The sequence below is a fragment of the Falco biarmicus genome, chromosome 3, assembly GCF_023638135.1.
Source record: "Falco biarmicus isolate bFalBia1 chromosome 3, bFalBia1.pri, whole genome shotgun sequence".
Taxonomy (NCBI): Eukaryota; Metazoa; Chordata; class Aves; order Falconiformes; family Falconidae; genus Falco; species Falco biarmicus.
Genome location: NC_079290.1, coordinates 20,346,566 through 20,401,427, shown reverse-complemented (window position 1 = coordinate 20,401,427; position 54,862 = coordinate 20,346,566). Strand labels below are relative to the sequence as shown.

Below are 54,862 nucleotides of genomic sequence, written 5' to 3'. Positions count from 1 at the left end.
CTCAGCTTTGGCAGCCCCTGAGAGCAGCCAGCTTCATTCCAGCAGGTCCTAGCTAGGGCACCTCAGTTTCTTAGGAGGTGCAGACTTGTTCTGTGCTTCTGATGCACTGTTTGCAAAATGTCTCTCACAATCCATGGTGGATAGTAGGTGGTCAAAGAATATGCACCATGCCCCTACAGGCTCAAAAGACTCAGGGGTATGAAAATGAGAGGGTGCAGAGACTGGCACAGGCAGCTGGCTGGACAGGAGGCCAATTTCTGCCAGTGCCAGTGCATATTATGCAACTAATCAGGGGCAAACACGGCACTGCTCTTTTATCTGAACCTGCCTTGGTCCTGTGTATTTGCTTTATTTTCTTTTGTCCTTGTGTGCCACGTAATATGAATTTTACTTAGTCCAATCCTGTTGAATTTTTAGCATGCGTTTATAGTGTTGCCAGGACAGTGTGCATGGATCCTTTAGCAGGCAAATATTTTTCCAAATTGCTTGAACTTTCATCTACTGTTTCTGTGATGATAGTGATAATGATTTAACAACAGAGTAGCACAACCTGTATAAATAAGGACAGTCATCTTCAAATCATCACACATGTCCCACATTATAACATTTTTATGTTTTGCAACATGAATACGAAAGAGCATCTAACTTACCTTAATGCTGCTAATGGAAGACAAAATGAGTTCTTCGTAGCTAACTATCAGGTTCTTGACATTTCTGACCAAATACAGTACAGGACTTCATTTCCACTGTGGTTCTGCAGCCGCTAACATTTGCCTGTGTCTAATCAAGCAAGAAGTTAACCTTGAATACCGAACACAAATTCTATAAACTAAGAGCTAGAACTAACTCGATTCCCTGAAGGTCACAGAATTTAAATAGAATGGAGCAAACCCGTCTGAAAATAAAACATTCTGCATTATTGCCGGCATATAGCCATCTGTCTTTGATACAGGATTTTCAAACTGCCAATTAACCCTTTCCAGAAAACCATTTTAAGTAGTAAAAGCTTTGAGTCAAATCTGGCTGTGCTTATTCAGGGTTTAAGCAAGCCAGGCCAGCACCCTGTGGCAAGGATGTCATTGGACCTGTGCAGCAGGGAAGAAGGGAGATGAGAGCCTTTCCTCCTCCCCTGCATGAGCACAGAGGTTAACATAATCCAATTCCTTGTGCTCCAGTAAATGGCAAAGAGGAGGCAGACCAGAGCCAGCTCTGCAGCACGGGGAGGTGAGAGCAGATTCCCCTTGACCAAAGGGAGCACAGAGGCGCAGCGCGCCGTGCTGACGCGGTGCCATGCTTGCTGGGTTTGCTCCGCGCCCGTGGGAAGAGCTCACCTCTCCTCCTTCCCACTCTGCCCACAGTGGTACTTACAGCCACAGTCCATCACCCCATGCATGGCAGTGGGAATTCTGCCTGAGAAAAGACTGCTGACTCAGTCTTCTGAGATTCACAGGGTAAGATTCAAAGGATATATTTAGCCACACTGTCATTTCTTTTTCCAGAACCTCATTTACAGACCAAATATTTACTGTTCCTCTTCATAAGAATTTGAGGACATTTCAGATCCTGCACTCTGGTTTGCAAGGACTTGCTATGTTACCAGCATATATCCTTTAATTACAGAGCAGTTAACACGCAGCCACTGATAACACATTACAGGGCCCAGGTTCAGCTCAGAATAATAACATCTGCCTCTAAATTTAGGTGTCTGAGCTGCCATTTCAGTCAGTGGAGCCCTAGGGCTCAGTCCAGGTGCCCGAACATCAGGGCCCAGGGTGTTCAGTGGCGCATCTGAGACATCTGCATGGGGCTGGTGGATGTGACCCAAAACCTGCACCCCCTGAAGAGGCAGCCAGCTTTTCTCCGGGCTTCAGAAATGGCTCTGGACACTGCAGCAAGCCTTCTGCTGCCTGCCTCGCAGGCAGTGCCGGAGGCTCCCGGGAAAAGCAGAGTCTGTGTTAGGCAGCCGCTTCAGTCTCCCACCCCTGCCATGCTGAATGGGAGAGGGGAATTTCTCTCTTAACCCACTTAGCAATCAATGTAACACCCTCAAATATAATGTTTTGTGGCCCATTGAATTTTCTCCTTGGAGACATAACTTTTATTCTCACACGGAGTGTCTCATCTTTCAATGAAGCTTCCCGTGCCACTTGTTGCAATTTCATCTCCCAGGCAGCTCCACAGTGAGCCTTGTGCTAGAATTGTAATCCCTGGGATTTATTATGATGCTGTTATCATAGGGGAAATATGAAACTAGCATCCAAGTTAATTAGAAGCGTGGATAGGAGCCTGGGCATTGGCGAGAGTTGTATCCATGTGTGAAGTCAACGGATCAACAGTTACAAATGAGACCAGGTCTCACAGACCGACACGGTGCCTCCTATTCAGCATGATCTTCTGTTCGGAGCCGTCATCACTGGCCCCTCTACTTGGGAGCAGAACTGTACACAGAGCTAATGGAGCTATTTCACTGGAATTTTCCGTTTTACAATTGGTTTCATTTTTTATACCTGAGGATACTCTGTTTTGGTCAATTATTCTGGTTTTTGGAAGATGCTTTCAACAAAAACACGACTTTATTTATTTAGGCTGTTTTCATCTTCTCCCTGTGCCACCCTTTGTTGGAGTCCGCCTCCGCACAGTTCTTTCTGTATGTAAAATTCCAGAGATAATTGCTTTAATTCTTATTCTCATAGAAAGAAATCATATTTTATGACAATCTGGAGCAGAACATTGTGTTTTCTGATGACCTCAGATTTCTTATCAGTGAAAGTAGAAGAAGCTAAAGAACTATTTGTCTCTGTGTGTGCCAGTTAATGACCCAGAGACCTGAATACTCTGTCCCTCTACCTGTGCCAGACCCATACAGGCAAGACCCCCTGCACTGCTTGTCCCACCCCCTACCAGCGGTTGCCCACCTAGTTTGACCCTTTCCAGAATAAAATGGCAACTTTTCGGACAAAGCGGGCCATGCAAGAGTTGGAGGTAATTTCCCAGTCAGGCTTGAGACAGTCTTTTTCATTTAAAGTCACCGTCATTTTGATGGGCATCTCTTTGGGTGATATCCTTCCGAGAAGTACACTGGAATCAGGTGCATGCTGGTGGATCGGCGTGGTTATTGCCTGGGGGAGTTTGTTACTGGCAGAGGGAGGGAGCACCAGGAAGCCCAGCGGTGAACACTTACAGCATAACCTGCCAAGGGGAAAATTCACCTTATTATTAATTAGGAATTGTCTGTGCCTGCAGCAGTGATGTTGCATATTCCTGCAATCTTTTTCCACCCCATTTGATTTAGTATTATCCCTATAATATGTAATCTTTCTTTTAATGCTGCTAAACTCTTGACCTCAATATTTTGTAAAAATGAGTTTCACAGCTTAATTATACATTGTGAAAGACAAGACATTCATTTTTACTCTTTTTCTTTTGGTTAAGAGTGTTCCTTGCTGGCCTGAGTGTGCATGAGCATTAGAAAATAATCTCTTGAGCGACCATTTCTCAAAATTTATGCCAACACTTGTTACTTGCTATGCTCCAAATTTCACCTCTGTGTTCATTAGAAAGTGTTCAGACACTGTAGTATTGCAGCAGAGACAACGTACCTCCTCCCCACGTAGCATCACTTCGCATCTGCTAAGATTTGTGAAAATTATATCTTTAGCCAGCCTTGACTGAAGTGTTAATTGCTCAGACCCAGACTTCTTCAAATTTAGTTAAAATTATTCTTCCTCTAACCTTCCCACAACTGTTGTAACATTTATTCAGATTTTTAAAAAGAGGTTTGAGCAAAGATAAGAAATCAAATCAAACCCAAAGAATAAAACTGACAAATTGGGTTGTCAGTGGCACTTTCTTTCCTTTACCATCTGAGAGCCACGTGGTTTGTGGCATAAACAAATTTTAATTGAGTGACAGATTGTTGTTCAGTACTGAATATTCCTTTCCCAATTTGGGAGAGAAAATGCTCTGGTAATTCTTATTAAAATCAGTCTACAAACCATCAAGGCCAGAGGCCTTTTTTGATTGCATTTTTTAGAATAGCCATCTGGACTTCCTCTGGAGATTTGAGCTTGAGCATCGTCTCCATTTTTTTTAGTCGCTTAGCAGAAGCACACCTTGTCCAGAAAATCCAAGACCTCAGGTGCAGCTGAGCTAATGAATTACATGCAGTGATGTGCTTTGAGGGGTCTCTTAGGAACCCCCTGTTAAAATTCTACTACCAGCCCAGAGGCAGGAGGGATAGTATTCCTCCTCTACTAAGGTCCACTGGTTTCCTGCTAAATCAGCCCTGCTCGTGTTGACTTATCCCTCATGCTACTAAAAACCATCTGAAGAAGAAATTCTTTTCCTCTGTAATTACTTGCTCTACTTAGACTGGACCTGGAGCTTCCCACGTGCAAATATCATTTATTTATTTTGTAATAAGTCTGTTATTGACCGGTGATATACATCACGTTAGCATCTGAAGCAGTCTCTCATCCCAGTGATTTTGTATTTGGAATAGAAAGATAATAAGTATTTTGGCAAGGGGATAATTAACCAGAAAGTGGCCTCTTTTGTCATGACAAGACTGATCCTGAGGACCGTTCACAAGGAAAAAAAAATCCCACGGGGTCTCAAGGCCTGGACCAGGTGCCTGTAGACGCTCTGGAAAACAGCAAGTGCACCCATGGAAATGGCATGCGATGGGGTAATGCACTCTGTGTCATCCTCATCACAGCAGCTGCGTGTGCATTTTAACCCGTCACAAATGCAAAGCAATTGGAATTGGGTTAGCCTCAGTGCGGAGGCTTAAACTAGCTTGAATTTTACACATTTGCTGCAGGCTGAGAATCCATGTGCTGACAGTAGTTTTGGGTATGAGATATTATTTTGGCAACAGTGACTTTGTGTGAGCCCAGAAAGATATTCAGAAACCTCTCCAAAGTCTTCATAAACTGGGGATTCTCAAACTGATTACAGAAGTGCACATCCACAAGACCAAGCCTCACCACAGTAGGATGCGTCTCACCATTTTACAAGTTGGAAGGTTAAACCCGTACTATTTTTTTTTAATTTCGATTTTCATGTCATGGTATCGAAGCCCCTATGAAACCACTGATTCTCTCCTGTTTTTCCATCTTTTTCTCCCTTGTATTTTCAAGAGACATTTTAGTTCTCAGTCTTTCCCTTTCTGCTGCTCTCAGCTCTGTCCTCAAGAGTCTTCTGTCCCCTAAGTTCTAACAGGCTGAACCCCAGCTTCAGTTCCCCAGGCACTAGTGTTGCTAGCTTGGCTGCCTCCATTGCGTACTGATGACCTGGAAGCGTGTGCATACAGAGGACGAAGCTTTCCAATGGTACAAAGCTGGCCCCAGGACCACTGGTACAACTGAGGAGATAATCATGCCCAGAAGGTGGTGAATGGAGTACCAGCCAAGGGGAGCGCAGAAGTACAAGCAGGAAATTGAGCAAGAGGAAAAATGATAGGTTAAAACCTGGGGTAAGTAAACAGGGTGGAAAGATCGGGAGATTTGGGTGCGGGCTGGCAAGGAAAGCCCCATTCGGAGGGAGGAATTCAGAAACCCAAGGGAGTCGCTTGGGCACGGGACACTTGGGCTGGGAAGAGCCCAGCAGCCCAGAATAGGATTGACAGCATCGAAAAGAGGAGGAAGAAGGTGGAGAGACCACAAGCTAGCCAACAGGAACAACAGCGAGAACACCATGTCCGACACCGCGCTTCCTCTGTGGAATTAGACACCTCCCTTCGGCCCTGGGACAGAGCGCTGGCATCTGCGGCAGAACCGCTGCCTGCACATCGGCGGCTGTGGGTCCTGGGCACTGGAACACGCTGTTGGTTAACAAAACAACATTGTCCAAGCCAACCTGAAACCAAATATTTCATTTTCATTTTTGCTCAAGTAGAAAAACAATTCTGTTTTTTAAGGAAGTTGATATTTTCACCATAAAATACTTCTATTTTGCCAAGAATATATTTGTTACTAGATCATTCCAAGTGGAAGTTTCCACCCTGCTACAGCCTATAATAAACTTCTATCTGCCATGTTATAGATTTGTTAGGTCACAGCTACAAATAAAAACAGATTTCAACTCAGTATCTTTCTGGAGAATCAAATCCTCTAACACAGTCCTTTCCTACAGCGTTTGGCAATGTATACAGGTTTCAGGTGGAAGATAAGAGTGAGTCATAACTCAGCTCTAGCTTGCATGACAGATAACTAGTTTTGAATATCTAGGTTAACCTAGATTAGGATGGACAACAAAGTACAACGTATATTAATGTAACCTGGCTGGCTTTGCATCCCTTGAGTGTCCAGGTGTGTTATCTGTTGAGACATACTAGGATTTTCCCAGTGAGCTGAGGACTTCTATATTAATATATTACCAGGTTCATCTTTGTGGTAAATCCATCTTGAATTAAAGCATATCCAAACTGGGGTCAGCAGGTTTTGTATGCTTGGCTGGAGAAAATTAATGGCTGAGGCCAGCACAGTTGAGAACCTGGATTCAGTGCGCAGCGAAGAGTGTGCATGAGCAGACTCATGGGTGTGAGGCATGTTTCAAGAAATCTATATCCTGAATTTCATCATACTAAAGGAACATTAGATCTAGTTGCATGAGTCTTTACAGTGAAATGTTGCAATATTAATTGTTGTAATATAACTGCCGGTCACAGTTATTTTTCAGGTCTGTGGTTGGACATAGTGCTGCACAGCTCAGGGGGGCTCTGTGCACATTGTAGTTCACTGTGTTTCCTTGGGCCTTAGTTGCTGCTGCTGCTTTCAATCAGTGCCCCCCATGCTTGGTTGATGTGTCACACTGTATATACTGATTTAGAGGTATGTCATATCAAATAAAGGACAAATAACTTGTTCAAGATTATATTTAATCAAACAAAAGAGATTAGCTATATGTTAGCTTTTTTGGATAGGTAGTAACATCGCTGATTTTTTTTCCTTCACTATGGACATTAAAAGGAATTCTATTTTAAAATAATTTCCTCCAAACTGCTGCATTCATTATTGATTTTCTTTCTACAGTTGTTTAAACATCAATATTTTTCTAACCAACTACTTCATGAAAATGCAGTTTACCAGAAGTTATTTTTATCTTATTATTCTTAAGTAATTTATTTTATATCTCAATTGCACAGAAAGGAAAAGAGTTCTGGGAGGAAAAAAGGCAAATATCTGTGTTCTTGAATGCCTAACCTTTAAGATTTGAATTAGTTAAGATGTCTTTTGCCTCTCTCTTTCATTTTCTCTAACACAGACTCAGATTTACTGCAGGAATTTTCAAAATGAAGACCAAATAATGAGTCTTTGTTCAAGAGAAGACAATGTCCGAAATTCATTCTACAGCAGCCAAATGTTAACAAAGGTATTTCTAAAATGGTCAGTTCCTGCCCTTCCACTGGCTCCAGACTACCCTTTGGCATAAATGTTTTGCTGTGTGTTCTTCTGTATGGTGAAGACATTATTCCTGAAGAGCTTTTTCCTCTGTGCTCTGCAGTTACATATTGACATTTAGACTCACAAGTCCTAATTAGCGCGACTGATTTTCCTCTGGGAGTTAATATAAATGATAGTAGCAAAAGAAAAAGTGCTGCTGCATCTCAGCTTTGCAGTTGCTCTGTCACACAGCTATCTTAGTAAACCTGTTAATTATGGACAAGCTGTCAGGTTGCTTAATGCTTCCAAGTAGTCAAAAATGCAGAGCGTTCAGCATCAGGATGGCTCCTTCCTCCTGGATCACCCCTTCACCCTGCCAGGAGTTACCACCCGAGGCTGCCCCACCTCTAGCAGCTCCAGGCATGGTCCACAACAGATTGTGGTCAGCTTGATCAAAAGGTATTGAAAGATGTAATACATCCAGTTTAGCTTAAGCTCTTTGGGTCAATGTATGGGCTATGTGCATACAGGAACTCCTGGGAATCAGGATTAAGGCGATTAGAAAGGTTCAAACACTACTGTTTATAGCCATTCACAGTAAACTTGGTAGACTACCTCAATGCACACACAAAAGTGAAGAAGGCGAAGACACAGAAAAGTGATTTCTAAAGGAAAAATGCAACCAGGACGTAACGCAGAGATATCCTTGTCCCCACAGGACAGTATTGAAAGGTCCTCAGTAATGAAGAAATTTTAATTAGCTGATGTCACCAATGCAGAGAAAAAAGAAGACCCGGTTTCCTGGAGGTCAGTGGCTGTTTTGTTACTTTCCTAAGTAGAGCGGCATTTTCTCCTCAACACTGGTCTCACTGCAGAGCTTCCTTGTGCCTGGCAATGATGTCTGGGTGCACTCAACAGAAGCAAGCAATGTATTGCTGCCCCTGCGCTCACCTATGCCCACAGCCTGGGGCTGACGGGAGCAAAGGTGACAAAAGTGACAAGCAGCTGGACGAATGTAACCAGAAATTCTGTCTGTAACAAGAAATAATTGATCTAGTTCTCTCCAAGGAGAAAGTCTAGGTTAATTCACCCTGCTTATCATTTGGATAATGCCTTCTCTATAAGGCTTCAGAATGACACATTTTGAAAGAGAAGAATAACCTTTTGGCTTCCATCTTTTTACACCTATTTGGAAAGTGGGCAAAGAGGAAACAAAGCACTTAGTAACACTGTTCATAGTCTGCCAAGCCTCGCTTATTATTGTGTTAGCTGTACCAATAATGGCTAAATATTTAGTTATTTCTTAAAAACAAAACAAACAGAAAAAAAAAAAAAGAAAGAAAAAAAAACCACACCAAAGACAAGCTTTTACATGCCAGCTTTAATTTCTGTTACTGGGAAGGAATGTCCTACTAAGGTGAGCACCACAGCGTATCTTTTGCTCCAAGATCTGAGTTTCACCTCTGCTGCCTTATTTTATTTACAAGTGATTTGCAACACACTTTTATCTCAAAGTATGGTGGAAGGATGTGTATTGGGACTCTGATGAAGAGCAAGGTCATTACAGATGGTCTGAAACCACCATTCATATATTTTCCGAGAGGTGTTTGGAGGGAACGTTAATAAGAAGAAGGGATTGGAAGTGGAGGTTTGGGTACTTGTCTTCTGTATGGAGAAGGATCTGTAGGGTAAGGTCTCAGCAGTGAGTAGTTAAGCGGTTTTAAGATAGCGGTTAATCATTGTTAAGAGTCTTTAAAATCTCAGTGGGATGTTTTAGCACTCATTTACACATTTTTTTGTGTGCAGCTTTAATTTATCTGAAAGCAACCTAGTTAAAAGATTGCAGTTCCCAGGCGTGTGCACCATTATTCCAACACAGTGAATCACCTCTGCTGGCATAAGACAGTTTCATATACCCCTCTTGGAAATAGTTAAACTTTGTCACAAATATTCACTGTGTAAATAACTAGAGAAAACTGACTCAAAAAGCAGAAGCAGCCCCAGCAGACAGCATAGATTCGAAAAGCAAAATCTCTGGCCACAACAGAGAGATTGCCTCTGCCTAGATAACAGGAGTTATCGGCAGACCTGACACAAAAATGGCCAAAGAGTACCCGATTCGCTTCTCTTGAAATGTGGGTGTGGATATTATTCAAATCTTCTTTTTCACCTCTTTTCAAAAATATTTTCTCTCTATTTTTCAAAACTCTTGTGCTGTTTAGTTATTTCACATCGGTGGTTCCAGAGAAAATACAGTCCTGGAGATGTGCTAAGGGAGGAGCTTCTGCGACCACATGCCAAACTCAGGACTCGGTAAGTAAGTGACTTCTCACGGGTTAAGGAATTATGGAATGATTTCCCTGTGGTTTAAAAGTACACGTGCAGAGCGATGTGCACGTCTTCTACTTGGGTTTAAGTTGAAATGCTTTATCTCATGTTTCCTATGGGCTAAGAGCATGCACACAGCCAGTCCTGAAAACGAACCATGTCGTAGATTGTTAAGACCACTGCTGTGTCTCAGCTCTCAGCCTTTGACAATGAGGACAGAAAATATATTCAGGTCTACCTGGAATGTACACATACTGACTTCCCATATTACCACTGCAAATCTCAGAGAGTAGCTGTCACTGGGAATTATCATCAGACGGGGTCCTTCCTGTGGTAAAAAATAATGTTTATAGGGCAAAAAAGGTCATTTCTTAAGCCGCATCCTTTCCGATCTCTTGACTTTTATTAAAATCGAGTGAAAGCAGCATGTCAATAAGAAAAAATGTAGACAATGGATGCAGAAAAATCAGCAGGAGTGCTGGAAAGCAGGAAAAGAGAGAAGTCTAAACTTTCTGTTCAAATCCTCAAGAAAAGGGTGAATATGGCCATATGTCCAGATATGTTAACACGGGAGTCATGGGCCTTGGGATTTTCCTCTGTTTGTAGCCTTCCTGATCAGACTGAAAACGGAATATACTTGTACAAATCAACTCTTCACATTTCAGAGTGGATGTTGAAAAACTGGAGAAGATATTGGAAAGAATAAAAATTGCCAAAGCCCTAGACAGTGACAGCTGTAATAGGCTCAGCCAGTTTAGCTAATCAAAAAAAAAAAAAAAGGGACTGAGAAAATATGTGAGTTTCTACCAACTAGAAAAGAAGAAAACAAACAAAAAAAGACAGAACTGTGGACAAAGCCAGACAAATGCAAATTAGAAATCAGTAATTAAAATGTAACTGAGAGGAAAGTTAGTCCTTGGAACAAATTGGCAAGGAAAGTTATGGACTCTTCACCTCTCGATCCTTCTTGAAGGGCTTCTTTGTCTTGGTGAGCTCAGCTTGAAAATAATGGTGACATGCATCAGAAAATTATCTGAATCTTTATTAACATGTGGTGCAGAGAAGCTGAGACTGTGAGCCAAAGACAAGCGTTCACAGCAAAGCAGTTCACACCAGGCCACTGGCACTAGAACAGCAGTGTTATTTCTCCAACAGTTTTCCAGTGCAAACAAACAGCCGAGATTATCTCATGCTGCTCCATCCCCTCCAACGATCCACTCTCACCTTGGCCAGCCACCTGGGTCCCAGATGCTGATTGCTTTCCGGCAGTATATTTATGCCCCACAGAAGGAGCTTTGTGGGGCTGGTGGGAGACTGCGTGCTCTCAGCCAAGGCACAGGGATTGTTGGATGACCGAACGCTGAATGAGCCCCCTGATTGCTTCTGGAGCGGAGGCTTCGGCTTTTGGAAAAACTTGTCTGCCTGCCAAAGATGATGAACCCAACAGAGAGCAAGGGATGCTTCCTGCAGGGAGAGGCAAACTGCAGTGTCCACTAGGGATGTCTTGGTCAAGTCTAAACTACTGGTGCTTAAGACACTGCAGGTTTGCAGGCAAAGCCCTGAAATCAGCTTGAAGGCACCTTCAAGAGCTGGCGGTGGTGGGTGTGAAGATGGGACTAGGCTCAACCTGAGGGCACTGGCAGAGAGACCAGGGTGGCTCATGTGGCAGAGGACTCACGACATTGTCTCAGCACCTTGCAGGGACTGGAGCTGGGATACTGGAAAGAGCTGTGCCGATGTCATGCTTGGGGCGAGATCTCTGCTGCTGTTGTCCCTCAGGATGAAGTGCGGTTCCCACCAGGGAGAGGCCTGCCACTCTGCTCCCATAGGCCATGCTGGTGGCGGGCAGCCGGCATTGCGGGTGGGCAGGTGTGGGTCTGCTGCCCACCCACGGCGCGGGAGGTGTGGGGCCATGGTGGGCAGTCGCAGGTGGTAGCAGACACACATTATGGGGCAATGGTGGGCAATGGCAAAGACAGGTTATGGGGCGCTGGTGGGCGATAGCAGATGTTATGGTGTGCTGGTGGGCGATGGGTGATGGCAGACACACATTACGGTGTGATGGTGGGCAATGGCAGATGTTATGGGGTGATGGTGGGTGATGGCAGACATGTTACAGGGCAATGGTGAGCAACGGCAGACATTGTGGGGCGATGATGCATGCTGGCAGACACACATTACAGGGTGATGGCAGGCAATGGCAGACGTTATGGGGCAATGGTGGGTGATGGCAGACACGATGGGGGGTGATGGCAAGCAATGGCAGATCTGTTACGGGGTGCTGGTGGGCTCTGGTAGAGACAGGTTATGAGGTGATGGTGGGCGATGGCAGACACGTTACGGGGTGATGTGGGCAATGACAGACATGTTATGGGGCGATGGCAGGCAATGGTGGGTGATGGCAGGCAAGTTACAGAGTGCTGGTGGGTGATGGGCAGACATGTTATGGGGTGCTGGCAGGCGCTGGTGAGCGATGGCAGGTATTATGGGGGGGTGGTGGGCAATGGCAGACACATACTATGGGGCAATGGTGGGCAATGACAGACACGTTACGGGGTGCTGGCGGGCGCTGGTGGGCACTGGCAGACATGTTACGGAGTGGTGATGGGCACTGGCAGACACACATTACGGGGTGGGCGCGGGTGCTGGCAGACACACGTTACGGAGCGGTGGCGGGTGCCAGCAGCGGCAGGTTGCAGGGTGCAGCCGGGCGCTGACAGACCCACGTTATGGGGCGCTGGCGGGCGCGGGCTGACACACGTCACAGAGCAGTGGTGGGCGCCGGCAGAGGCCGGTGACGGGGCGGCGGCGGGCGCTGGCTGACACCGGTGACGGGGCGGCGGCGGCGGGGGGGGGGCGGCGCGGTGCGGCCCGGCGGCGTCTGCCGGCCCAGCAGGGGGCGCTCACAGCGCGCGCTCCCGCCGGCGCCGCCCTGCCCTGCCTGCGCGCGGCCCGCCCCGCCGGCCGCCCTGCCGGGCCCGTGTCCGCCGCCGCGCTGGGCGCCCGGGGCTGCCTGCAGCCGCAGCGGGACGGCCGCCTTTCCGCAGGGCGCCCCGGCTCCCGCAGCAGCGGCGGCCGCCGCTGGCTGCGCTCGGAGCGGTGCGGCTCTACACAGCTGTGAGCACAGCTGTTACCCCCGGGACACCCGGCTGCACCGGCTCCGGGTCGATGGCTTCAAGGGACGCCCCCTCCGTCCGGGGTGGGACCGTGCGTTTCTCCCGGTGTTGTGCAATCCTCCTGCTGGGAAAGGGGAACAAACCCCGCGGGCTGGGGCACCCGGCCGCTCACAGCCCCCGAGGCTGCAGCCGCCTCCCGCCTTGCAGAGGGGGGAGGCTGCAGAGCGGTGCTGAGGGTCGTGGAGGGCTGCAGGCTTTGAAATCAAGCTGGTGAGGCCACTCCTATCCCAACACCCACAAGACACGCCACCACCCCCACCACCCCACCCCCCTTTAATTAGAGCTATCTGGGAGTTTTATTTTACCTCCAGCTAATCTTCCTGGGGGACAAAGAAATAGGGTCTTCAGAAAATCGTCACCCTTCCCACGCACACAGCAGCGAAGCAGGCGGTCTGTGTTCCCTCCTTTTTGTGGCGACAGGAAGGTGAAGGAAAAGGGGAATAATGGCCATTAATGGTTGTTAAGTCCTACCTCCCCTCTATACCCAGAGATGGGCACACGTGGCAATCCCAGGAATGAGGGTAAACTCCTGGGTGCTGTCCTTGGCTCTGGCTTGCCTTCCAGGCTGCTCTCCCTCTGCTTGGTGGCCCTTTCTCACTGCTGGATGTCATCTGCCCAGGGGTCATGGCAAAGCTGATTAGTTTCACTTAAATTCCTCCATGCTTCTTCCTGTCATGACCCTGTGCCTCTGCAAGTATCTGCAAAACTACCTCATTGTCCTCTGACCAAGCCTCATTTTCCTTAAAAGCTCTTATCTTTCTGCACATCTATGAAAAACTTGACGGTCCATAGGCTGACGGTACCCTGAGATGATTTGTCAGTCACACTAAAACATATTTTCTTACTGTTTCCTTGTGCTGCCTATGTGTCTGGATCTATCTGTTTTCTGTTGTTCTAAAATTTGATTTATAAGCTCTTTGGGACCCAGTGTTGTAGACATATCCCTGTTCCATGTTTGTACACATTTAACACAGTCAAGTTGTGGTCCCTGAGCAGCATTTTGGGGGCTACAGTAATAAAAATGGTTGTTACTGATACTATGCTACCAAATACTATAAATTTGCCTGATGCTTCTAATTATAAATCCCTGTTCTGGGTATTTATAACTTTGTGAATTTTTATGCTGGGTGTCTGCCTCTGCTTAAATTTTTTTTGGAAAGTTTCAGCAAAAATGGTTATGCTATTTCCCAGAAAAAAGATTAGGAAAAAAGACATTGTTTTGCCAATGTTAATGAATTGGTTGTAAGAATTCTTTTTTGGAAATGCTAGCTCCTCCATGCTTTGACTTGAAGGTTGGCAGGCTGGAGGCATCCTGGTGCCAGACACATAAGTATTTGCCCATATTTGGCTGGATTTAAACCCCTATTCATTAGTAATATGGTAGTCTGGCAGATAAATTCCTCAAAATTCCTGTCTGTCCTGAGCATGTGCTACCTTTTGCATGCCAGCTGCTTTATCTCCACTGACTGATTTGAGCCTCTGCATCCCAGGATTTCCTTGCAGATGCTTTTAGAAGTAGCAGCAAGCTGGCGCATGACTTGTGCCTTCTGTGCCCACACACTGCCAGATCAAGAGACAGCAAGTAGCCACCATCTAACTTGAGTCTAGGCAAGAGGAGACCAAGGTCTCAGATATGGGGCCAGAGAGGGCCAAGAAGCTGAGTTGGAAAAGCATGGGAGCTGATGAGGTTTTCCAAAAAGAAAATAAAAGGAGAAACTGGTTGCACAAGGATGTTGTAATGTAAAACCAGGAAGGAAGAGCAGGGACAGTATGAAAAACTGCGAGACTGGCAAGATCAGAACAGAACAAAGGCAGGGATGAAGAAACTCATGCTCGCTAGATGAAAAGCCACAAGGAGGGATGAGTATAAGGACACAGGTCACCTCTAGACACTGTTGGGATGAGGAGGTAGTTACAAAGGAGAGCAGATCAGATGAGAAACCAGGCTGGGTGAAGAGAGATTGAGGAGGGAGAGATGACTGAGCAGCCTAAGGAGGGAGTTAGGAATGGGAATTAGTGAGAGCTGATTGGAAGGAAGGGAAGGTTCAAACAAAGACCTGAAGTGGGAAAGATGATGGGAACCAGGCTCACTAGATACAGAACTCGTTTGGAGAGTCTGAGCGTGGAGCCAGGATTATGTACGTGGAAGAAAAGAAGAACAAGGAAATAGGGGGCAAAAAGCAGAAACAGGAGAGACTGTGGATGGGAACAGAAAGTTCAGTGTTATGTTCAGTAACGTTTGAGGATGGGACTTCCTATGTAGACAGACAGGAAAGAGAAGCTTTGAGATAAGAAAGGGCTAGAGGGAATAAAGCAAAAAAGGTTAGGAATGTGTCAAGGGAGAAAAGAAAAATCAGAAAAGAAAGACTTGTAAATCAGCACACGTAATCTACGACCATCAAGACTTGAAATTATACCCAGTTGCTGAGACTTGCTGTTTGTCTGCATCTAAAAAGTATCTGTGAAGTTCACTTTCAGACTGTGTCTCATGTTCCTTTAGAAAGCTGGTCCACCCAGAAGGTGACAGCCCAGTCTCACTTTCTTTGGGTATAAGTTGCAGCCCTGTCAATGACCCCTCTGTCCTGTCAATACAATTCCATGTAGGGGAATTGCTAAGAGGATTTTGTTGGCTTTTCAAAGAAACTTAAAAATTGCAAACAAAATTCCCTTCATATAAAGAAAGCTAGCTGCAATACAGGCTCTTAGATGTTAAGGAGCATCGATACTACAGATACCAACTGTAATCTTAATTTAATGTCCTTCTGCGTAGCTGCACGAAGAATGGCTCTATTTGGAATTCACTTTCTTACTTTCATTTCCAACACTCTCGACCAGATATAGATGTGTACGTAACAGCTCATCATGAATTTTGAACTATAGATAATTACAAAGTGAATAAGCATGATGGAGTAATTTTACCGAGCACGGGTGTATACTGTCCATCATAGAACATAGTGTGGGGCATTGTACCTGTATTTAAAAGTTCACATAGAAGTACTGCATCTATCTGTAAGAGTGAGGAAATCTTAGGAAAGTACCTGTGATAACCATTTGCAGTTCCGGTGTTTCTTTTGGGAGAGGAAGGTAACAGGGATCTATAGTCTAGAATCAATGTGTATTTCCCTGTTAATATATATCCCCTTGATTCTGGCTTAGCTTTTGTATGAAGGCACCGGAAAGATTAGGGAGGAACACTGACTTTGGTGCATCCAAGTCACTGATGACTTTCAGCCTCTACGTCACTGTCATTTCTGACACGGATGATGAGTTATGGACCACTTTGATGAGCTTAAGCCATGGCTGAGATCTCACCACTCATGCTAGATGGGATGAATTCCATAAGGAAGGCAGAAAGAAGAGCTGGCAGAATTTATACCAGTGCTCCTCCTTGAGAAAGCATGACTGACACTTGTAGGATGGCGTAACACAGCATTCAGCACATTCCAGTTGTGTACCTGGACTCTACAGGAGCAACTCTGGCCAAAAGCAACTTTTATGCTTATGTCAAGGCAAATATGACCTTTTCTGCCAGATGGAAACCTGTCACAATAATCAACATTTTGGCCACCCAAAATGAGGTTTCTGTAATACTCCTCTGATGTGGAATCATGAATAAGCTGAAGGTTACGAAGAATGCTGAGGCCTTTTGAAAGGAGCTATGTATTGAAAGCTTATGAACTAACTGCTGAACCAGAGTTAGGTCCAACCTTAACTGTGTTTCTCTAGACTCTGCATTTTTCTTGCTTTTTCTTCCTACATCCTCCATTTACAGACTTTTCCCATGACTCTTCCAAGCTGAGGGACTCTACAGATGCCTTAGTGAGGGACCAGGACGTGCACACGGATCTGCTTGCTTCTTAGATTCATGGATACAAACCTCTTTTATGTTCTGAGACGTTTCTTTCATCACAGACACCTTTATTCACCTGCTGTTTGTTCTCAAAAAAGGCATTTCAGAACGGGAGAAAGGAGGATCTAACCCAGGCCTTCCTTCTAACAATGATAACACATTCTTCATTACAGTGTAGGAAGAAATATTTCTGGTTTCTCACTGGATGTGAAAGCAAACCACACAGCCTCATCTTGCTCTGTTGGCCTTCCTGAAAGATCTGAGGATTCTTGTCCTAAAAGAGGCAGGAATGATCTGTGTAGTAGGGAGATAAGCTTTGTGAGCAACCATGTGGTAGAAGGGAAATTTAAGAAGCCTGTAACCATGATGTGGAAAAGTGGTGGAGATGTGGGCTAAGGGTTTCAAGCGCTATGTGGAAACACGATCTGCAGACTCAGCTTGCTCAGCAAAAGCTGGCCCTGCTTTTGCTTTGCCGTATGGGGACCAGGTCAGACAGCTATCAGAGCTCCAGGAAACCTCCCCGATTTCTCTTCTTCTGGCGTTTGCAAGAGCTCCACAGCCTGGATGCAGGGGATGCCATCCATATGTGTGCTCGGTGTACGGGAGGGGTTGTGGCAGCATCCTGGAGCCAGAAGCGTGCTGCTCGGTGGGCACAGCGTCACTGGAGGCAGCAGAGCCAGCAGCTGCTGGGCAGCACTGCCACCACCTCACTGCTCCCTGCATGCCCCTGCATGCTGCTCCACGGCTTATAGACCCACAGACCACCAGCAGCTGGTGACACCTGGAAGAAGCTTCATCTTCTTATCTTGCATCTCCGGCTGCTGTGTCTCCAGCAGTGAGACTGGCTGTGCATCTGAGGTTAGAGTTTATTTTCAAATGCATCCCAGTGACAAACTTGATATTTTGGTCCCAGAGCAAAAAACTGTTAAGATAACTGATGTAAAAGAAGTAATTCCACTCAAAGTGGTTTGCAAGAGAACTTATGTAAAAGAAGCCATCCCAGTCAAAGTGCTTTCCAATACAGAATACATGAAACAATAAAATTTGATAATTTTGGTGGTGTAACAAGAAGTTACAAAAAGAATGGTGACAGGAGATGTAGTAGAAGGTACCTGTCCTTTTTGACCTCCTTGGGATGTGATGATTGCTTGGATCCCAGCCACCACAAGTCATGCAACCTCATCCCCACTAGCATTTTTGGTCATTCCACCAGAAGATGGTGATTGATTGTTTTCTTCACATGTGGACTTTGTAATAATGATCTGTCTTTTTCCTTGGAAAGCTGGATTACTCGTTTGAGATTCTTTAGAGCCACCCTGAAAGGCCCATATACTTGTCTGAGGGACCATGGGATGTCCTAGCGAGACAGAACAGAGAAGGGTCCTTAAGGGGACAAATGGGGATCAGACAACAAGCACCAGCAGCATCTGGACAGTTTTAGACATTTAAAAATTAAAATAAAAATTAAAAGGTGGTTCAGCTGATGAAAACTAGCCTGCCAGTAATCACAAACTCTTTTCCCCCTGTATTTCAGTGGCAAACAATGTCATCAGACCACAGGAAATCAGAGCGTTTGAAATGCAAGAGTTAAAAGCGGATACAATTGACAGAAGACTTATGTTTACCTGGTGCAAGACAATATTAATGCATCATGGGTGTTGAGGTAACTCTCTGTCCACGAAAAATACAGGAGGCCAGTAGCCTTTATGTTTTTATGGGAGGGTACAGACCTATTCGTTATGCAACTTAGACCTAGGAAGTGGTATGGGGTTGGTTTTGGCTTCTTTGACATGGTTTTGGATAAGATTTTGGTATGTGGGCTTAAACAAAGCTCAGATTGCAAGCTTCAAGAATTCATCATTTTTAGTGGCTTGCGAAAGTGGTCCAAAAATGAAATCCTGTGGGACAACTGATGTTTGAAGAAACGCCACAATTAAAAATGAAATAGGGAACATGAAGTAGCTATTGGAAAATGTGGTTCATTTTATAATACGATTGAATAATAGAACAAACACTTATGAACCCGCAACTAAGCCTGAAAGTGTGGGACATGGTTTTAGATAGAAATAATATGCAGCCAACTGTTTCAGAAATAAGTGAGGTGCTGTAATTGGTGAGGTCCTGAAATGTGTGTGCTGCCAGTTTTTAAATGCACCAGGCAAACCTGAATTTCTATTTGTTTTGACTCAATCCCCTGAAATAAATTTGGATCAGATATTTAAAATCCAATTATGCTATCTGCCATATTTCAAATGCTAAAATAAGCCCCCCAAAAGGAAATAAGGTCTCCTTACTGCTTTCAAGTGGGTATTAGTGCTGGGAACAACCAAAGAACACTATCATCTTGGTATCCTCTCGGTTAACACGATGGTTTCACTTCACTTTTGACTCCCACTAAAGCAATGGTATATTGGAAAAAAAACACAGGAACTTCTTTCTCCCCAGTAAAAATATACATGATGCTCATTAAAACCCAAACAGGTTGCCAACGCACCCACATGCTTTATGGTTTATGTTGTGTTTTTTGAGTGAAAACTTCTCAAGCATATGAAATTGAGAAAAAAACAAATTCCAATTTTTTATATTTTTTTGGTAGCGGAACTCAAGGAAAAACAAAGGACTGGGGCAAATTTTCCACAGTAAACCTATTGTCCCCTAGCTTGAAGTAGAATAAAATTTATCATGTACATTACTTCTTTGGGACCGGGGGTTCTCACATACTTTGATAATATTGGAAGTAGAAAAACATGGAAAACAAAAAGTAGGTGTTTCCTTTTTTTTTTTTTTTCCCTAGCTTTGCTCTCAGAGGAATTTTGTGATGGTCCTCAGGAGCTTTTGACGGTAGATGTGAAGAGGACAGTAGGGAATGCACGCTAAAAACAGCCGGATACACACTGAAGTTCAGCTCCCAGAGGAGTGTCATATCCTTTGCACACTGCTGGCTTAGCAGGGAGGCCTGGGAGAGCTCTGGGGTATGAGACAATGAGCTATTCTGTGTATCCTTCCCACTGTACTTGGCAGTATTTTCCTGTCACGTGAGCATTTATCTCGTACAAAAATCCCATATGAACAATCATGGTCCTTGTGATGAAAAAAATGCTGATGGCTAATTCCGTGCATGAATTGAAGAACTTTCAACCAGACTAAGAGGTGCTCCTGATATTGTACTGCATTGGATTGATTGTTTCAGCTTTCCCCAATTTCTGTACTGTGAGGAGAAAAAAGCATTTTTTTTAAAAAAATAATTGCTATTTCCCTTTAACTTGGGCTTAGCAAGAGTATCATCTTGTAGCAGCAATTTGCCAGTTAGCACAATCCTCTCTATTGATGGAAGGCTGGAAAAATGTGGAGTATCTCTGGATTTAAGCACTTTTATCAGATTTGGACCCGTCTGGGCTCCTTCTGCTGCTGTTTGCTTTCCCCGCTTGGCTTTCTGGTGACCTTCCCATGGACGAAGCCCCAGGCTGAGAGCACCCTGCTTGGTCGAGGTCCTACCCCACCCTCTACGTAAATAATGATCTCACCCCAAGGTCTCCTATGATTTATTTGGCGGGGATGAAATTCTCCCACCTTCTTTGGACTAACAGTTTGAAATGTTTTTTTTTCACGTATCCACTTGCACTGACAAATTCGTCCCTAGCTCCTGCATCCTGCCTGCTCCAGCCTGGCCTGCGTCCGCAACCATGCTCTATGTCTAGGCTGTAAAATTTCCTTTCTTTCCTGGCATCTCTAATCAGGCTCTTCCTCAGCTCCGAGAAATCCACTTACTGTGTCCCAGGCTTGAAGAGACCACTGGCCCTGCTTCCCTTTGGCTGCCAATCTTGCTGCTGCAGCTTTTTCTGCTTTCCTCTTTTTTTTTTGCCCCTATGACCTGTTGGGCTTTTAAGTCTTGTACTATTCAGGTGGGGGTCTTAGATGCCAAACAAGAGACCATTGTTCATATTGTTTCATTCCTGAAACAACATCATACATTTTATTTGCCCCATTCTGGGTACTGTGAGCTGTAGCGTGGAGGGCAAATACCTTTCCTAGTATTTCTAAAGGTTGAAATAAATAATGAACACAAAATTGGAGAGGTTGTCATCGTCTCCCAGACTTTCCACTCTGGAATGATTAATTGTTTCTTCTGTTTAACTCCATAAGAAATCCGAGCAGAGATTTTCTGCAGCCTTCTTCCAACACCTTGCAATCAAATGCTTGAACCATGTCACCTAGGATCTGTGTCACCCGCACCACCATCCCAGCTGCCCCAACACTGCTTTCATGTCATCAGCATCCCTACCAGCAGTTTCCCTCCTAAAGAAATGCAAACTTGGTGTTAGTGCCACTGAAACCCCGTGACTCCAGAATTACATTTATTTGAACCCTTTGTACGTGCATAAAGATCAGCCTGATGACATTTTTTTGCTACGTTTTTTTAGTTCTGAATAGACGTGCAACAAAAACACTGCACCAGTGCTGGCAGCCTGTAGTCCCAGATAGCCCCTTTACGTTACCACTTCCTTCCAGATTTTTGTCATTGTTGGACGCAAGCGCGAGGGGCGGGTTTGTCTCATCCTTTGACCTTCCACATCTCCTGTGACAGTAATTTTCATCTGACCCACATCTAAACATGTGGGTTGGCATCCAGCTAATTTTATGCAAAATTTGAAAATTCCTCAAAGTAATTTCATTTCCTTTGGCGCTGAGCCAATGAAGCCTCTCCCTCTGTTTGTCATGCTTGTCTTGAGGGCTCAGACTATTTTCTTGCCATTTCCGGAATGGGAAGAGGGAGGGAGGGAGGAAGGAAGGAAGAAAGAAAGCAAGGATGGAAGGAAGGAAGGAAAGAGGGAGGGAATGGAAGAAAGAAGGAAGAAAGAGGGTTTGATCAAACTGCACAGTAACACAATGCAAGCAATAATTCTTCAGGATATTGATCCATTTCCAACTATTTTTACTAAGCAACAGTCAGACCCTGCTAGACAGCTGCACTCAGACGTTTTGAGGTAATGTTTGAACTCTCACAGGTTGAAACCTTTTAGAAGGGTGATGGAGTTTTCTACAGTGACTTCACCGAGCTTGTCTGCCCAGACGGTGTTGAGTGAAAGTGCCTCTTTTTAAAGATAAGGCTTAAGTGGTCATGGATTTAAGAACCTCACAGTTTTAGTGAAGCTTGCAGTGTAGAAGTACCTATGCTGTACACAGCTCTATCTCAGCTGAAACCAAGACAACATGTATTCCATACTTCTATATTTTTGAAACTTACTTTGCTTCAAATACCTAGAAGGAACAATTCTTAAATTCTGAAACTTATCTTAATATTGATACTATTTTTTACCCAGGTAAAAGTGAAAGCTCTTTTGGATCATTAATAAGAATAAAAAATATTGGCACACAGTTAAAAGCCTAAAAGCTTCCAAGTGATATTACATCACACTTTTAACAAACTTGTGATTCCTCCTAGCTGACTTCATTATTTGAGGACTACTTTACCTGAGCCATTAACCAGAAGCATTATTAAAAAAAACAGAGTTCCTGCAATTCTCACTCAACTTTTTCTGAAGTTCTTAGGACAAGCCAGAAATGTGAACTTCCACAACGGTATCACATCATCACCTGGGCATTTTATTGCATCCATTTTCACATAAGGGCACTGACACAGAGCACGGGGATGTGACTTGTCTAGTAACAGCGAAGTCTTTTTTGGGGGAGGTAGCATGAGTACAATTAATTTTTTCCACTGTCAGTAAAAGAATTAATCACATTCTTTATCTTAAAGTCATTTCTGAATTTAAAGAGACTACTTTTATCTTTGCGCTTGGGTTGTTAGCAGAATCAGGCTTCCACAGTACAAACCCCTTAGGAGAGGGTCCTATAGCTTTCTTGCCTTGCACTCGCTTGCCATGGCAGAAAAAATAACTGGGCCCCAGCCAAAGGCTCCTGACTTCCCATTTTTGACGGTGTGTGAGACCTCACCCTTTCCACAGAGACCGGGAATACTATGGAAGTGAGCAGCGAGGGATCTATCAGGAATGCTGTGCCTTGTAAACACAGCCAGCCCTCCCAGCAGGGCTCCCGGCCCTCATTCTAGGGATTGAAACAAAATATTTCTTCATCACTTCTGAATTTTAGAGCAAATACAGAACGAGCACATGGTCTCTCCAAACCTCAGACAATTTACTTTGGCTACCAATACACCCACAGAAAGAGTTTTGCGATTTATATATTTATCCTTTCCTTACTTAGTATTGATTCTAAATAAAGAAGAAACCATGCTTGACGGGAAACCTATGAGTAAGGACATGTGAATTAAAGAGTTTGTTTTATCTACCCACTTTCCTTTTACTGCTGCCAAAGAAAAAGTTTTCTACTTTGTAGTAAAAGTAATGGTACTCTGCATATAATCACTATGATATAGATTAAGTAGAAGCTTAGTTTTCAGGTATTGAGTACTGAGAAACTATTAAATGATTATTCCTACTCCATTATTCATATTTCATTAATCTTATCAAATCTTCCGAACAAGTAACATATGCTGACAAGCATTCATAAAATTCAGCTTTCTTATTTGCCTATCACTACAATCTGTCATTTTATACATCTAATATATTTAGTTTAAATTTATCAGATTTTATGTCTGCAGCAGAAGCAAAAAGGAGATACTTCTGTGACAGCAAGTGTCATGGAGGAAATTCATCTGAACAGACAAAGCTCTTATGTTTCTAAAGTTCTAATAATTTTATTTTACATCCGTATGCTTCTATCAGTGGTAAAGTCCAGCCATTTTTCCTCAATGGATAAGTTTAAAATAATATTTTTGTTATGTCTGTGGAGAACTATAATAACCTTGAACCAGCACTCCAGATGCAGGTTGCACTATATAATTAGGTACTCTAGATAAACATTACTGCAGAAGTTAGAACTGAATGAACTTTTAAGGCATGGAAAGAAAGGGAATTATGATCCAGTGGTAAGAATACACTTCGGGCAATGGTCATGTAACGATGTTTTCCTGATGATAGTTTTACCCATTTGTTTTAGTAAATAAGGCTTGGAAAAAGAATTAGGACTGTTTTTTTAATGCATGCTCACTCCTTGTTTTCAAATTTCAACATGATACATATTACTGCAAGGTAGGAAGAAAAAGCAGCTTGGCCCCTAAGGACTTGTACGCACCCAGTTTGCAGCTTCCTTAGAAACTGCACAGTTTAGTTTCACTGATGTAACGTCAACATTTGCCAGTATTTTACTTTATAGAAACGGCCATCAGATGTATGTGGGACCTGATGATACGGCTGATGGGAAGAAAAGTAAAAATATTTCACAGAGAAAACAAAACCCCACAGGAAGATGCTAGTGGGATGCAGAACCAGCAATACTCTTTATATGTGCCTGGTTACCTGTTCTCCACCCAGGGGTGTGAAATACGGGCAGCTGCTTCTGTGCCACCGTGGCTTTCGAGTCCAGGTGATAAACTTGCTCATCTAAGCAACAGAGGTGAATATAGTGTGATATTGCTCCATGCAAGTAAAAAGGGCTACAGCTATTGCTGTGGCATTGCCAGTTGCATGGGCACACTTGCGCTGAGGTCAAACACCCTGCTGAAGTCATTCCTGCTGATTTCCAAAGGTTTTGGAGGTGGCCTTGTGGTTAAACAATGCTCCGTGAGAGATCTGTACTACACAGGTGAATGGTCTGCCCATATGCCTGGCCCAAATAAATACAAAGGTGATTTTTTACTCCTTGGTGTGAGTCTATAACGTTGAAACTCAATTTGAAAAATGCTGGATGATTTCCTCCTATGCCAAAATCAAACTGCCTTAATGGAAGCTCTGAATTGGTTCGTCATGTTGATAATAAGGCTTCACTGGTAGTAACAGAGGGCATCTACTCCTCACCAGTGCTCATACTCTGCATACCATTTTCCTTACTCATGCCTTGATTTTAGTTCTGGGAAAGTGTCCCATGCCTAAATTAGAAATGAAGGAAATGGGTGCCTGCAAGCAAAATAGGACTGTAAAAGGAGAGAAACTTGAAAGTTTAAAAAAAAAAAAAAAAAAAAAGGAAAAAGGACAATGCTTGTCGATTGGACAGTGCTAGGGGTATTCTCACTGAACTTGAACAGCAAATATAAAAAGATTTCTGAAGTGGATGTGAAACATCCAGTTTAGCTTCTGTGAACTGTCAGGGGCAAGCTGATCCATGGCATAAGCCTATGAGCAACACATACTCAGTTCAGTTTTGGTGGATGTTGAAGGACAGATGTCCAAGTCAGTTGACTCCAGTGTATTAACATGTACTGCTTTAACCGAGACATGGAATGGCCTGTAAACTGCCTCAGGTCCCCAAATGAATGAAATGAGAAGGATATGTTTATGTTTGAGTGTCATTTCAAGATCTTTTTCCAGGAGAAGAGCAGTGAAACTAGGAATGCAGCACACAGCTGGGTGCGACCACCTGCCTGTCACAAAAAACTGAGTAACTTACCCAGCCAACGTCAAATAGACACACACAAAAGCAGGTACTTCAGCTATAGAAATTACTACAGCAATCACCAAAGATGCACTGTTGCTTTCCCCTTCTTGTACAGTGAGTAGCCTAGATAAACTATCATCTCCCAGGTGCCTTACAGTGCTGTCTTTCTTGCTTTCTTTTTTTACCCCTTTTCCTGTTTTTTCCAGTCAGATTACTTGGAAATGGATCCCTGAACCTCGATGTATATGGTCCTTGCTTGGTGATCTTTCTGAAGTGATCTCTTCTTTTTTTTCTCTTGGAGCAGCAATTGTCATCCATCAGGGCCCAGATTTGCTTTACATCCTATCACACCAACTCCAGGAGAAACAGAAAAAAAATTAAAATCATAGGTCTGGAGTCCCTGAAAATTTTTTTGGAGTCTTGCTGCAGTGACAGGAGCCTTTAATGTTCGTTACACCCTTAACCCTGTGTCTCTCTGAGTCATGATTCCCTTCAAAGGAGGTGATAAAAAAAAAAAGAAGTCTAGAAATTGCCTTTAGATCAAAAAGCAACTTGAGACTCTATTTCTCCTGTGGGAAATCCTTCATTTTCAAGACAGGCTCATCTATCAAAATAAACTATGGTGGCATTTAAATACTCTTCCTTAGTAATTATGTTTCACTTTACAGTTTTGTAATTAGTTGTTATTTCTAATATGCAGTGGCTGCAAAGCTCTACGTGCTCATAACTCATGGTTGAGGTCTTGAGACAGGACGTTTCTTTGTGTGGAAGGGAATCACAAGTGCCTCTGTCTTTCTAAATCATAGGTTTGGTGAGCGGGGAGCAGCCGCTTTGTCAGTGACTTGGAATAGCATGCCTGAAGGTGAGCTGCAGAAAAGGTGATCTGGAAAATGCAATTTACATTAGCATTCAAAAAAGCCCTTCATAATTTTTTAATATCCAAACATCCACAGTGCAAATGGTTGGAGTATAAGTAACCATAGGGAAGAAGCAAAGTCTTGGCAAAGACTTAGAAATGGTTACACAAGGGGAAGTTTGTTCCTTAGCACTGAAAATAAATGAATCGCGGTGTAAAGCCAGGGATCTTTTCTGGGACCAGGGGTATCGCAGGCACTGACGCTCTGCGGGAGGAAGCAGGCAGCCAGCTAATTAAAGTCTGCTGATGATTAAGTTGTTTTCAGTAATAAAAAGTATGGAGGCTTGTGAGATGTTAGATGGATTTATATACACTGGACATTTCCCACATGATTAACGTGTGTAAATATATTGATGTCAATGTGCTTTAAACAGAAACACCTTCTCCAGCACATACAGGACCTGGAAACTGCCAGGAATTTTTATGGGAAAGCTCAAGGACATTGTGACATCCTCCTTGATGATCTGGACACCTGTGCCTTTACAGGTGCAGATCAAAACCCAAGACGAGAGTCCATGTGCCTGAAAGAGCGGGAGCACACCTGGGCATCTTGCACAAGAGTGCGTCCCCACCTGCAGAGCTGGAGGGAGATGCCTGGTGGGGCAGAGGGATACCCTGCATGGGTGGCTGCCGGCATGCACCGCACCGCCCGGGCTTACCCACAGTGGCACCAAAAGCGGAATCATTGTGGCAAACAGAGAAACCCAAAGAGCCACAGTGTTTGCCTGCAACTCCACTGTGCGAGTTCTGACACCACAGTAAGGTCAAGCAACCTGGACATCCCTCTGGCTGTCTGCCTGCTCACCCAGGTAGAGACCCATCACCTCAGCCTCAAACTTCAATACCACATTTAGCTGGTGTCAACGGGAAACAGCCTCTGACAGTGAGGTGGCGTTGCAGAAGGAGGCTATATATAGGTATGTACTCAGAAATGGTGTGTACTTCTGGAGGTTGAGTTCAAGGAACCAGGGTAAGTTTCCACCAGGCTAGGAGGAAATGGGGAAGCCTGCAAATCAGTCTGAGTCAGGCCTTCAGGGAAGCCTTGGGGATGCAGCCCATCTTGACACTCGCCTTGCTTTTCTCGCTCCTTTGTTGTTGTCAGAAGAAGGTTTTTCTCCACAAGAGGTGGCTTCGCAGCAGATAGCTCTGCCTGAGCCCTGGCAGGGCCACTCCTGCTGGTGGGGTGGCCGGGGCAGCCGCGGGGCTCTGCTGCCCGTGGTGTCCCCCAAGTCCCGCTTCCAGTGCCCCTCCTTTCCCAGTAGCCCTTCGACTACCAACCCTTTCGGTACGACCACCCATCTCCTTTCCACCGCTCAGTGATCTGTTTCACAGGGGTTTCTGTTTCACAGATTTCCAGTTTGTATTGTGTCTCTGGTATCTGGAGTATCACTCAACTGGCAATGCCACCCGTGCAGGGTGCTTATTAAAGGAACCTTTACTAACTCCTTCCCTGCTGTTCTCATGAAAAATAGCAGAATGTGAAATACAAACCCCTGTTTAGCCTTCATAAATATAATGCTTAAGCAGTGGTAAAGCATCGAGAACATCTGAAATCACTGAAGAGGCTAACGAAAACAGAAGTTGTATACGTAGATACCAATACATTTTCATTTACTTCTTTCTATTAACTGGGTTTCCTTGACTGTGTCCACAGCGATCTCAATTGTAATTATGTAGCAGTTAACCTGTTCCCCATGCCTAACATAACCCATAATTAGTTGTCTCGTGTCCACAGTTTATGACTCAACTCCGTGTGGTTTTTCTATATCAAAGGCTTGGTTACCAGATTTTTTTTTTCTTCACCACAGTACTTGTGCCTGCACTGGCAGAGGGCAGCAAAACCTGAGCACATCTGTTTTGTTTGAGGACAAAACCACCAGAAACCCAGACAGTTTTATGATTTTACTTGGGTGCTTTCCAAATACTACACAATCTTGTAGGAGAAACTGTTTTCTTGAGGAACGACCCATATAATAGTATATTCAAGTCATCGGTTGAACCTAGAAGTAAAACCTTCTCAACCCAAATGCTATCTTTGTGCCTTATCTGGAGACAAAGGTGACAGAAATGTACATCTTGGGATGGGGATGAGCTATTCTTCTCCATTGACAGGCAAGAATTTTCTATAATGAATTCATAAACCTCTACGTTAATTATGTTTCACTATCTCTTAGGGCTCCTCATGTGGATGGATAAGATCATTCCGCATGAGATAATAGATTACTTTGATAAATAGATAGCTTTGCTGAATAAGAATGAACATTTTAATAAGGGTTTAGGCGAGTTTTCCGTTTGATTAATTTTGCAGTGACAAATGGGCAGAAGAGGTGTGCATAAACCAAACGGGCCATTTCGAGTAATATAAGAATACAACCAACCTCTGTTCAAGAGTGGTTGGAGGAGAACCGTTAAACGAACTGGCCTAGACGCTACCCTAGAGGCAAGCTTTCTGACCACCCTGGACACTGGGTGCTCAGCTCTGCTGCTGCACCCGAGGGGTGGCTGCAGCAGAAGAGTGGTGTCATCAGCGCTGAACTATGTCCTCTCCACCAGACTGGAACTGATACTGCTGGGAAAGTTTCAGGTTGTTTATTTTTGCAGGAGGGATGTATTTTCCCTCCTTAAATCACTGCTGGGGACAATTATGTCAAAGTTGTGATGTAGCCATCGCCAAGTAGCCCTCATTAATGAGTCTTGTGGTTAAAGGAATAGAGCAGTTACAAAGGTCTTGTATCAGATAAGAAAGAAAAATTCCCTGGGAAGGACTTCTGTTTTTTTCCAAATGCAGTGGCAGTTTTATATGAGATTTGTTTGTTGAAGTCTGCCATTTTCCCATCAAGGCTGTGTGGTTTTGTTCAAGGAAGTGATAAGCAAAGTCTGATGTATGCCGTCGATGCTTTTGCAGAGTGGGCAGTCTGTCTTTCCCTGATTTTCCATTTCTTGAGTATAGTTCTTCTGGCAACAGAGCAATGAATACAAAATCTCTTGTATAATTTTCCTGGCAGGAAGGAATAAATGATGTACTAATGCTTTGGCTCTTGAAGGATTATTAATTAACACACATGAATAACTGAATTGTGCTTCAGTAGAAGGGGAAAATACCATGGCAGATGATTCAGTTAATATGGCCCAAATTATCTTACACCAAAATATTTATAAAATTAACCCTGATGAACTTTATGTGAGTTTAACCAGATCAGAGCCAGGACCATTGACCTCCAATTCTTCCAGCTTCTAGCTACACTTCAGTAGGACCCACTCAGAAGCGGTGGCCCAGAGGGGAGGAGTTACTCAAGTGCAAAATCTACTGCACATTTCAGATCCCTTTGCAACGAGGGAGCAAGGGAGATAGTAAGCTGACCCGACTTTCATCAAAGTTAATAGTAACCAGAAGGACAGACCCTTTGAGTCTGACCTGTGGCCAGGTTCTGACAGAAACCTCTGGGCAAACTCCTGAGAGCTGCAAGTAACAGAATGAGCAACACTGAAATTAGCCATGATTCTAATTTCTCTTGAAGAAGGTACTGCTATTTTTCAGTCAGTTTTAGTATCTGTATTAATAATACCATGCAGTTGTTTTGCTATTTAAGGTTTGAAGTGATGGATTGCTGATGCTGCAGCTTTTCCCATCTCAGCAAAAAGGGATGTTTACTGTCATCCTTTCTCATGATAGAGCAATGCAAGGCACCCATATATGCGTAAAGGACAGTGTACCTTTTCACAAATAAAAGTAGACATTTTGCAGCTGTGGCTTTTAAAGAAGTATCTAGTTCTGCCTGTTTCCTGGTTAGCAAAACTGAAAGTAGGACTTTCTATTAAAGTAATGACAGCAGGAATTCAAATGTCATTATCATATAGTTTTAGATCAGCCCACTAATATCTACTGGCTTAAGTAAATGTTATTTATATTTGGGGGAAAACCTATGAAAAATTGGACGTGACGTCTTTCCAAGGGAAGATTTTTCTTGTAAGGTTTTCTGTTTGTTAGATCATCAGATATTTTACAAACAAAACAAAACCAAACAAAAAACAGGACCCGTAATTTTTCAACTGGAAAAGGCTAAGAAATCAAACCAGCCAAGAAATGGTAAGAAAACATTTCAGACATAAAGGCAACCAGAAAGCAGAAATTACTGGTAGTTCATGGACTTTTACGTAGAGGAACGTGAATAAGATTAATAAACTACAAATTAAAAAGACACATTAACATGAGACATTGTGGGTGGTAGAACTTAGGTCTCTAGGAATCATCTTTTCACTAAAATAGAGTTTCATGTGAGTTCGGAGAATGTATTTTAGCAGTTGTGCTTGCAGCCTTTTGAAGATGGCATTTGACCACGGGTGTTCATTTTATTCCTTTGCAGTCCTGGAAACGAAGGACAAGGTACAACTTGAGTTCATAAGTATGTGTTGCATACCTAACCTAAGTCACCTTGTCCCTTTTCTGTGGGTCAGTTTGTTTATGGGGAAATGGAAATAATGTTCTCATTCTTCACAGGAGTGTGGTGCTTCTTTCTATATAAAACCACCTTCATACAGGCGGCACTTGAGAGTAAAATTGTACAGAGAAAGAGAAACATTTAGGGGTTGGATCCAGCTCACTGAACTTAGGCAGCTAACTTGTGGATAAACTTTGGAATCTAATACCTTTTAGCTGACAACACTGTACAGTACAGTGTACAGTACAGTTCACTGTACAGTAAACGGAGAGAAGCAGGTTTCTGAAGACCCCTGGGATGGATATCTTCCTTGCTTAACAAAATGCATCTATGTTAAGCAAGGAAGAATTTTCTTCTGCAAGCCTTCTGAGGCATCTCCTTTCTTCATGGACAACTTAGGCACTTAAGGAATAACTTTTTTTAGGTGCTAAAACTATAGCACAAATCCAAGGTTTCCTGGTTGAGCAGGATGGATCCTACCTAGTGTTTTCGCACTTACAAAGAGACCTGCTAAGTCTCTGAATGTTTGTCTGTGAGCTGGGTTGATTACAGCAGAGAAATGACAAGAAATGACACCTGGGGTATTTTTTTCTGGATTCGAAGCCCCAAAGTGAAAACATTTCATTTGAATATTCAAGGAAAGGATTGAAAAAAGAGCAGCCTGTTCTATTTGATTATCGAACTCTTCATTTCATAAGTGGTTGCTGCAATAAGCAAACTTTCCCTGTAATTGTGGTAGTGCACAGCCACCGCTCTCTCTAGCTGGTTGGCCCATTTGAGATGAGAGTCAAAGCATGCTGCCTGTTTTAGCATTTAATCCCAACAGTTTAGAACAACCACAGCCTTATAAGTATATAATTCATCTCAGTTCCCTGTGAAAGTTTTCAGGATTTTCATGGTCATCCCAGTTTTTAAAGATGGACTTTTCAGGCCACCAGAAGCTTATATGAACACCCCTTTGTACATCTCCTCTCCATATTTTCCACCTCCCAGATTAGATACTGTCTGCTGTGTTGCTTGTTGTAGAGGTCGATACAATCCAGCTTCTCACTTAGACCTCTATTTAGAGGTCTATGTTGGCCAGTCTGGCTTTCAGCAGTGACGCAACTTTATTATAATAATAATGCATTTTAATTTATGGGCATCCACGCCTAAAGGATACTGGGCATCTTAGCAAAACCAACTAAAAACTAAATGACAATAAACAAAGGCAAAAGGCCTATAAAAAGAGAGCTTGGAAGCCAAGAGCTTAAAATCTCTGCACAACAAAACAAGAAAGGAAATGAGAAAGTCAGAAGCCTTGCCTGCAAATGTGTTCTGGCATATGCGGGAGGCAGCGTTCCTGAGGCCAAGGAGGAGACCAGCTTTACTGACCTTCCAAATGGAACGGACAATGACCAACACCATCAGCCTGAACTGCCGAGAAAGACACAGAGCTGCTGGAAGCGGCTTCCTCTTACTTTGGAACAAGGAACTTCATTGAAAAAGCCACGCTGTTCTTGAAGTTACATTGCCTCTTTTCACTTCCCTAAAAGGGTCCACTGAAAAAGCATCTTCCCCTCTGGGTTTCCTTCCATTCGTCTGAAAAGACGGCACCTGTTCTCTCACATGGCTGCAATGGTCCTACAGCATTTGAGCTCAAATTGGCTAATTTTGATGAAAAACTCACTATAATTGCATACATGTAACTACGCTACACATATATAGCTAACTAGTCTGTATATACACTAACTACATCAGAACGCAAAGTAGTAGCTTGGAGAAAAATGCAGAAGACATGTTAACTTAGGTTCGGGTTTGTCCCTTCAGCAGCTTTTCTAAATCAGTCTTATTATTTCTGTGCCTCGAGTGGCTGATCTGTGAAGTGAGGATACTGATCTGGATCGGTGGAAAATACCATAGACATGCTAAGTCTCCTCTTGGTCACTTACCTCTGCTGGCAGCAAACCCCAGTCTCAGCATGGGTGTCTGCATTGAGGCACACTAACCCCTTCTGCTCTGCCAGCCCCCCCTCCCCCCCCCCCCCAGCATCTTTTGGGGTACATTGCTTTTACCTGGGTCTATTCATACTTGAACAAAGCCCCTGACTGGAGGTTTTGTCCTCTCTTTGGAGGAGCTAATAGCAATTAAAAAACAAGTCTGCTGAAACAACTTTAAAAAATGGGGCTTTGGGTTTTTCAGCCTGTAATTACAGCATCAGTTCCCTTTTATGCTTCTAAATTACATAGAAGCAAGCTGCCCTGTTTTCTGATGTTTTATTATTTTAAATTACCCAGTGGCTTTGTGGGGAAAGAGTAAGGGAGTATTTTTGGTGGTGTTACACATGCGACGCCTTCCCCATTAGCTCTTGTGATTCTTCCTCACTCCCTAAGGTTCGCTTCAGGAGGAATGGAAATTAATTTGCTTCAAGAGAAAGGGTAATAAAGAATGTCCCCTTTGCATGATTTAGTCAGCTTGAAACAAACTCTTAAATCATGCACATCATTTTTAACAGAGGCTTTGCGTTAACCAGGATTAAGCAGGCTCTGTTCTTGCTTCAAAACAAAATTTTCCGGGTAGTCTTGCAGCACAATTGGCATGGGCCTTGGCACAAGGAATGAAATGGGGCCCTTGGGCCAGCCAGCCACAAATGTCACCCCCACCTACCCCTACGGCTCATCCCAGCTTGGCACCCACGCGCCCCTGCACACGGGCCTGGGTCCAGCTGCGTCACTCATGCAGGCGCTGTGGACTCCGCTGGATCCAGCTGTAGCCTGGAGCAACACGTTGGCGTGTTTTTGGAGGGATCACTGATCCATCTTTCAACAAAGGTCAGCTACGTCTCAGCTTTCCCTGGAGCTCTTGCCTTCTGCTACAATTTTCCCTCCATCCCTCCAGTTTGAGAGCATGTGTCTTTCAGGTTTTCCCCCTTACACTAAGGACGCGGGTTTCAGCTGACTGCCCATGGCAGACTGTCTCACAGTTTGCACCAGCACTTGTCTCCCCAGGTAGTTGCACCGCCACAGAAGGACTGGGTGGGGGTTGGCAATGAGATAGTGAAAAAAAATTCACGGTGCCTTTGTGTTTAAATACTTAAATCACTGCATCCAGAAAATGTTCCACCTGGGGATCTGCAGGCTTTTGGTAGAGCACATGGTGGGTTCCCTGAGCATCCATCCCACCAGTTCACCACACTGGGTACAATAGAACAGAATAGAATGGAATAGGCTGTTCCAGTTGGGAGGGATCTACAATGATCATCTAGTCCAACTGCCTGACCAATTCAGGGCTGACCAATTAAACCCTGTTATTAAGAGCATTGTCCAAATGCTTCTTAAACACTGACAGGCTTGAGGTGCTGACCACCTCACTAGGAAGGGAGTTCCTGTGTTTGACCATCCTCTTGGTACAGAAATGCTTCCCATGTCCAGTTTAAACCTCCCCTGGCACAGCTTTGAACCATTCCTATATGTCCCATCACTGGATACCAGGGGGAAGAGATCAGCACCTCCCTCTCCATGTCCCCTCTCAGGAAGCTGTAGAGAGCAATGCGGTCGCCCCTGAGCCTCCTTTTCTCCAAACTAGACAAGCCCAAAGTCCTTAGCTGCTCCTCACAGGACATTTCTTCCAGACCTTTCAACCAGCTTTGTTGCCCTCCTTTGGATGCATTCAGGGACTTTCACATCCTTCTTAATCGGTGGGGCCCAGAACTGCCCACGGCACTCGAGGTGAGGCCGCACCAACACTGAATACAGCGGGATAACCACCCCTTTTGACGGCTGGTTATGCCATGTTCGATGCCCCCAAGGATGCGGGTGGCCCTCCTGGCCACCCAGGCACACTGCTGGGTCACGCTGAGCCTGCTGTCACCCAGCACCCCCTGGTCCCTTCCTGCCGGGCTCCTCTTCAGCCGCTCCTCACAATTTATACTTGTCCTTGTGTTGTTCCATCCTAGGTGCAGAATCCGGTATTGAGACTTGCTGAATTTCATCCCATTAATCACAGCCTGGTGCTCCAAGCTATCTAGATCTCCTCGCAAGGCAACTTGATCCTCAGGAGGGCCAACAGCACCTCCCAGTTTGGTATCACCAGGAAACTTGCTACTGGTGCCTTCAGCTGGGCTAATGTGCATTCTACTAGGCTAATGGTGCATTCTGCTGGGCTAATGGTGCATTCAACCAGGCTAATGGTGCATAGAACTGGGCACTAAACATGAATCTGCTCCAACATGTGCTCATGCTGTCTGCCCATCTTCTTGAACCATGACTTCCCGCCATGCGTTTCCTGATTTTTAAAGCCAGTTCTTTACAGGCCTTTGTAACCAACAGGTTGTATATGACGTTGCTCAGATGCAATCATGGGCCCATAGCCATGAAATCGTGCCTATTCATGATTTCTTTGCCAGCACGGGAAATGAGCAGCGTAGGCCTGTCAAGTAAAGAGTCCTCTCAATTTACTGCTTGGTTCAAAGAAAACATGAAGCATTTTGGAGATTCTAATTTCTAAAGAATTTCTACAATAACTTGTGGATTAATATTTATTTATGGGTCTGTAACCGCTTTGATTCATTTCTGCTGTTTTGTACCCAGGGTGTTCTGTTGTACCTGGAAGATGGTCCAGCCAGACCACTGACTTTAATAAGGTCTAGGATTGTCTTTGGACCCCGGACTTGCCAGATGGCAAAAATAAACACTTTCCACCACTTTCATATTTTAATTTTCTTGGGCTATAACACACATTTGAATTTACAAAACCTACTAACTCGCTGATTCATGGGTAGACCTCTTTATTTTGTTAATTTTTTTTTTATTCTAAATTTACTTTTCTTTAGTTTATTGTACTCAGTTTGCAACAATAAGTGTAGATATAGAGTCACATATTCTTAAGTCTTGCTTCCTCACACAACTAGCTTAATGTTGTTTTGTTTCAGCCTCATAGAAACAATGCTGGATGAGAACTAATCCAATCTTTGTTACACACAGGTTGGGAAAATCTCATAGACTGTGCAATTCCATTTTTTATGGGATTATTAGAGTTGTATTATGAATGATATTGCACTGTGTTGAATCATATATTATTTGTAATGTGCTTTTGATTGCCTTTGTATGACTAGATATGTGGTTGGGCTAGTTTCATATATTTTGTTGTTGTGGAGTGGAGCAATAAAATGTGAAAGAAGCAATCATTCTCTACGGTATGTTTAAAAAAATCTGATTTTTTCTTTGAGATCCTCAAGGAAAAATTACTATTCTCTGCCCATCTGGTTTGCTACAGCAAAGAACAAATCCAAAACACCTTCAGGTCATTATGGTCCATTGTTGCAACACGGGGATTAAATATTGGCCCAAACATTAATTTTTCAGTCCCTTGTAGAAAACGAGAAATCAGAGAGAGGTTTCACAGCTGTAGGTAGAAAGAACATTTGAATTTTGGCCTACAGAGTTTGTAGAGGTGAGCTTCCCCCCAGGGTGGCCAGTGCCTCCATAACCCCTGCTCTGCAGAAAAGGGTGATTTTGGCTGCCCAGCCCAAATGTCCATTCACACCGTGCCTGCATTCACCCTGATCTCACATTTCCATACCCTGGCACATCCCTAATGTGGGCATGGTGGGATGTAAACCTGCTGCACACCAGGGAGAGCAGACACAAGCAAGGCCAAACAGCGGTCCAGTCCTGTGGTGGCTCCACCAAGCATGGTGCTCACTGAGCACCTCAGGACTATTTTGGCTGAGCTGAGAATTTCATGTTGAAAAGGCTGTTTTTTGGGTAGTACTTGACTAGTCTTCCTCATACTGATCCCAGGGGAGGTGGCACATGTGGGCAGGTTCTCTAGTGGCGATGCATAGTGCAGCCCTCTCTCTCTGGTGCAGGTTGATGGCCAATGTTAGAGAGGAGGCAGCTGGGAGATAAGAAATGTGGAAAGACAGATTTTCTGGGGAAATTTGGGTTAGTTTATCTGATTTACCACCGTTACCACAAATTCAGATTAGTTTATTCAGATTGTTGGGCCCGGGAATTTGATTGAAAACTAGTGTTTTGGGAAGGAAAAATGAAGGAGGTGAGAGGGGTGAGGTGTGGGGGGTTCCTCTGGACTTGGGGATGGGCTCTGCGACAAAGTACCTGGGCTATGGGCCAGGCAGGCAGAACGAACAGTGTGCTGGTGGGATGGGGTGAATGGGAAAATGAAGGGCCTGGCCAAGGCACCGGCAACACAAAGCACCCTCAGGCTGTGCAGGGAAATTCCTAGGGCTTGGACATCAGTATGTGGTGGTTCCCACAGCTCATGGTGTCCCCAGCATGGGGTTAACCAGAGCCAGATGACACCAGCCCAGCTGAGGCTGAGGCACAGCTTGGAGACTACCACTGCCAGACACCATGCCTGTATGGAGCTGGGACACACGTCAACACCTGCCTGGTGAAGCCCGGGGGCTGCAGCTGTGCCACTGGCAGTGGCGATAGCAGGAGGGCTGAGTACAGCCCATAAGGGCAGCGTATGGACTTTGATGTTTGAGTGTGCATGCTTCATTGTTCTGGATGTTTTCATGGCTTCTGCTTTTCCTCTCACCTTTTGCTGCTGAATTTGTGTCAAGGGACGCTGGAATGAAGAGGACACGTGGCAAGCCTGGCAGAGAAAAATGCCTCCGAAGAACAGCCATGCTTCTGGGGTCTGATGTGGAGCCACGTCTGCCTCTACTGCTGCCTGGAAATGTACATTATCTGGCAAAAAATAAGCATCTTTAGTGATCTTCCTTGAACTCACAGAAAAAAGGAACCCTGCCGTTCCCTTGTGATGCCCTGGACAATGAATTCTCCTCCATTTAAGAGGTGATCTCTCCTTCTGTCCACACAAATATTTTAACTGTTTAGCTTTGTTAGACTTGAATAGTTCTAGTTTTGATGCAGGGACTCTACAAGATTCTTCTCTTCTGGTGTCTCTACAGGGTGGTGACACCTGCGTGGGTGTTGATGGGATTCTTGCCATTTTTCCCACTTGAGTTAGGAACCAAACAATTCAAGTAGGACATCATGGTAGGAATCAGGACAGAAATTATGAAGATCCTTTACTTCATATCTCTGTAGCTTTAATCTGGCTTGGCCAGGTCCACGCATCGCAGTTGGAAGCAGCAGCTGTGGTCTCACCTTCAATTTAGCTTCTTAAAACTGCATTACCAGCTGGATTATGTGATTCTTCAGGACTGACGCAGGTAGCCCCAGGCATAGCTGGGCAGCAATTGCTCGATACCAGCCATAGGTTAGACACCATTTCCCTAGAAGTTAAAAAGTTGTGGAACTGATGAGAAACTGAATGGGATGTGGAAAGGAAAGAAACTGTATCTGTGAGAGGGCATTTGTCTAATGGGGATTCATACAATTGGGAGGTGGGGTGGGTGGGTGGGAGAGGGCAGAAAGCCAGCTGCCAAAGATGCTGGAGGATAGGAATGTACAAAACATTAGCAGAAATATTTTTATCCCCACTCTCTTGTCCCATATTAATTCTGGGTTCCTTTTCCTCCTCGATAGCATTCCTTCTGTTTATAGGTAGGCTTAGAGCTTGTGAGGGGGGAAGTGTAGCTGGTTATAGTGGCTGGGGAAAATAACTAATTTTTCCATGCATCTGGGTGGAGTTTTAGGGTGTTTGTTCATTTTAATGGAAACCCCTTGGTATTTGCACCTGTCTATGGTTATTGACAACAGGCTGAACACATAAAAGTCATGAGAGATGTTCTGTTCCTTCAGCCTCTCTGGTAGAGAAAGGAAGTGTGGAGCTCGGAGCTGTGCTATGCTGCCACCTGCAACATGAAAAACCATGCAAATAACTTCCCTTTCTGGGGTATTTTACTCCATCAGTTGCATTCAGAGTTACTGTATAACGCATGCATATGTCTTTGAACATTCCTTAGTTAATAGGCAAGCTGAGTAACTCGGCTTCAGTGTCAGTCTCACATTAGGTTCAGTAAGGTTAAAAGCTTGCCATATCCTCTTCCACCATGGTTAAGTGCAGGCATCATGCAATGCAAGAAAAGGAAATTATATGAGTAGGAGATGATGCTATTACAGGTGTTTTAATCTAAAAAGGAGGGCTTTCTGAAAAAAGGATGAGGCAGGTCAAGATACATTATTAACACAACACCTCTTCCTCTTCCTTTAGGGTCTTACTGCAATGATTTCAGTAGCACTACTGGTGACTTACAGTGAAAGCATAACTAAGCCCATTTGTATTTCAGGACATACTGTGAAAGAGGGTATTTATTCATGTTTTGGGGATGCAGCTTCAAATAGCAGTCTTCTTGCAATATGAAAATCAATCATAGTTGCATATGATGTGCCACCGAGAAAACCAGCATTACTCTCCGTTATAGTTCTGAAATACAGTCTAAATTGATGTGCAGACCAGTATCTCATTGCTGATGGAAGCCATGGAGTGGGAGAAATTGTTGCCTGGTGCCAGGAACATCTCTTGATTCCAGTGTGGTCCAAGTGTTCCCAGAAAGATGCACCTTCTGTATCTTTCCAATGAGAAGATTTGGGCATGCTATGCAATCGAGAGAATCAGATGGATGAAATACATACTTTCTTCCTGGCAGAACAGATATTTGTTTTGCAGGATGGCTCAAACCATGACTTTGTCATCGCACCTTCATGCAGTAGTAATTTGCATAGTCTGTATAGACTATGTCCACCAGTTTTGACTATCAAGAGGACGAAGGAGAAATATGTGGATAGCTTGATTTTTCCAGACTTACAGAAGTAACAGAGCTGTCAGCAGCTCACAAAATGGTTTTATTGGTTTCCTTCTTGCTGTAGCAATTCTGTTCTTTCAAAGATTCAGACAAAATGGATGAGATAAACAGAAGTCACAAAGGGAGGATCAGACAAATGAGTGAAAGCAGGAAATTGCCAAAGACTCCAAGTCATTGTTTTGAATCTTCTCAGGAAACAAATCTTTATGTCTACCTTCAGCTTAACAGCTGGCTGCAGGACCCACTTGCTTCTCTGTGTGTTCAGGTATGGATATTTTAAGGAGATAATGCAGTGGGCAATATGGTGGAATCAGCAGATTGTGTAGCCCTTCGTGCTAAAGGAAAATTTTGTGGTGGTGAGCAGATGGATTATCATTTGCATGTGAAGAAAATGTAATAAGTTTCTGTTTTGCTGTTGTAATAAACAGCTCTGCAACAAGCTATTTGTGCTCTGGGCAGGCATGTGGTGCTTGACAACAGGAATGAGTACTGTACTTGGAGCTGAGTACAGTAGTAAAAGTGTGAAAGGTAGCATCATGGACTCAGGATGGTTTGGTTGTTGGAAGAGCTGACTGAATTATCTTTTGGAAGGAGCTAAGAAGTGTGCACACACAACCAACTCAGACTGAGACGGGCACAATAAATCAAGCCATGCTACGCTTCTTGAGGTCATCTCAATGAACATCACTATTAATTGGCAGCTATGCCATTAAGTTCAATTAGATTTAAATAAGTTCTTTGTGAAACATGATGTTTAAGGACTTCCTGACTAAAAATGAAATGTTAGTAACATCAAGACTGACATAAAAGTTTTGTTGTCACGAATACACCTAGCCCTTGGCTGTCAGAGTATCCTGTTTCTGAAGTCTTGCGTTCTTGGGCAGGAGTAATTTCAGCTGTAGTCTTTTGGTTGCTCACTTGAGTTCTATTCTTGCTTAGAAAAGACATTAAATTCCAAAGTGGTAAGTGCATGGTGGGCACCATCAAGGAATATTGCGGAAGGCTATATTGGTAGTATAGAGATGTGTTAATACCATCACTTTGCACAGCTGAGACATTATGTTGCGTGCTAGCCATGCCCACAGCGGTCTGTTAATCCAGAATTATAGGAGGTGCTGAATTTTTTTTAATGTTCTTTACTGAAATGGACTAACATAATTCAACACCTTGGAACCTAAGGAACACCTGTGAGATGTGGCAGACTGCAGTGAAGTCTGCATTTTGTATTCTGACCATGGACATGAAGCTTGTTCTTCCCCATTGTAAGTGCCTTCGTGCCACGTTATTGCCTTTCTTCAGTTAGGGCTTTTTCAATCTCTCCTTTTGGAGCTATTTTGCTTTATACCATCAGTGGCATCTTTCCTGGACTCAAGAACTTAACTCTGGATCTCTCACACCCCAGGTATGTGCCTTGACAAACAGGCTGTCGTGGAGACTGAGCAGGCTGTTTTCACTGGAAATTCTAGGTAGGCACTGCAAAATTCTTTCTGGGGAAGGTGGCATGTCTGCTCCCACTGAAATAGGCTGGTTTTGACAAAAAGTTTCTAACAAAATGGAAAATTCTGTGCTGGTCCTGTACTTGCAGAGATGCTGCTTAAGTGCAGTTTGCTTGAGTAGACAGTACAGTAGTGCCCAGCACCTCAAGAAAACGAGAAGAAAAAAAAAATCTCCCAACCCAACCCCAAAAAAGCCAAAATGAAAGTGTGGTGCAGACAGCATCCATAACATGCAGAACCAAGAGCATTGTGGTCAACCAGCAAGGTAAAGTGACAAGTCACGCTTCTGTCTGAACTTCATGCTCATTTCTGGTGAACAAAATGACATACAGTGTTGGTCTGTTCCCACCTTTTATTTTTTCCAGGGATCCCTTTACAACTGTTTGGTAACCAGATCCTTGGATACTTCTGCACCAGGCAGGCAGCAGATCTTGCTCCTCTCCCTTTTTGTTTTCCCAGTTTTCCAGATTCTAATCCCATTTTCTTTGCTCTGCCTCTCTGCCCCTCTCACCAGAGGCTACCTGCTGCTCAGGTTGGGAGACATGAATGCACAGACACCTGGGAAAAAAACAATTATGTCAAAAAAACCGTAAGAGGACAAAGAGTTTCAATAGGCAGTCTCAGCCCTTCTCCTCCATACCTCAGCTGTGTCCAGTCCATTTTCCTCTCCTCTTGCCTGGCTCTGCTGCCCTAAGCTGCAAATGATCTTCATGGGCTATGTAAAGCACTACAGCAAATAATCAGAGGAGTGTTTAATTTGGAAACAAATAAGAACGGTCAGGTAAAGGACACCTTATTTGCTTTCTTGCAAGAACAAGGAGATATTCAATCATTTTTAAAGCAGTGTAGTGTAAATCTTGCCAAGGGAAATGATTTTATATTATGCAGAAGCACTAATGCACAACCACAGGATTTAAGTGAAGCCAAGGTCAATAGGAATAATGAGGGGAATTCAACATTTGTGTAAGTAGTAAGACCATAAAATTATGTCTGATGGGAATTTGTGTTTTCTTAAAGAAACATTAAAACAGCATGTTTTTAAAAAACATCCAGGGGTGTTATTAAATACAACTCATAGAGAGAGCTGGTGAGAAATGGAGGAAAGACTAATATACAGAGGGGAAGGGGGAAGTGATCTAATTCTTTTCCAGTATCCAAACCTGTAGGCAGGATGGTAGAGAGCTCCGGACTCCTCACATCCTCCTGGTCTGTGTGTGCCAACTGAAGAGTTGGCACGAGCCGTGTGGTCATGTGGCACTGTCCCACAGACGTTGCGGAGGGAGTCTGGTCAAGGTCACACTTGTCACAGCTGGCTGAGTGGGGGAAATCCCTACCACCGGGCTGGGGAGATGGAGATATGGAGTCAGTTTGCCAGACAACAGAATCTGTCACATCTTAAAAAATAGACATTTCAACAAAAGCGCCACAGTGTTGCTTTCTGTAACATCTTACAGAGCTGTTTCACTTGAGTTCTTAAACCATCTTCATTCTTGTATTTCATTTGTTCTCCATGTAAACAGATTGGCAAGACTTAGCTGCCTAATGAGGTCGAATCCCTTCATCTTAAATCTCTGGAAGCTTGTGTCTGGAAAAAAGGCTTTTGTGAGGAATTATTTAAATCTTAATTCATTTTTATCACTACTTTATCTTAATAAAATTAAGAAGACATGAAAGTGGTTTAAAGATATTTACTTAAGCTTGTTTCATATAAGTAAATGAGGGATTTTCTTGTAAATTATGCTCACCAAAACTGAAAATTTGAGGATTATTTAACAGCAAAATCAAGACAAACAATAGTGTAATTCTGAATATACCTAAGCATGTATTTCTGAATGTTGAGCTGAATGCATTAGATCTACATTAGAATTGCAGCGTTTGAACTGAAGAATTCCAGACGGCAAAGTTTAGCAATCACTCCAACCGAGCTGAAATTTCACATTAGTGAAAAGCTTAAAATAAAGCCAGGCTGTATTTATCCGTCTGCTTTAAAGCAATGTTCACGCATGCGTTAACGAAGTAGGCAGTTCCGTCAGAATAACAATCATTGTGAGTTCTGGGTGTGTAACAGGAAGGAAATAAGTTTTTTGGGTTTTTTTGTCCAATGGAGAAAATAGAAAGATTTGCCCACCCTGATGCTAAAAATACAGAATAATTATCAGCTGAGGCAAGTGCACTTCTGACCTAAGCATACATGCACACCACCTATTTTCAAGTCCACTTTGTTACAATAAACAGATGAATTTTTCTTCAAGTACAGACTTTAAAAGCAAATGCAAGTGGCTTTCCTGAGGAAGGGAAAACCAGTCCCAGAAAGGCACAGGAAAAGAGACTCCAGGCGCCTTCAACATCTTGTTATACTACTGGTTCCACAGCAGGACAACAGCTCTGAAACATCTGCCACAACCTCTTTGGAGGTGGCCCCAGGTGATACGGGCCTCAGTGAGATAGCCCTACACCATTTATGGCCTCTGCTCCTTCTGGCCAAGGTCCAACAGGTTTCATAGCATGAACATACCTTGTGTCATTCACAGAATCACAGGATGGTTAAGGTCGGAAGGGACCTCTGGAGGTCATCTGGTCCAACCCCCTTGCTCAAGCAGGGCCACCTAGAGTCGGTTGCCAACCATGTCCAGACACATTTCAAATATCTCCAGGGATGGAGACTCCACAGCCTCCCTGGGTAACCTGTTCCCAGGGCTCAGTCACCCTCACAATATAAAAAAGTTTCTCCTGATGTTCAGAGGGAATCCTCTGTATTTCAGTCTGTGCCCATTGCCTGTTGGGCCAGCCTGTCTGGCGTTTTGCTATTGTGAAGACTTTGAGTCACCTCAGCTATTAATGGAAGGCGATTCCTGATTTCTGACATACTGTAAGGCAATAAACAGCTTTTGTGACCTCCTGAGTGGCTGCTAAACCTTCGGAAAACCAGGAGCCATAGCATAAATGAGTAGGCATAAGGTCAATGCATATTCCGCTTGTGTATTTTTGGTGAAAGAAGGTGAAATTTGCTGCTTTCTTCCTTCTGCTTGGATTCTGATTCACTTTGTCAGTACGTGGAAGTTCTGCTTTCTTCCAGATTTCCTTTCTCAGTGTGCAGTTGTGGTCTTCACCTCTAAGCACACAGACCACCACTAACCCCCTTAGGAACAGTCTTTTATGACCAACTTAAACCCAGACATAGAAATGCAGGGTATCTAACATGCGTGAGATGTGCCTTGTGAGAGCTGGAATACAGCATACTACACCTGTAATTACAGTTTTCTATTTTATCCTACTTACTCCTTCACCTTTGCCTACTCCTTTTTCTGAATCCATCTTTTTGTCATCTTACTCTCCCCCACTGCCCCCAGACCTCTTTTGCTTCTTCTTCTGTACCTGGGGGTCATTTAGCCACAAAGCTGCTGCTCAACACGGGCAGTTGGATGAGCTGCTTGCAGAAGACACATATCACGCTGCTTCTCCCTGCCCATGAATCCATCAGGCTTCAGACTTGAAACAGGGATGTCATTCTTTCCCCATGCTGAGGAACGGATGGGTGGGAGAGAAAAGGGAGCAGGTTCAGTGTATTCAGTGGCAGGCACTGGGGTGGGACCCTTATGACAGTTGTGCCAGGATCAAAAGGTGGCTCAGATCCAGGATACAGGTCTGGGCTCAACTCTTTTGAGTGCGTCAGCTCTTCTGATGCATCATTCCTCTCCGTCTGTGCCAGTGCCACAGGGAGAAGGACAAGTTACGCTCCCCAGTTGTAAAGGCCCTTTTCGATTCAGGGCCATATGAAAGCACATAGGCTGCTAAAGCAGGAACATCATCAGTTATTAAGAAATGAAGGGCCTTTCTTCCAGAAAGGGATAAATAACTGATTTCCTCCTTGCATGCTCTTTCCAGAATTTCCACTGTAGTCATAATTATTCATTTGTGCCATCAAAAAGAGCTACACTTCTGGGTAACAGACATTCTTATACAATGTCAAATAAAAGCTGCTTTCACTGTTTGTTGAACAGGAATCAAGTAATTTTTGTCTGAAAAACAGTAATGGATAACCCAGGTGAAAAAAAGCCAAATAAGCATGTCTGTCTTTGAGCTCTTTTGAGGGTAATCACTTCAACACCCGGCTGTTGCTCTTGCTTGGTAAGAAAAGCTCCTTTTAATACTTTCTGCCAACTCTCTTAAAAGTTTGGCTTGTCTTCTGAAGAGATGCAGGAGTGCAGGCAAAATCCTTCTTACTTTGCAACTTTGGGCCCTATTTGTTTTGGATGTGATGATTAGTGGGTTTGATTTACTAATCTGACTTTATTAATGGGCTGTACGCAGCTATCCCACAAAGAAGGCAGAGCAGGAGAGACGTGCCAGGGCAGAAAGTGGGACAGGGGACCTATGCAAGTTGAACATACCATAATGTAAGAAATTCGGGTCTTTTTGAAAAAAAGGAAACTAAGCCAAGGGGAAAACAAGATTTGTTTTGTTCCCCACTACCTGCTCAGGCAGAAGATGGAGGGCACCAGCAGAGGAGAGCTGCCACAACTGGGAAGCTAGAGATGCTTTCACTCCCTGTTTTCCCTAGTCCTTCTTCATAGCAGGCAGTTTTAGGCCAGTACTTTTTGTCCTTTTTACACAGAGGAACTAAGTAGTTCAGTCCCTGCTCCACAGATTGTTTGTGGCAATGCCTGTTAAAGGAAACACTTTCTGCATCCATTTCATCTCAGAAAATAGATCCAAAATATATTTAAGCAGCATAAGTTAACACTATTTTCTGTCCCCCAGTCTTCCAAGCAATCAGATCTAACCATTCGCTGTAATAAACACATGATTTAATTATTTCTGAAGGTTTAAATAAATGTTTCCTCCCTGATTTTGCAGGCATATACAGCTTTTGTATGAACTGGAACCATTTCACTTACTGCAGTCAAGTGGGATTGACATTCATGTTAGCTCAGCTCAGCATGTCATGCTTAGAAAATAAAAACAGGATTATGAAAAGAATTGATTTTTTTTCTCTTTTGTTTTAATTTAAAATGCTTTAGTTGAACATATTACATTTGCTTTTGTTTAGTTTGCGAGGCGGGGGAGACAGAATTGCCTGCTCCATTTTAGACAAGACTCTTCAGAAGGAAAAGCCTGGTTTAACCCCTTGCTTTGAATTTGAGAGTGCTTTCAGATTTTCCCACGTGAATGATCTAAACCCTTTGACTTTTGCAGCTGGGGTTCCCTCAGCCCTTCCTGCTGGAGTAAGGGGAAGTTCCCCATCGGGTGAAATACTCAAAGCCCTCTGGGCTCTGCCCATGGGTGGCTGCAGCGGGCTCTCAGGGAGGTGGCTTTGTGGCCATGGGAGAGGAGCAGCGCATCGTGCCAGACAGATGCAGTTAGCAGATAACCGAGCCAAAGCTCACTCTCTTGCCATATTCAAACAAACCTCCTTGCCAAATCTTTCTGAGCACAAAGGCATTGGACTGAGCAGCAAAATGTGAAGTGTTAAACTGTAGCTGACAGAGACAATATGAAATACTTTGCTTCTCCACTTGTAGCGTATTGATACTATTTTAATCAAGTATTTAAAAGGAAACCAGACTGTTGACTCAGGATAACACCACTGAAGTGACCCATGGACTTAATCTGAGAATATTTTTTTTTCTCTGCTCTTTGCATCAGCAAGCAGGCACTAACCATTTCCCTTGAGCTTCCTGCTGTTTCCAGTAGCAAGTATGCCTTGGTAATAGGAGTTCCCAGCCTGCTGCTCCTAGTGGTAATCCGTTTTTTCTCCTCTAGCTGGAAATGCATCTCCAGGAACTAGCTAGCTCATTTGCTACTCTTTCATGTTGTTTGTGGCCACTTTCCACGGGTGGAGCCATAGCAGCGTGAAGACAGAGGTTGATGATCTGGGGTAGGCTGAAGAACCCAGTCATTCTCTTATGGTTTCAGAAAATAAAACTCCAGATCAAGATACACAGCCGCGCAACACCAGTCCAAGCAAGACCAGAATCAGGCATCCACTGAAAGATTCAATTTCTCTGGACAGAGAAATCCACAAGTAAAGAGGAACTGAAACTTCGCAGAAGATCTGTGGAGACCAGACCGAAACCAGGCACATCAGCATAACCCAGAAAGTCTTTGGGCAATCAGGTGCCTGTCTCCGCAGGCTCAAAATTCCCCTCCAGCACAACCAGCTAGCGCTTGCCTGGGAGAGAGAGGTGGAAAGCCAGTGGATCTGAAATCTGAGCTTCCACAAGAATTTCTCTGGTTGGTGCTCAGCATTACGTTTGGGGGGTTAAAATGGCTGCAAGGCGGGATGCTGGGCGGCTGGGCTGACTCCCGGTGGCTGTGGTTACTGCTCGCGTAGTCCCACATGGTATAGCTGAACTAAAACTGAGTTGAATCCATTCCTCCTCAGCCCATCTCTCCAGAAGCAAGATTTCCTTCTCTGAATAAACACTGAAATAGCATTTTTCCTTATAATTCTTTGTCTGAAGACTGTAGCTGTCATACTGAAAGTATTTCCTTTTGCAGCAACGACTGTCTGTGCTGGCAATGACTTTCCATGCTGGCAGTGGTGCAGGCTGGCTCTACTTTGCTTGCCTGTGGCAATTTAATTTTTCAGTCGCTCTTTTCTCTAAAGCATTTACAAATCCAACAAAAACAAGCAAGCCTTGGCCATGCGAAGAATACCAGACATAAACCTTAAATCATAATTTAAAAGAAATGTAAGAAGTAAGAGATATCTTTGCATGCCTGACTTGGGGCTGAAGATTGCCTTATATTTTTGGGCATAAGCCATCCGACTGAAGTCATGAGGGACACCACACCATAAATCAGATGCCCTCCCACAAAGGGCAGTTCCAAAATGTCCATTTGAAATCAGTGTTTTCTCATCCATTGCAGGTTTTACTCAGAAAGGAGACTTAGATGCTTTTCAGAGTCTGGTATAGAGAAAGGAGAGGAAGACTTTCTTCATGGCTTGGGATAAGAACAGAGCTAGATGCCCCACAATTTAAAATTTCATATTGAATTTGTATTCCTGATGCACAACACAGAGAACCTGAATAAAACAAATTCATGCATATCAACTAAAACCATGTATGACAAATGTCTGAACTCTCTCTTCTTATAGTATGTCTTCAATCATAAGGAAACATAAAATTGTCTTTTCCTCCCTCTTGCTTTCCCATTTCTGTAGCTTTCTTCTTCCTGCCTGAATAATGCCACTGTCCTAATTCTTTGTATCAGAGCTCGGTATTGAGCCATCAGTATCAGTGAGTCAGCATCCTTTCCCACAAGATTCAGTACTTGGGATTTTTCATGGAAACACTGCCAGCTTGTTATGCCTTAATGGGAGTTTTTTTGGAAAACACCTTACATTTGGAACATAAAAAACCCACTGCTGAACACCATGTAGATGACAGCCAAGGACCCATTATCTCCCCAAAGGATACCTTACAAGAAGGTAGTAAACTGCTCAGGAGGTGGGTAAATTACTCCAGGCCTCCCTCCAGTATTGGCAACAGGTTCCCTTCAGGCATCTCTGAATTGTACATTATCTTACTCTGGAGCAAGAGTGAATAATTCCTCTAGCTCTAGGGCTGAGTTTGAAATCCAGCGTTCTTCTCCAAAAAAGGAACACAGGTGGCTATTAAAGAATGGTAGAAATATGCTATCTTACTCTTATTATTGTAATTATTTTAATTTACTATTTAATTAGCCAGCTCCGGAAGTATACATTTATTTCTACAGTTAAACTGTCTGTGGGAATGGTATTTCTGGGCCATGAGAGCAAACCCAGGAAACTGCTGATCAAGTACTTCCCGTGCTGAATGGATTTGTAGGTATTTTAGCCTTAAGCAAGCCTAAACAGGCAACAGGACTGATGCTTTGTGTGTGTGTGTGTGTGTGTGTGTGTGTGTCAGATTTATCGTTGCTCCAGCAAAACTGGAGCATGTGTCTTATAATACCTGCACCGTGGGAGCAATGATGTTTCTTCACAGGACTGTATTTTCCTAGCTTAAGGGTTTTCCTTGACATTACCCTTCATATAACCCAGCCTTTTTGGTTGTCAGAGTCCTATTATTCTGTATTCTGTGGGTGTTTGAGTTTGTCCTATACCCTTCAGGATTACATTGCAGGATGTTGCAGTAATCAACCTCTTACACGGTGTCAGGGGGAGCAGGGAGATTTGTGTGGGAACAGGTGCAATTTCTGCACTTCCAAAGCAGCTTGTAAATACAGCGCAGCACAGAGCAATAGCGTGGCGCTTCGCTGTCCTATTCCCCACTGGTGGAGCTTTTGCACTGGCAAAATATTTTCCATAGGGCCGGCTATTTAAGGCGGGGTGGCTCTGGGGCTAATGCTGCTCCTTGCAGTCTCGGTTTGTGCCCTGCAGGTTTTCCGCACGGCAGCAGTAGGATGATGGCATGGCTGGATGGGAGAGGGGTAAAACGCAGTGTAACAGCAGAGCCATTTACTCTGCCAGAGTGAAGGAAGGAATTGCATCAATAAACTGTAAACAGCAAGAAAGGAGAAACAGCGGTAATAGGGCTGCGATCAGAGTGGTTTTAAAGGAAGAAGGACGGTGGGATGTGAACAGCCAGTTTTAAATGCCTCTCTTTGGGCGTGTAGAACTACTACAGTTACCTTAAGTGAAGAGAACCCTAAATTAATGGTAGATGACGTGGAGTTTGGATTCACAGTGCTGTACAGAGACGGTTTGATACTTCCCCAGGCAGAACTACAAGTAAACCTCCGGCACCATTACAGACTCCCCAGTACTGCATGCTTCGTCCGTCAGGCAGCTCCCTGCAGGCTGTACGGACGGGGGTTTGATGTGCCACGTGATTGCAGGGAAGGTTTCACTTCTTCTAAGAACTTTCTGGAATTATGCTGAGGTTATTATGCTTGAAAGAAAAGGGTTTGTTTGGCTGGTTGTTTTCTTCATCTTTGAAAGAAAAAGGGCAAACTTGTGGGACTTAAAATCACTCCAAATTCATGCAGCTGGGTAAAATACAGCATTTGCCTCCCCCACCCCCCCACCCCCACCCCCCCGATGCAAACCTCTAAGCTGGAATATAGGAATTCGTCTATGCGTTGAGTAAAGCTTCACAGGCTCCCTTGAAAAGGATATGATGTATGTCAGGGAGTTATTAATAAAAATTGAATATGTGGGGTAGTTTCAGGTTTACTGTCATATTAGGGTTACAAAATTAGCTACAGAATCGACTGTTTACTCTGGCTGATAATGAATCCACCCCTCCTTGGGTGACAGATACCCTTCCTGCCTCTGAAGAACTGCTGGCTGCCCAGGCTCTCTGGGATAAGATTTCTGCCTCACATGTTTTTCTTTTTCCATTGACCCCTGCGGAGTCACTCCAGATTTGTGCAGACACAAAACATGGGGGAACCAGGTCCACGGCCTCTGGTGGCACCTGGGGGGTCAAAGACACTGTTCTGGAGATACAGAGCCCTTTGAGTGAGCACACATCGCCCTGTGCACCCACCATTCCCTCCGCACCCACCAGCCCCATGGCTCGAGTCCATCCTTGGGCTGCAGGGACAGAAAGCCGCAGGCTCACCACGGGGTCAGTGGCCACAGCCCTCCAGCCCTTTTTTTGGAGGCTGAGCCACTGTACGGGTGGTAAATGCCTCATGGTGGGTTATGTGGGGAGGAACATCTCATAGCCTGCAGATGCGACTGCTTTCCTCAGAGGCCGGGGTAAAGGAGGAAGAATGTTGTGTGTCCTGGCCATCGCTTTCCGTCTGCGCAGGCACTTTTCTCTACGCCTCTTTAACACAAATGCAGCTTCTGCTTGCACTTTTTTCTATGCCTGTTTAATTGAAATGCAGTCGCTGCCTGCCCATCGTTCTGCAGCTGTTTAATACGCACTCAGCCGCTGGCGTGGCCCCGTTCCAGGCTGGAGGCTGGTGTGTGTCTCCAGGCTGAGTCAGGGCCCCTTCCCGGCAGCGGGTGGGTAGGAGCCCCTGAGGCTGGGGAGGAGGGAGCCCGTGCCTGCTGCCTGTCTGTGCTGTTGGGCAAGGAGAGGTGGGCACCAGCAGCTTCAGGTGTGGCAGGGAAGTGAAGCAATTGTCTGCCCCCAAAGGGATCGTCTGGGTGGACCATACCATGAGGGAGAGCCAGGCTATGACACCACGTTTCACAGAGACGTCTAAGCCAGTGATGGGGTGAGGAGGGAGGGATCCGGTTTCAGCACATAGACCTTTGCAGCCATTTTCTTGGTGGGGCTGAGCATCCTTGTGCTGAGTTGAAAGTGTCCAAGTCCTCGGAGGGTACAGAGAAAGCCTGGGAGCATCAGCAGGTCACCACTTCTGCACGTAGGCATTGAAGTGCTCTGGTGCTGCCATCACTTGCCTGTGAGCATCCTCTATCAACACAAAATCACCCAAATGCTGACATGGGGTCTTTGTCATTAGCTGCCAAAGAAACCTCTTCTTTTCTGAGTACTTGGGTTTTGCGACTGTTTCAAGAGAGAAAGTCTAATTTTGAGGCACAAAATGTAGTTTTTCTGCATCGTTCCTCTGGCTTCTTGAGGTTTCAGCATGTCAGTCCACTTAGACTTTCAAAAACACGTCTCAACAGCCGTAACTACCTATTCCTTGTATCCTTGTGCTGGCTCCCAACCCACGCGCCGTAAAACCAAGCTGCTCTTCTCTACCTCATGGAGACGGGAATAGCCCGGTTTCCCGCTGGCTTCACCGGCCTGCCAGCCACTCTTGGCTTATTTTGTTGCAATCCAAAAAACACACCCTTCTTCAAGCATTGACACATCTCCCGAGTGTGGACACCCTTCCCGAAAACATGGGTCTATGTTAGTCTTCCTTAATCCTGCCTGGGAGTGAGCAGCTCCTGCAAGCCTACTGGAATTCAGGCACCTTCAGCTTTGTGTCTGCCTGTCCCTTTCAAATAATGCAAAGACCAGATCCATCTCTTCCTGACACTGAGTTTCCATTGCATTACATGGGATTAATCATCCTTTAGGATATACTGTTCCACTCATCTTAAATGCCATAGGCAGAGCTGAAGCACAACACAAATACGAAACCATCGATGGACAGAAGTCTTGTTTTGTGTGCTGATGAAATTCTGCACATCCAGAATTATATATATCCTAGTTGCCAGAAAGTTTATTTATTTATTTCAAAGTGGACGAAGAATTTCCTTCTTAGATAAAATAAAAAAGGAGAAAAATATTCTCCAGAAAGTTCTCTCTTCACCGTTATTGAACCACGCCCTGTACTCTTCATATAAGAAATATTGCCAAAGCCACAATCTTTCATCATGTGGTTCCTTTTAAATAAGCTCCTAGGTACTAAAGGTCAGGAAGATTTTAAAAAAATAACCTGGTAGTATGAAAGAACTTTTTTTAAATGCAAAAAGACAAACAGAGGAATCCTACGCAAACTTGCCATAAATACAAGGGATGAAGATGATGATGAGTGGAATAAACGACATTTGCATTGCATTCACCTGCTTTGTCTCAAATTTTGTTCAGTTCAAGACTCTAATATAAAAATAGAATTACTCAATTTATTGTGATTCTGAGACCATTCTTACACCCTTTTCCATAGATTTGTCTGTCGACTCCGCTGGGAATAGTCACTTACGCAATGACTACAGCCTTAGCTTTGTAGATATTTTTATCCCTCCTTACTACTGAGCTTATGGCCAATATTGGTCCTACCATCTAATTAAGGTGAAGGAAGAAAAATGTAAAACTCTTTCTTTTTCAGTTATTTTTGTTGATTTTTTTTTGCTTCTCCACATTATTTCAACAAAGAAATATTTTGGAGTGTGGGTATTTCCTATATTTGCCATTTGTCCAAAGTGTAATACTTTCTGATAGCCTGCAGAAACTACTGGTTCTTTTTCCTATAAATATTTGCTGATTTCTGAGCCACAGTTTTGAGTTACTTTAAGGCTGAAAATTTGGGCACTTTGATGGTGATTCACCTGCAAACCAGATACCTTTGCCTTGGAGGTGGCAATGTTGATCCATACCAGGAGAGACAGGGTGGGGGTCTGAGGGTGATGAAGGGTTTGGTTGAACTGAATTCATCATCACAGCCTGCCAAAGCCCCCAGCACAAGTTATAATCACGGTGTATGGGGGCTGCGTGCGTATGTGGTTTGGTTACAGACATGTGCCCATTCCTAACTAATTATTTGAACCTTTATTATCCAGCTCTCTAAACGTTCTAAAAACTATCAAATACCTGGGTTTTGTTGTGGTTTTTTTTTTTTTTCAAATGTTCAGTCTACAGCAGACCATACTATTTATCGGTAATTTTACTATGAGAGCATCTATGAGTCACAGTCAGGGACATGGAATCTGTTGTGCTTGGTGATGCGAACAGCATAAAAAAAAGGAAGATTAAGGAGCTTAATATCTAGTTTCTTGTTTAATTTACCTCCTACCCCAAAACATGGTATATTTTCTGGGACACAAAAGACTGCCTCACTGGAGGACAAGTGTGTATAAAAAAAGATCTAAAAAATGGGGTTGTAGAAGATTTTGAAATCATCAGGTTCTGCTTTAAACCCATGGTATTTTTTGATAACTGAGGGTCGTTTCCACTCTTTGAGAGCACAGTTGGACAGACAACAGCTGAAGGACTTGCCTCAAAGCCCATCTCACCGTCTCCCTCAAATATTCCTGAAACTGCTTTTACTTTTTCTCGGTGAAGGAGAAGCCGACAGGGCAGGACAAACCCCAGCATGCCCTGGGCAGCAGAGGCAGTGGAGGCAGCACACTCCTCTCTCCTCCCGTTCCTCTCCTCCTTTCCACCCCAAGGCAGGGGCAGCCTCACTGCTGAGGGGCTGGCAAAACATCTGCCTTCCCCTGGGTCTGGTTCACAGCCAGGCTGGGAGGAGGGCAGGCACTGGTACGCTGGCAGGTCAGGGTACCCCGCGCACAGCATCCCTCTTCATGTCACCCCCAAGGCCCAGCTCTGGCTGGTTGTCCCCAGCCCTCGCGCCTCCTTCCTTCCCCCCACCTCTGCCTCCCCACAGTGGCATTTCCTCTGTGCCACGGACACGGGGACCCCTCTCCCACCTGCTGCCTGCCGCACACCTCCTCTTTCCTCCTGCAACCTTCCCTGAAAAACAAACTACCACCCCCAAACCCACATTTTTTCCAAGCAACCCTCCCACTTTCTGTTTGCCTCACCCTCTCCCTCATTATCCTGGGTCTCGCTTTTGTTTGTCTTGGCTATTTTGGGCTGGAGGCTCTTTGGGGAAGGGAGTACGGTTTAAGTGTCGCTTGCAGAATGTGAAGTGTTCGATTCCTTCCAGCTGAGTGAAGCTGAATTGATAAATGAGGCATAAACTGGCTGAAAAGTGTCTACCTGAGCGTAGGCACCTGGTTAGCTGAATCAGCTTTCACCGGTATAATCTGTCAAACAGGTGTAACCTTAGGGGAAAAAAAATAAATCTGTTTTAAGAGGCACAGGTAATAGTTTAATGCTAAAGTTTCCCATGAAATCCAGTCAAGGCTATACTGTAGTGAAGTACAGCATGTTCATATGGTACCTATAGCATAAACTATACTCTGTGACTCTGAGCACCTTCTTCAGTATTGTCATTCATGAGGGACCACAAACATCTAGTGTCATTTACAAGAAGAGTAACATATAATTAGTTGGAATATTGAAGAATAAATGTATAAAACAGTACCATGTACTATGAAGCACCTATGCTTTTCTCTAGCCAATAGCTTACAGTGATTCCACTGATACATTTTTTAACTATATTACTACTGTATACTGCACTACCAATTGCTAAATCACTGTATTAACCAGAACTAGTGTAGAAAGGATTAAGATGGAAATGTTTATAAGAGGTGTGTGGGATCCTCTTCATTTGACTGCCAGTAAGATGATTATTCTCATTTTAATACCTACAACACTCCAAACCTTCACACCTGGCAGAGTCATGGAAACATCTGGTCTCTATTTTGCTAATTTGAGACTCTGTTGTTATCATCTTTTAATTATATGTAAAAACAGTTTCTGTTGTAAAATTATGTAAATATTTCAAATGAATGAACACAAAACTGGGAATTTTTTGTGTGTGTTCAGCACCATTTCTCAGCTACGCTGAAAAAT

The 54,862-nt window shown here is 44.0% G+C and overlaps 1 long non-coding RNA gene across 1 annotated transcript; it reads right to left on the bottom strand.

Moving 5' to 3' along the window:
* Window positions 1-10,734: 10,734 nt before the first annotated feature.
* LOC130146263 (uncharacterized) lies at window positions 10,735-32,057 on the bottom strand. The gene is made up of 3 exons (XR_008820845.1): window positions 31,923-32,057; window positions 24,119-30,475; window positions 10,735-13,293 (listed from the first exon to the last, which is right to left on the bottom strand). It is a non-coding gene; the product is annotated as an uncharacterized LOC130146263 (long non-coding RNA).
* Between the last annotated feature and the right edge of the window lie 22,805 nt (window positions 32,058-54,862).